The sequence below is a fragment of the Pristiophorus japonicus genome, unplaced genomic scaffold (genome assembly GCF_044704955.1).
Source record: "Pristiophorus japonicus isolate sPriJap1 unplaced genomic scaffold, sPriJap1.hap1 HAP1_SCAFFOLD_543, whole genome shotgun sequence".
NCBI lineage: Eukaryota > Metazoa > Chordata > Chondrichthyes > Pristiophoridae > Pristiophorus > Pristiophorus japonicus.
This window is the reverse complement of record NW_027254450.1, coordinates 19,970-92,058: the sequence shown is the minus strand read 5'-3', so window position 1 is coordinate 92,058 and position 72,089 is coordinate 19,970. Positions and strand designations below refer to the sequence as shown.

Here is a 72,089-nt window from a genome sequence, read left to right as displayed (position 1 = left end):
ACCCCTTCCTCTGTCTATGTCCACTCTGACCCCTTCCCCTGTCTGTGTCCAGTGTGACCCCTGCCCCTGTCTGTGTCCACTCTGACCCCTTCCCCTGTCTGTGTCCAGTGTGACCCCTGCCCCTGTCTGTGTCCACTCTGACCCCTTCCCCTGTCTGTGTCCAGTGAGACCCCTTCCCCTGTCTGTGTCCAGTGTGACCCCTTCCCCTGTCTGTGTCCACTCTGACCCCTTCCCCTGTCTGTGTCCAGTGTGACCCCTTCCCCTGTCTGTGTCCAGTGTGACCCCTTCCCCTGTCTGTGTCCACTCTGACCCCTTCCCCTGTCTGTGTCCAGTGTGACCCCTTCCCCTGTCTGTGTCCAGTGTGACCCCTTCCCCTGTCTATGTCCAGTGTGACCCCTTCCCCTGTCTGTGTCCAGTGTGACCCCTTCCCCTGTCTATGTCCAGTGTGACCCCTTCCCCTGTCTGTGTCCACTCTGACCCCTTCCCCTGTCTGTGTCCAGTGTGACCCCTTCCCCTGTCTATGTCCACTCTGACCCCTTCCCCTGTCTGTGTCCAGTGTGACCCCTGCCCCTGTCTGTGTCCAGTGTGACCCCTTCCCCTGTCTGTGTCCAGTGTGACCCCTTCCCCTGTCTGTGTCCAGTGTGACCCCTTCCCCTGTCTGTGGCCAGTGTGACCCCTTCCCCTGTCTGTGTCCAGTGTGACCCCTTCCCCTGTCTATGTCCAGTGTGACCCCTTCCCCTGTCAGTGTCCAGTGTGACCCCTTCCCCTGTCTGTGTCCAGTGTGACCCCTTCCCCTGTCTGTGTCCAGTGTGACCGCTTCCCCTGTCTCTGTGCACTCTGACCCCTTCACTTATCTCTGTCTCGCCCGGTCTGTTTCCCTCTCTATGTCCGTTCCGTCCTAATGTCAACGTCATGTTTTTATCGTTCATGAGGAGCTGATGAGTTCTTCAACTCTTTGAAAAGATATAATTGTGCAACGTGTGCAATATAACAGGTCCCTTCCAGGTATACAGACATATTCAAACTGATAAATGCCAAGGAACTTCAATAATGAAGTACGGGGCCTTACGAAGTATTTACAGCACAGAAACGATTGATTCGGCCCAAACTGTCTGTGCCAGCGTTTATGCTCCGCTCGAGCCAGACCCTCTCCCCTCTTTGTTGAAATCGATCAGCGTAACCCTCTCTTCCCTGCTCCCTCGTATGCTTCTCCAGCCTCCCCTTAACTGTATCGACACTATTCGCGTCAAACTCTCCCTGTGGCAACCAGTTCCACATTCTCATCACTCTCTGGGTAAAGAAGTTTCTCCTGAATTCACTGTTGGATTTATTGGCGACAATCGTATATTGATGGCCTCGAGTTCTGGTCTCTCTCCCACAAGTGGGAACATCTTCCCTACTTTGCAATAAAAAATATAAGGGGCCGTGCTGAGGGAGCGTTGTACTGTCAGAGGGGCAGTACTGAGGGAGTGCCGCACTGTCGGAGGGGCAGTACTGAGGGAGTGCCGCACTGTCGGAGGGGCAGTACTGAGGGAGTGCAGCACTGTTGGAGGGGCAGTACTGAGGGACTGCCGCACTGTCGGAGGGGCAGTACTGAGGGAGTGTTGCACTGTTGGAGGGGCTGGACTGAGGGAGTGCTGCACTGTCGGAGGGGCAGTACTGAAGGAGTGCTGCACTGTTGGAGGGGCAGAACTGTCGGAGGGACAGTACTGAGGGAGTGCTGCACTGTCGGAGGGGCAGAACTGAGGGACTGCCGCACTGTCGGAGGGGCAGTACTGAGGGAGTGCTGCACTGTCGGAGGGGCAGTACTGAGGGAGCACCGCACTGTCGGAGGGGCAGTGCTGAGGGAGTGCTGCACTGTTGGAGGGGCTGGACTGAGGGAGTGCTGCACTGTCGGAGGGGCAGTACTGAAGGAGTGCTGCACTGTTGGAGGGGCAGAACTGAGGGAGTGCCGCACTGTCGGAGGGACAGTACTGAGGGAGTGCTGCACTGTTGGAGGGGCAGAACTGAGGGACTGCCGCACTGTCGGAGGGGCAGTACTGAGGGAGTGCTGCACTGTCGGAGGGGCAGTACTGAGGGAGCATCGCACTGTCGGAGGGGCAGTGCTGAGGGAGTGCTGCACTGTCGGAGGGGCAGTACTGAGGGAGTGTTGCACTGTTGGAGGGGCAGGACTGAGGGAGTGCTGCACTGTCGGAGGGGCAGGACTGAGGGAGTGCCGCACTGTCGGAGGGGCATACTGAGGGAGTGCCGCACTGTCGGAGGGGCAGTACTGAGGGAGTGCTGCACTGTCGGAGGGGCAGTACTGAGGGAGTGCTGCACTGTCGGAGGGACAGTACTGAGTGAGTGTTGCACTGTCGGAGGGGCAGTACTGAGGGAGTGTTGCACTGTTGGAGAGGCAGGACTGAGGGAGCGCTGCACTGTCGGAGCGGCAGTACTGAGGGAGTGCCGCACTGTCGGAGGGGCAGTACTGAGGGAGTGCTGCACTATCGGAGGGACAGTACTGAGTGAGTGTTGCACTGTCGGAGGGGCAGTACTGAGGGAGTGCCGCATTGTCGGAGGGGCAGGACTGAGGGAGCGCTGCACTGTCGGAGGGGCAGTACTGAGGGAGTGCCGCATTGTCGGAGGGGCAGGACTGAGGGAGTGCTGCACTGTCGGAGGGGCAGTACTGAGGGAGTGCCGCACTATCGGAGGGACTGCTGCTACCTATTGGAATGATTGGCTAAAGAACGTCTAAAATTTCAGCAAGTTCTATTCTGTCAAACCCCATCATAATCTTAAAGACCTCGATCAGGTCAATCCTCAGTCTCCTTTTTTCTAGCAGCGAGAGCCACAGCCTGGTCAATCTTTTCTGATAGATATAATCTCTCAGTTCTGGTATTATCCTTGTCAATCTTTATTGCAACTTCTGCAGTGTCTCTATGTCCTTTTTAAACTACGGAGTCCAGAACTGTGCACAGTGTTCCAAGTGTGGTCTAACCAAGGTATATGGAGACCAGAACTGTGCACAGTGCTCCCAGTGAGGTCTAACCTGGGTATATGGAAACCGGAACTGTGCACAGTGCTCCAAGTGAGGTCTAACCCAGGTATATGGAGACCAGAACTGTGCACAGTGCTCCAAGTGTGGTCTAACCAAGGTATATGGAGACCAGAACTGTGCACAGTGCTCCAAGTGTGGTCTAACCAGGGTATATGGAGACCAGAACTGTGCACAGTGCCCCAAGTGTGGTCTAACCAAGGTATATGGAGACTGGAACTGTGCACAGTACTCCAAGTGTGGTCTAACCAAGGTATATGGAGACCAGAACTGTGCACAGTGCTCCAAGTGTGGTCTAACCAAGGTATATGGAGACCAGAACTGTGCACAGTGCCCCAAGTGTGGTCTAACCAAGGTATATGGAGATCAGAACTGTGCACAGTGCTCCCAGTGTGGTCTAACCAAGGTATATGGAGACCAGAACTGTGCACAATGCTCCCAGTGTGGTCGAACCAAAGTATATGGAGACCAGAACTGTGCACAGTGCTCCCAGTGTGGTCTAACCCAGGTATATGGAGACCAGAACTGTACACAGTGCTCCCAGTGTGGTCTAACCAAGGTATATGGAGACCAGAACTGTGCACAGTGCTCCAAGTGTGGTCTAACCAAGGTATATGGAGACCAGAACTGTGCACAATGCTCCCAGTGTGGTCTAACCAAAGTATATGGAGACCAGAACTGTGCACAGTGCTCCAAGTGTGGTCTAACCAAGGTATATGGAGACCAGAACTGTGCACAATGCTCCCAGTGTGGTCTAACCAAGGTATATGGAGACCAGAACTGTGCACAATGCTCCCAGTGTGGTCTAACCAAAGTATATGGAGACCAGAACTGTGCACAGTGCTCCCAGTGTGGTCTAACCCAGGTATATGGAGACCAGAACTGCACACTGTGCTCCCAGTGTGGTCTAACCAAGGTATATGGAGACCAGAACTGCACACAGTGCTTCCAGTGTGGTCTAACCAAGCTATATGGGGACCAGAACTGTACACAGTGCTCCCAGTGTGGTCTAACCAAGGTTCGACGCAAGTTTAATATAAAATGACAATATATAAAGTTTTCAGAAGACCTCATTTGGACAGTTGCACAGTTGCGATCGGTTTGTTTAATGTGCTTCAGGAAAGAAAAGTTTGATTTGACAGGCAATGAGACAGTTTAAAACCTCGGATCAGAGCAGTATGAAGAGAAGCTCATGGAGTTGAGTTTTTCTCATGGGGCGTAAGTGGAGGAGATTATCCGACGATCACAAAGTGATGAAGCGATTCAGGAGTTTGGTAACTGTTCAATTCGATCTACTGGCAATCATTTTAACATTCTCATCCTTGTTTACACATCCCTCCATGGTCCTGTCCTCCCTATCTCTGTAATCTCCTCCAGCCCCTACACCCCTCCCTATCTCAGTAATCTCCTCCGGCCCCTACACCCCTCCCTATCTCTGTAACCACCTCCAGCCCTACACCCCTCCCTATCTCTGTAACCTCCTCCAGCCCCGACACCCCTCCCTATCTCAGTAATCTCCTCCAGCACCTACACCCCTCCCTATCTCTGTAATCTCCTCCAACCCCTACACCCCTCCCTATCTCTGCAATCTCCTCCAGCACCTACACTCCTCCCTATCTCTGTAATCTCCTCCAGCCCCTACACCCCTCCCTATCTCAGTAATCTCCTCCGGCCCCTACACCCCTCCCTATCTCAGTAATCTCCTCCAGCACCTACACCCCTCCCTATCTCTGTAATCTCCTCCAACCCCTACACCCCTCCCTATCTCTGCAATCTCCTCCAGCCCCTACACCCCTCCCTATCTCTGTAACCTCCTCCAACCCCTACACCCCTCCCTATCTCAGTAATCTCCTCCAGCCCCTACACCCCTCCCTATCACTGCAATCTCCTCCGGCCCCTACACCCCTCCCTATCTCTGCAATCTCCTCCGGCCCCTACAACCCTCCCTATCTCTGTAACCTCCTCCAGCCCTACACCCCTCCCTATCTCAGTAATCTCCTCCAGCCTCTACACCCCTCCCTATCTCTGTAATCTCCTCCAGCCCTACACCCCTCCCTATCTCAGTAATCTCCTCCGGCCCCTACACCCCTCCCTATCTCTGTAATCTCCTCCAGCCCCGACACCTCTCCCTATCTCTGTAACCTCCTCCAGCCCCGACACCCCTCCCTATCTCTGTAACCTCCTCCAGCCCCTACACGCCTCCCTATCTCTGTAATCTCCTCCAGCCCCTACACCCCTCCCTATCTCTGTACCCTCCTCCAGCCCTACACCCCTCCCTATCTCAGTAATCTCCTCCAGCCCTACACCCCTCCCTATCTCAGTAACCTCCTCCAGCCCCGACACCCCTCCCTATCTCAGTAATCTCCTCCGGCCCCTACACCCCTCCCTATCTCTGTAACCTCCTCCAGCCCCGACACCCCTCCCTATCTCAGTAACCTCCTCCAGCCCCGACACCCCTCCCTATCTCTGTAATCTCCTCCAGCCCCTACACCCCTCCCTATCTCAGTAATCTCCTCCTGCCCCTACACCCCTCCCGATCTCTGTAATCTCCTCCAGCCCCGACACCCCTCCCTATCTCTGTAATCTCCTCCAGCCCCTACACCCCTCCCTATCTCAGTAATCTCCTCCTGCCCCTACACCCCTCCCTATCTCTGTAATCTCCTCCAGCCCCTACACCCCTCCCTATCTCAGTAACCTCCTCCAGCCCCTACACCCCTCCATATCTCTGTTATCTCCTCCAGCCCCTACACCCCTCCCTATCTCAGTAATCTCCTCCTGCCCCTACACCCCTCCCTATCTCTGTAATCTCCTCCAGCCCCTATACCCCTCCATATCTCAGTAACCTCCTCCAGCCCCTACACCCCTCCCTATCTCTGTAACCTCCTCCAGCCCCAACACTCCTCCCTATCTCTGTAACCCCCTCCAGCCCCTACACCCCTCCCTATCGCTGTAACCTGCTCCAGCCCATACACCCCTCCCTATCTCTGTAACCTCCTCCAGCCCCTACACCCTTCCCTATCTCTGTAACCTCCTCCAGCCCCTACACCACTCCCTATCTCTGTAACTCCTCCAGCCCCTACAACCCTCCCTATCTCTGTAACCTCCTCCAGCACCGACACCCCTCCCTATCTGTAACCCCCTCCAGCCCCTACACCCCTCCCTATCGCTGTAACCTCCTCCAGCCCATACACCCCTCCCTATCTCTGTAACCTCCTCCAGCCCCAACACCCCTCCCTATCTCTGGAATCTCCTCTAGCCCCAACACCCCTCCCTATCTCTGTAACCTCCTCCAGCCCCTACACCCCTCCCTATCTCAGTAATCTCCTCCGGCCCCTACACCCCTCCCTATCTCAGTAATCTCCTCCAGCACCTACACCCCTCCCTATCTCTGTAATCTCCTCCAACCCCTACACCCCTCCCTATCTCTGCAATCTCCTCCAGCCCCTACACCCCTCCCTATCTCTGTAACCTCCTCCAACCCCTACACCCCTCCCTATCTCAGTAATCTCCTCCAGCCCCTACACCCCTCCCTATCACTGCAATCTCCTCCGGCCCCTACACCCCTCCCTATCTCTGCAATCTCCTCCGGCCCCTACAACCCTCCCTATCTCTGTAACCTCCTCCAGCCCTACACCCCTCCCTATCTCAGTAATCTCCTCCAGCCTCTACACCCCTCCCTATCTCTGTAATCTCCTCCAGCCCTACACCCCTCCCTATCTCAGTAATCTCCTCCGGCCCCTACACCCCTCCCTATCTCTGTAATCTCCTCCAGCCCCGACACCTCTCCCTATCTCTGTAACCTCCTCCAGCCCCGACACCCCTCCCTATCTCTGTAACCTCCTCCAGCCCCTACACGCCTCCCTATCTCTGTAATCTCCTCCAGCCCCTACACCCCTCCCTATCTCTGTACCCTCCTCCAGCCCTACACCCCTCCCTATCTCAGTAATCTCCTCCAGCCCTACACCCCTCCCTATCTCAGTAACCTCCTCCAGCCCCGACACCCCTCCCTATCTCAGTAATCTCCTCCGGCCCCTACACCCCTCCCTATCTCTGTAACCTCCTCCAGCCCCGACACCCCTCCCTATCTCAGTAACCTCCTCCAGCCCCGACACCCCTCCCTATCTCTGTAATCTCCTCCAGCCCCTACACCCCTCCCTATCTCAGTAATCTCCTCCTGCCCCTACACCCCTCCCGATCTCTGTAATCTCCTCCAGCCCCGACACCCCTCCCTATCTCTGTAATCTCCTCCAGCCCCTACACCCCTCCCTATCTCAGTAATCTCCTCCTGCCCCTACACCCCTCCCTATCTCTGTAATCTCCTCCAGCCCCTACACCCCTCCCTATCTCAGTAACCTCCTCCAGCCCCTACACCCCTCCATATCTCTGTTATCTCCTCCAGCCCCTACACCCCTCCCTATCTCAGTAATCTCCTCCTGCCCCTACACCCCTCCCTATCTCTGTAATCTCCTCCAGCCCCTATACCCCTCCATATCTCAGTAACCTCCTCCAGCCCCTACACCCCTCCCTATCTCTGTAACCTCCTCCAGCCCCAACACTCCTCCCTATCTCTGTAACCCCCTCCAGCCCCTACACCCCTCCCTATCGCTGTAACCTGCTCCAGCCCATACACCCCTCCCTATCTCTGTAACCTCCTCCAGCCCCTACACCCTTCCCTATCTCTGTAACCTCCTCCAGCCCCTACACCACTCCCTATCTCTGTAACTCCTCCAGCCCCTACAACCCTCCCTATCTCTGTAACCTCCTCCAGCACCGACACCCCTCCCTATCTGTAACCCCCTCCAGCCCCTACACCCCTCCCTATCGCTGTAACCTCCTCCAGCCCCGACACCCCTCCCTATCTCAGTAATCTCCTCCAGCACCTACACCCCTCCCTATCTCTGTAATCTCCTCCAACCCCTACACCCCTCCCTATCTCTGCAATCTCCTCCAGCACCTACACTCCTCCCTATCTCTGTAATCTCCTCCAGCCCCTACACCCCTCCCTATCTCAGTAATCTCCTCCGGCCCCTACACCCCTCCCTATCTCAGTAATCTCCTCCAGCACCTACACCCCTCCCTATCTCTGTAATCTCCTCCAACCCCTACACCCCTCCCTATCTCTGCAATCTCCTCCAGCCCCTACACCCCTCCCTATCTCTGTAACCTCCTCCAACCCCTACACCCCTCCCTATCTCAGTAATCTCCTCCAGCCCCTACACCCCTCCCTATCACTGCAATCTCCTCCGGCCCCTACACCCCTCCCTATCTCTGCAATCTCCTCCGGCCCCTACAACCCTCCCTATCTCTGTAACCTCCTCCAGCCCTACACCCCTCCCTATCTCAGTAATCTCCTCCAGCCTCTACACCCCTCCCTATCTCTGTAATCTCCTCCAGCCCTACACCCCTCCCTATCTCAGTAATCTCCTCCGGCCCCTACACCCCTCCCTATCTCTGTAATCTCCTCCAGCCCCGACACCTCTCCCTATCTCTGTAACCTCCTCCAGCCCCGACACCCCTCCCTATCTCTGTAACCTCCTCCAGCCCCTACACGCCTCCCTATCTCTGTAATCTCCTCCAGCCCCTACACCCCTCCCTATCTCTGTACCCTCCTCCAGCCCTACACCCCTCCCTATCTCAGTAATCTCCTCCAGCCCTACACCCCTCCCTATCTCAGTAACCTCCTCCAGCCCCGACACCCCTCCCTATCTCAGTAATCTCCTCCGGCCCCTACACCCCTCCCTATCTCTGTAACCTCCTCCAGCCCCGACACCCCTCCCTATCTCAGTAACCTCCTCCAGCCCCGACACCCCTCCCTATCTCTGTAATCTCCTCCAGCCCCTACACCCCTCCCTATCTCAGTAATCTCCTCCTGCCCCTACACCCCTCCCGATCTCTGTAATCTCCTCCAGCCCCGACACCCCTCCCTATCTCTGTAATCTCCTCCAGCCCCTACACCCCTCCCTATCTCAGTAATCTCCTCCTGCCCCTACACCCCTCCCTATCTCTGTAATCTCCTCCAGCCCCTACACCCCTCCCTATCTCAGTAACCTCCTCCAGCCCCTACACCCCTCCATATCTCTGTTATCTCCTCCAGCCCCTACACCCCTCCCTATCTCAGTAATCTCCTCCTGCCCCTACACCCCTCCCTATCTCTGTAATCTCCTCCAGCCCCTATACCCCTCCATATCTCAGTAACCTCCTCCAGCCCCTACACCCCTCCCTATCTCTATAACCTCCTCCAGCCCCAACACTCCTCCCTATCTCTGTAACCCCCTCCAGCCCCTACACCCCTCCCTATCGCTGTAACCTGCTCCAGCCCATACACCCCTCCCTATCTCTGTAACCTCCTCCAGCCCCTACACCCTTCCCTATCTCTGTAACCTCCTCCAGCCCCTACACCACTCCCTATCTCTGTAACTCCTCCAGCCCCTACAACCCTCCCTATCTCTGTAACCTCCTCCAGCACCGACACCCCTCCCTATCTGTAACCCCCTCCAGCCCCTACACCCCTCCCTATCGCTGTAACCTCCTCCAGCCCATACACCCCTCCCTATCTCTGTAACCTCCTCCAGCCCCAACACCCCTCCCTATCTCTGGAATCTCCTCTAGCCCCAACACCCCTCCCTATCTCTGTAACCTCCTCCAGCCCCACAACCCCTCGAGATGTCTGCGCTCCTCCAATTCTGGCCCCTTGACCATCCCTGATTATAATCGCTCCACCATCGGTGACCATGCCTTCTGTTGCCTGGGCCCCAAGCTCTGGAACTCCCTCCCTAAACCTCTCCACCTCTCCACGTCTCATTCCTACTTTAAGCCGCTCCTTACAACTGACCTTCTCTGGAGTTTAGAAGAATGAGAGGTGATCTAATTGAAAATCTAAAATTATTTTGGGGCTTGACAGGGTAGATGCAGGGAGGATGTTTCCCCCCCCCAGGGCTGGGGAGTCTAGAACCAGGGGTCACAGTCTCAGGATAAGGGGTCGGCCATTTAGGACGGAGATGAGGAGAAACTTCTTCACTCAGAGGGTGGTGAATCTTTGGAATTCTCTCCCCCATAGGGCTGTGGAGACTCAGTCTTTTAGTATCTTCAAGTCGGAGGTTGATGAATGTTGAGGAACTGAAGGAATGGAGGGATATGGGGAGAGTGCGGGAAGGTGGAGTTGAGGCCAATGATCAGCCTTGACCTTATTAAATGGCGGAGCAGGCTCGAGGGGCCGAATGGCCGACTCCTGCTCCTATTTATTATGTTGTTATGTACTTGTTTGTCCAAGCTTTGGGTCACCTGCCCCAGTCTCACCTTACCTGGCTCTGGTGTCACATTGTGTTGGATAGTCGCTCCTGTGAAGCACCTTGGGACGTTTTACTGCTTCAAGGTGCTATATAAATAGACTTTGTTGTTGTTGTTGTTGGACCATGATCCCTTTGGTTCCATCTCGATGATGTCTTTGTATCCGAGCTGTTCCCTCTCATCAGCTTTGATTCAAGTCGTCATTCATTTCAACAACAAGGGCAACCTGCATTTAAATAGTGCCTTCATCGTAATAAAGTCTCCCAAGGAACTTCACAGGAGTGTTAGAAGACACAAAAATACTTGTCACCGAGTCAGATAAGGAGAAATTAGGGCAGGTCAAAAAAAGCTTGGTCAAAGAGGTCGGTTTTAAGGAGCGTCTTGAAGGAGGAGAGAGAGGTGGAGAGGTGGAGAGGTTTAGGGAGGGAGTTCCAGAGCTTGGGGCCCAGGCAACAGAAGGCACGGCCACCGATGGTGGAGCGATTATAATCAGGGATGTTCAAGAGGGCAGAATTAGAGGAGCGCAGGCATCTCGGGGGATTGTGGGGCTGGAGGAGATTACAGAGATAGGGAGGGGCGATGGCCATGGAGGGATTTGTAAACAAGGATGAGAATTTTGAAATCGAGGCGTTGCTTAACCGGGAGCCAATGTAGGTCAGTGAGCACAGGGGGTGATGGGTGAGTGGGACTCGGTGCGAGTTAGGACACGGGGCAGTGAGCACAGGGGGTGATGGGTGAGTGGGACTTGGTGCGAGTTAGGACACGGGGTCAGTGAGCACAGGGGATGATGTGTGAGCGGGACTCGGTGCGAGTTAGGACACGGGGCAGTGAGCACAGGGGGTGATGGGTGAGTGGGACTTGGTGTGAGTTAGGACACGGGGGCAGTGAGCACAGGGGCTGATGGGTGAGTGGGACTTGGTGCGAGTTAGGACACGGGGCAGCGAGCACAGGGGCTGATGGGTGAGTGGGACTTGGTGCGAGTTAGGACACGGGGCAGTGAGCACAGGGGGTGATGGGTGAGTGGGACTGGGTGCGAGTTAGGACACGGGGTCAGTGAGCACAGGGGATGATGTGTGAGCGGGACTCGGTGCGAGTTAGGACACGGGGCAGTGAGCACATGGGGTGATGGGTGAGCGGGACTCAGTGCGAGTTAGGACACGGGGGCAGAGAGCACAGGGGATGATGGGTGAACGGAACTCGGTGCGAGTTAGGACACGGGGCACCGAGCACAGGGGGTGATGGGTGAGTGGGACTCGGTGCGAGTTAGGACACGGGGCAGTGAGCACAGGGGTGATGGGTGAGTGGGACTCGGTGCGAGTTAGGACACGAGGCAGCGAGCACAGGGGGTGATGGGTGAGTGGGACTCGGTGCGAGTTAGGACACGGGGCAGCGAGCACAGGGGGTGATGGGTGAGTGGGACTTGGTGCGAGTTGGGACACGGAGTCAGCGAGCACAGGGGGTGATGGGTGAGTGGGACTTGGTGCGAGTTGGGACACGAGGCAGCCGAGTTTTGGATGACCTCAAGTTTACGTAGGGTTTGAGTTTTGTGTAGGTTGGTTCCTCCATATTCACTGCTCTGGGGAACTATCTGTACACATCTACAATTAATACCAATTATAAGCTGTATAAATGGCCAGAATTGAGCACAATACTCCAACTGAGGCCCAAGCCGGTGATTTGCAAAGGTTCGGTGTAAGTTCCTTGCTTTGATTGTATGGTAATGGTTCTCTGTCGACGTATTTCTCAATATCACACAACCTCACAGCACAGTATGAGACCTTCCGGTCGTTCCTGCCTGTGGTGGCTTCTCGAAAGAGCTCTCCAATTAGCCCCACTCCCCCCGCTCTTTCCCCATAAACCTGCAGACTTTTCCCTGCAAGTATTGATCCAAGTCCCCTTTGAAAGTTACCATTGAATCTACTCCCACCGCCCATTCAGGCAGCGTGTTCTAGATCACAACAACTCACTGCGTTAAATATATCTCCTCACCTCCCCCCCCGCTGGCTATTTTACCATTTATCTTCAATCTGTGTCCTTCAATTACTGACCTTCTTGACAGTTTCACCTCATTTACTCAATCAAAACCCCTCATAATTCTGAACACCTCGATTAAATCTCCTCTGATATTTCTCTGCTCTACGGGGGACAATCCCAGCTTCTCCAGGTATCCGAATTCTCATCCCTGGGACCATCCTGGTCACTCTCCCCTTAACCTTCTCTGCTCTAAGGAGAACAATCCCAGCTTCTCCAGTCTCCCCATGTAACTGAAGTTCCCCATCCCTGGTACCATTCTGGTCAATCTCCCCTTAACCTTCTCTGCTCTAAGGAGAACAACCCCAGCTTCTCCAGTCTCCCCATGTAACTGAAGTTCCCCATCCCCGGTACCATTCTGGTCCATCTCCCCTTAACCTTCTCTGCTCTAAGGAGAACAATCCCAGCTTCTCCAGTCTCCCCATGCAACTGAAGTTCCCCATCCCCGGTACCATTCTGGTCACTCTCCCCTTAACCTTCTCTGCTCTAAGGAGAACAATCCCGGCTTCTCCAGTCTCCCCATGTAACTGAAGTTCCCCATCCCCGGTACCATTCTGGTCACTCTCCCCTTAACCTTCTCTGCTCTAAGGAGAACAACCCCAGCTTCTCCAGTCTCCCCATGTAACTGAAGTTCTCCATCCCTGGTACCATTCTGGTCAATCTCCCCTTAACCTTCTCTGCTCTAAGGAGAACAATCCCAGCTTCTCCAGTCTCCCCATGTAACTGAAGTCCCCCATCCCTGGGACCATTCTGGTCACTCTCCCCTTAACCTTCTCTGCTCTAAGGAGAACAACCTCAGCTTCTCCAGTCTCCCCATGTAACTGAAGTTCCCCATCCCTGGTACCATTCTGGTCAATCTCCCCTTAACCTTCTCTGCTCTAAGGAGAACAATCCCAGCTTCTCCAGTCTCCCCATGTAACTGAAGTTCCCCATCCCCGGTACCATTCTGGTCACTCTCCCCTTAACCTTCTCTGCTCTAAGGAGAACAATCCCAGCTTCTCCAGACTCCCCATGTAACTGAAGTTCCCCATCCCTGGTACCATTCTGGTCACTCTCCCCTTAACCTTCTCTGCTCTAAGGAGAACAAACCCAGCTTCTCCAGTCTCCCCATGTAACTGGAGTTCCCCATCCCTGGGACCATTCTGGTCAATCCCCTCTGCTCCCTCTCCAAGGCCTTCATATCCGACCTACAGAACTAGACACAATGCTCCACCTTGGGCCTAACCCGATGATTGGCAACGGTTTAAGCGGAGAGTCCTCTTTGTCTCTCCCGTGAAAAATGTTCCTGAAGTCCAGTTGGAATCAAAGCGACATTTTATTGGAAAATCAGCTTTCACACAAAGCGGGTCAATCAGTGACACATAAGTGGCATTGAACGGTCACACAATAAAACCTTCAGACTGACCAGGGGCGGAGTGCAGGGTTAGACGGGGGGACAAACGGGCACTGTGCTGAATTGGCCCTGGACACACAGTGTCAGCGGTGTCCCAGTGGGTTGTGTGGGGTACAGCTCCCTCACTGGGACCACTGGGTCTCTCCCCTCTCTCCCTGACCCCCTCTGTGAGTATAGGGGACCCCCCAGGAGGTCGTAGGTCGCACGCCAGTTGGCCGTCGGTATGTCGACATGCTCAATATAGGGGGTCGCGACCCCACGTGCGGTCTTCGCCCCTCCCACTTTGGAGGTTGTCCACCTCCTCTCCATCTCATTGACGGTCCTTGGGAAGGGGCCGGGGGGGGGTGGGGTTTGGGCAAGGGGGGGCTGCTCCCGAGTGCTCCACAAACATCTCAAAGTGTCGGGAGTCCTGGTTCCTGCGTCAGCTGTGGCTCAGTGGGCAGCACCCTCGCCCCTGAGTCAGAAGGTCATGGGTCAAAGGCCCACTCCAGGGTCTCGAGCACAATAAATCGAGGCTGACCCTCTCGTGCAGTGCTGAGGGAGTGCCGCACTGTCGGAGCTGCCCTCTTTTGGGTGAGACGTTAAAACGAGGTCTCGGTCTGCCCTCTCAGGTGAAAGATCCCACGGCACTATTTCGAAGAAGAGCAGGGAAGGTTATCCCCCACGTCCTGGCCAATATTTATCCCTCAATCAACATCACAAAAGCAGATTATCTGGACATTTTCACATTGCTGTTTGTGGGAGCTTGCTGTGCGCAAATGTATTGCCGCGTTTCCCACATTACGATGATGGCTACACTCCGAAAGTACTTCATTGGCTGGAAAGTCCTTTGGGCCGTCCGGTGGCGGTTAAAGGCGCTATATAAATGCAATTCTTTCTTTTGCCTTTGTTCCTTTTAGGTCACCCCACACCCCTTCGGTTGAGTCTGCCTTTGTCTCGCAGACGGGTGAGAGCGAGGGGGCGGTCTGTGATATCTGTAGACACCACTGCACAGGCACTCGCACGACAAGATGGCCCCGAACAGAAGGTGATCTTATGACCTTGCCACATGAGCTTTTGTTGTTGTTACACCAGGAGTCCACTCGGTGGCGCTCTATTACATGGTCCATGAAGTGCTCGGGTAGTTCGGTGTTTGGCGAGGGTGGGGGTGGGGGGGTTGGGAGGGGGTGGGGAGGGTGATCGGCCCGTTCTCCGACGCGCCCCCTTCAGACGTATTTGGTGTTGGACTTTCCGGAGCCGGTGGGGGGTCTCTTGTACTTGACCGAGAAGTTGGAGCCCTCCTTGGGGCAGGAGCAGCAGAGCAGAGCCCCGCCCAGTAGGAGGAGACCAGCTGCCGCAAAGGCGATGTAGATGGCGGACCCCAGCTCCATCTTCTGGGCCTCGGTCACCGAGGGGTTGTAGAAGTCCCCGATGATGGTGTTGGCCGACCAGGCAGCCGGGATCAGGACCAGCAAACCGGCCAGGATGAAGGTCACCCCCGAGGTCACGGCCACCTTGGCTTTGGTTGCCTCATCCTTCATGCAGTTGGTGCACTTGGCCCCCACGGTGCCCACGATGATGCCCAGCACGCCCAGCACCGCGGCGATGACCATCAGGGCCCGGGCAGCCTGACGATCGGGGGAGAGGGCCAGCAACGAGTCGTAGATCTTGCACACCATCTGGCCGGTGCTCTGGACCACGCAGTCCATCCACAGCCCCTCCCAGGTGATCTGGGCCGTCAAGATGTTGGTGCCGATGAAGGACGAGACCCCCCACTGGGGCAGGGCACAGGACACGATGGCACAGACCCAGCCCACCACCGAGAGGGCCATCCCCAGGATCTGCAGACCGACAGACACCATTCCCGCTCAGCGTCGTTCCTGGAAATGGAAAGCAACTTCCTCGTTAGACCTTTGAGGGTGAAATCGCGGAGCTGGGAACGGCTGGAGGGGGATCCGAGGGGGGACCGGGGCAGGAACGGTGAAGGAATCGGTTTTGGGACCATCTCATGTCAACGATTTAGACTTTGGAATCACAAACACAATTTCTAATTTTGCGGATGACACCAAATTGGCCAGATAGTCAATACTGAGGAGGATCGCAACAAATTATAGGAGGACATTGATAAACTTGCAGAATGGGCAAGTAATTGGCAAATGAAGTTCAACACACGGGTATTGCATTCTGGGAGCAAGAATAGGGAGGTCACGTATTACTGGGAGGGTGAGAGTCTGGGTGGGGTCGAGGAACAAAGGGATCTCGGAGTACACATACACAAAGCACTAAAAGATACGACGCAAGTTAACAAGGCCATAAAAAGGCAAACCAAGAACTAGGGTTTATTTCTAAAGGTACAGAATTGGAGAAGTAGAGAAGTTGTGCTTAACCTGTATTGAACCTCGGTCAGATCACACTTGGAATACTGCGTACAGTTCTGGTCGCCATATTATAAAAAGGATATAGAGGCACTGGAGAGGGTGCAGAGATTTACAAGGACGATACCAAAAATGCGAGGGTAAACATATCAGGAAAGGACGAACAGGCTGGATCTCTTTTCTCTTGGAAAAAGGCGGCTGAGAGGTGACTTAATAGAGGTCTTTAAAATGATGAAAGGTTTTGATAGAGTGGATACAGAGAGAGTGTTTCCACTTGTGGGGAAGAACATAACTAGGGGCCATCAATATCAGATAGTCACCGGGAAATCAAATAGTGAATTCAGGAGAAACTCCTTTACCCAGAGAGTGGTGAGAATGTGGAACTCACGACCACAGGGAACGGTTCAGGTGAACACTATCGATGTATTTAAGGGGAGGCTGGACAAGTATATGAGGGAGAAGGGAATCGAGGGTTATGCTGATAGATTTAGATGAGGCCAGATGGGAGAAGGCTCGAGTGGACCATAAACGCCGGCACGGACTGGTTGGGCCAAAAGGCCGGGTTCTGTGCCGTATATCCCGTGTAATCCTGTGTAATATGTAACACTGCTCCCCAACCTCCTCCATGCCCCTCCCTCCTCTCACTCCCTCTATCTCTCTCTCTCTTTCTCACTTTCTCCATTGCGAGCTCTCTGTTTCTCGTTCTATTTCTCACTCGTTATTTCTCACTCCAATGCTCTATTTCAGAACACAAAAATTAGCAGCTGGAGTGGGCCATTCGGCCCCTCGAGCCTGCTCCGCCATTCAATAAGATCACGGCTGATCCGATCATGGACTCAGCTCCACTTCCCCGCCCGCTCCCCAGAACCCTTCACTCCCTTATCGCTCAAAAACCTGTCTATCTCCACCTTAAATATATTCAATGTCCCAGCCTCCACAGCTCTCTGGGGCAGAGAATTCCACAGATTTACAACCCTCTGAGAGAAGAAATTCCTCCTCGTCTCAGGTTTAAATGGGCGGCCCCTTATTCTGAGACTCTGTCCCCTATGGATAAGGACGGAGATTGAGTTGGAGTTACAACCAGTGAAGAAAGGCTCACAAAACCCCAGCCCTGGACACTTGGGGTAAGAGCCCTGTCAGAGTTAACTGCGAGGGCCTTTGGGGAAGAGACTCCCGACAGGGATGTTCAAAGCCGGTAAGGTTGTGGGCTTCCAGTAACACAAGCACTGGTGCACCCCGATATTTATTAACCACTTCGACGCCGGAATAGAAAGTCACATATCCACATTTGCCGAAGACACAAAGATAGGCGGCAGTGTGGGGCAGTGTAGATGGCAGCATAAAATTACAAAGGGACATCGACAGATTCAATCAATGGGCAAAATGGTGGCAAATGGATTCGATTGTCGGCCAATGTGAGGTCATCCACGTTGGCCCTAAGATGGATAGAACAGGGTACTTTCTAAATGGTGACAGGCTAAACACGTGGGGGTCTAAAGAGACTTGGGGGTTCAGGTACATCGATCATTAAAATGTCCCGGACAGGTCCAGACAATAATCACAAAGGCGAATGGGATGCTGCCCTTCATATCTGGAGGACTCGAGTACAAGGGGACAGAAGTTATACTGCAGCTGTACAAAGCCCTGGTTAGCCCACACCTGGAGCACTGTGAGCAGTTCTGGGGGCACCACACCTGAGGGAGGGTATATTGGTCTTGGAGGGAGTGCAGCGTAGGTTTACCAGAAAGATACCCGGACTCCGAGGGTTAAGTTACGAGGAGAGATTGCACAAACTAGGGTTGTATTCCCTGGGATTTAGAAGGTTAAGGGGGGATCTGATGGAAGTTTTCAGGATATTAAGGGGAACAGATAGGGGAGACAGAGAGAATCTATTTCTGCTGGTTGGGGAGTCTAGGACTAGGGGGCAGGGTCTGAACATTAGAGCCAGACCTTTCAGGGGTGAAATTAGGAAACACTTCTACACACACAGGGTGCTAGTAGTTTGGAACTCTCTTCCACAAACGGCAATTGGTTCTAGATCAGTTGTTCATTATAAATCGGGGATTGATAGATTTCTGTTAACCAAAGGTATTAAGGGATATGGGCCAAAGGCAAGTATATGGGGTTAGGTCCCAGATCAGTCACGATCTCAGTGAATGGGGAACAGGCTCGAGGGGCTGAATGGCCTCCTCCTGTTCCTGTGTAACAGGCTCGAGGGGCTGAATGGGCCTCCTCCTGTTCCTGTGTAACAGGCTCGAGGGGCTGAATGGGCCTCCTCCTGTTCCTGTGTAACAGGCTCGAGGGGCTGAATGGCCTCCTCCTGTTCCTGTGTAACAGGCTCGAGGGGCTGAATGGGCCTCCTCCTGTTCCTGTGTAACAGGCTCGAGGGGCTGAATGGCCTCCTCCTGTTCCTGTAACAGGCTCGAGGGGCTGAATGGCCTCCTCCTGTTCCTGTGTAACAAACTCAAGGGGGTGAAAGGCCTCCTCCTGTTCCTGTGTAACAGGCTCGAGGGGCTGAATGGCCTCCTCCTGTTCCTGTGTAACAGGCTCGAGGGGCTGAATGGCCTCCTCCTGTTCCTGTGTAACTGGCTCGAGGGGCTGAATGGCCTCCTGCTGTTCCTATAACAGGCTCGAGGGGCTGAATGGCCTCCTCCTGTTCCTGTGTAACAGGCTCGAGGGACTGAATGGCCTCCTCCTGTTCCTGTGTAACAGGCTCGAGGGGCTGAATGGCCTCCCCCTGTTCCTGTGTCACAAGCTCGAGGGAGTGAATGGCCTCCTCCTGTTCCTATGTAACAGGCTCGAGGGGCTGAATGGGCCTCCTCCTGTTCCTGTGTAACAGGCTCGAGGGGCTGAATGGGCCTCCTCCTGTTCCTGTGTAACAGGCTCGAGGGGCTGAATGGACCTCCTCCTGTTCCTGTGTAACAGGCTCGAGGGGCTGAATGGGCCTCCTCCTGTTCCTGTGTAACAGGCTTGAGGGACTGAATGGGCCTCCTCCTGTTCCTGTGTAACAGGCTCGAGGGGCTGAATGGACCTCCTCCTGTTCCTGTGTAACAGGCTCGAGGGGCTGAATGGGCCTCCTCCTGTTCCTGTGTAACAGGGAAAGTGACAGACCAAGTCTATGCAAAGTTAGTGAGTCCTATTCTGCCACGATAACTCTACATGGAACCTGTACCACGAGGGAGACATCCCGAAATGAGGCTAGCCAGCGGAAACCTGCTGGATTGTACAGACACGACGACAGCAGACCAACAACAACAGCCTGGATTTATATAGCGCCTTTAACGTAGTGAAACGTCCCAAGGAGCTTTACAGGAGTATGATGAGACAAACAGTTTGACACCCAGCCACATTAGAAGTTATAGAAGTTAGGGCAGGATAGAGGTCGGTTTAAAGGAGCGTCTTGAAGGAGGAAAGAGAGGTAGGGAGGGGGAGAGGTTTAGGGAGGGAGTTCCAGAGCTTGGGGCCCAGGCAACAGGAGGCACGGCCACCGATGGTGGAGCGATTATAATCAGGGATGCTCAGGAGGGCAGAATTAGAGGAGCGCAGATATCTCGGGGGGTTGTGGGGCTGGAGGAGATTAAAGAGATAGGGAGGGGCGAGGGCCATGGAGGGATTTGTAAACAAGGATGAGAATTTTGACATCAAGGGGTGTTTTAAACAGGAGCCAATGTAGGTCAGCGAGCACAGGGGGTGATGGGTGAGTGGGACTTGGTGCGAGTTAGGACACGGGGCAGTGAGCACAGGGGGTGATGGGTGAGTGGGACTTGGTGGGAGTTAGGACACGGGGGCAGTGAGCACAGAGGGTGATGGGTGAGTGGGACTTGGTGGGAGTTAGGACACGGGGGCAGTGAGCACAGGTGGTGATGGGTGAGTGGGACTTGGTGGGAGTTAGGACACGGGGGCAGTGAGCACAGGGGGTGATGGGTGAGTGGGACTCGGTGTGAGTTAGGACACGGGGCAGTGAGCACAGAGGGTGATGGGTGAGTGGGACTTGGTGGGAGTTAGGACACGGGGGCAGTGAGCACAGGGGGTGATGGGTGAGTGGGACTTGGTGCGAGTTAGGACACGGGGCAGTGAGCACAGAGGGTGATGGGTGAGTGGGACTTGGTGGGAGTTAGGACACGGGGGCAGTGAGCACAGGGGGTGATGGGTGAGTGGGACTCGGTGTGAGTTAGGACACGGGGCAGTGAGCACAGAGGGTGATGGGTGAGTGGGACTTGGTGGGAGTTAGGACACGGGGGCAGTGAGCACAGTGGGTGATGGGTGAGTGGGACTTGGTGTGAGTTAGGACACGGGGGCAGTGAGCACAGGGGGTGATGGGTGAGTGGGACTGGGTGTGAGTTAGGACACGGGGCAGTGAGCACAGGGGGTGATGGGTGAGTGGGACTTGGTGTGAGTTAGGACACGGGGTCAGTGAGCACAGTGGGTGATGGGTGAGTGGGACTGGGTGTGAGTCAGGACACGGGGCAGTGAGCACAGGGGGTGATGGGTGAGTGGGACTTGGTGCGAGTTAGGACACGGGGCAGTGAGCACACGGGGTGATGGGTGAGTGGGACTTGGTGTGAGTTAGGACACGGGTCAGTGAGCACAGGGGGTGGTGGGTGAGTGGGACTTGGTGCGAGTTAGGACACGGGGTCAGTGAGCACAGGGGGTGATGGGTGAGTGGGACTTGGTGCGAGTTAGGACATGGGGCAGTGAGCACAGGGGGTGATGGGTGAGTGGGACTGGGTGTGAGTTAGGACACGGGGCAGTGAGCACAGGGGGTGATGGGTGAGCGGGACTTGGTGTGAGTTAGGACACGGGGCAGTGAGCACAGGGGGTGATGGGTGAGTGGGACTCGGTGCGAGTTAGGACACGGGGCAGCGAGCACAGGGGGTGATGGGTGAGTGGGACTTGGTGCGAGTTAGGACACGGGTCAGTGAGCACAGGGGGTGATGGGTGAGTGGGACTTGGTGCGAGTTAGGACACGGGGCAGTGAGCACAGGGGGTGATGGGTGAGTGGGACTCGGTGCGAGTTAGGACACGGGGCATTGAGCACAGGGGGTGATGGGTGAGTGGGACTGGGTGTGAGTTAGGACATGGGGCAGTGAGCACAGGGGGTGATGGATGAGTGGGACTTGATGCGAGTTAGGACACGGGGCAGTGAGCACAGTGGGTGATGGGTGAGTGGGACTTGGTGCGAGTTAGGACACGGGGCAGTGAGCACAGGGGGTGATGTGTGAGTGGGACTTGATGCGAGTTAGGACACGGGGCAGTGAGCACAGGGGGTGATGGGTGAGTGGGACTCGGTGTGAGTTAGGACACGGGGCAGTGAGTACAGGTGGGTGATGGGTGAGTGGGACTGGGTGCGAGTTAGGACACGGGGCAGTAGGCACAGGGGGTGATGGGTGAGTGGGACTGGGTGTGAGTTAGGACACGGGGCAGTGAGCACAGTGGGTGATGGGTGAGTGGGACTTGGTGCGAGTTAGGACACGGGGCAGCGAGCACAGGGGGTGATGGGTGAGTGGGACTTGGTGCGAGTTAGGACATGGGGCAGTGAGCACAGGGGGTGATGGGTGAGTGGGACTCGGTGCAAGTTAGGACACGGGGCAGTGAGCACAGGGGGTGATGGGTGAGTGGGACTTAGTGTGAGTTAGGACACGGGGACAGCGAGCACAGGGGGTGATGGGGGAACGGGACTTAGTGTGAGTTAGGACACGGGGGCAGCGAGCACAGGGGGTGATGGGGGAACGGGACTTAGTGCGAGTTAGGACATGGGGGCAGCCGAGTTTTGGATCACCTCGAGTTTACGTCGGGTAGAATGTGGGAGGCCGGCCAGGAGTGTGTTGGAATAGTCAAGTCTGGAGGTAACAGAGGCACGGACGAGGGCTTCCACAGCGGATGAGCTGAGGCCGGGGGGTGGAGACGGGCGATGTTACGGAGGTGGGAATAGACGGTTTTAGTTACGCTGTGGATATGTGGCCGGGAGCACATTTCAGGGTGAGATCAGACACCGAGGTTGCGAGGACTGTGAGTCAGCCTCGGACAGGAGGTGGGGAGAGGGATGGAGTCGGTGGCTAGGGGAACGCAGTTTGTGGCGGGGACCGAAGACAATGGCTTCGGCCTTCCTGATATTCAATTGGAGAAAATGCCTGCTGGTCCCGAACCGGAGCTGGGACAAACACCAGCAGCCACAGCACAATGCTGAAAGGCCGAGTGTGTGAGAGGTTTGAGAGGAGCGAGGGGAGAACACTGGGCTCCAGCTGATGTGTCAGTTTATCAGTGCACCGACTGGAATCAGGGCAGAGACTGAGCTGCGTCCTGTCTGGAACAACACTCCCACAATGGGGAACAGTCAGAAGCTAACCAGAAGGATGGACAGGAAAGGCTTGCACACGTTCAGTGATTCCCCCACCAACAATTGTCGAGTGCACCCAGTTAGATAACGGACCAGGAACAGCGAGCTGACGGGACACATTTCAACACAAAGTGCAGAGTTCCAAGGAGCAATTCTCAGCTGCACTCTCCCCTCTCGCAAAGTTGATGGAACACAGCTAGACTGCATGTAGCGACACCAACCCAGGGGACACAGAACAATTCTCTCTCTCTCTCTCTCCTGTTCATTACCTGTTCCCGTTGGTCTCCTCTGTCGATTCCGTCTCTCTCTCTCTCTCTCTCGGTCAGTCTCTTGTTCTCTCTTGCTCTCTGCCTCCTTCACGCTCTCTCTCTCTCTCTCTCAATCCTCTCCCTCGCTCCAGCTTTCAGTCCTGACCCTCTCAGCCTGCTTCCCAGCTGCTTTATACCCTGGCGATGCAGGTAGGTACAGTATGGCCCTGCCCAGCTCATTCCCAAACTGGGCTCCTGACACAGTGAGCTTTGTGAGTTATGACCACAAACTGACCCTCCCTCTCTGCACCCTCCAATAACTCACTGACTGCACTGTGTTAGGACACTGGTCACTGTTTACAAAATGCACATGTGAAGCGTTCAGATACAATCGAGACATTGCGAAGCTCCCGGTGTCCCTGCCCTTGTTCATCCTTCTCGATTTCTCAATTCCTCTTCCTCTGTTTCCCAATCTTACATCGGATCATCAGAAATAGGGGCAGGAGTCGGCCATTCGGCCCCTCGAGCCTGCTCCGCCATTCAATAAGATCATGGCTGAGTACTGAGGGAGTGCTGCACTGTCGGAGGGGCAGTACTGAGGGAGTGCTGCACTGTCGGAGGGGCAGTAGTGAGGGAGTGCTGCACTGTCGGAGAGGCAGAACTGAGGGAGAGCCGCACTGTCGGAGGGGCAGTACTGAGGGAGTGCTGCACTGTCAGAGGGGCAGTACTGGGGGAGTGCTGCACTGTCAGAGGGGCAGTACTGAGGGAGCGCTGCACTGTCGGAGAGGCAGTACTGAGGGAGTGCTGCACTGTCAGAGGGTCAGTACTGAGGGAGTGCTGCACTGTCAGAGGGTCAGTACTGAGGGAATGCTGCACTGTCAGAGGGTCAGTACTGAGGGAGTGCTGCACTGTCAGAGGGGCAGTACTGAGGGAGCGCTGCACTGTCGGAGGGGCAGTACTGAGGGAGTGCTCACTGTCGGAGGGGCAGTACTGAGGGAGCACTGCACTGTCAGAGGGGCAGTACTGAGGGAGTGCTGCACTGTCAGAGGGGCAGTACTGAGGGAGCGCTGCACTGTCAGAGCGTCAGTACTGAGGGAGTGCTGCACTGTCAGAGGGGCAGTACTGAGGGAGCGCTGCACTGTCGGAGGGGCAGTACTGAGGGAGCGCTGCACTGTCAGAGGGGCAGTACTGAGGGAGTGCTGCACTGTCAGAGGGGCAGTACTGAGGGAGCGCTGCAATGTCGGAGGGGCAGTACTGAGAGAGTGCCGCACTGTCGGAGGTGCAGTACTGAGGGAGTGCCGCACTGTCGGAGGGATTGTACTGAGAGAGTGTCGCAATGTCGGAGGGGCAGTACTGAGGGAGTGTTGCACTGTCGGAGGGGCAGTACTGAGGGAGTGCCGCACTGTCGGAGGGACAGTACTGAGGGAGTGCTGCACTCTCAGAGGAGCAGTACTTAGGGAGTGCTGCACTGTCGGAGGGGCAGTACTGAGGGAGCGCTGCACTGTCGGAGGGTCAGTACTGAGGGAGCGCCGCACTGTCGGAGTGGCAGTATTGAGGGAGCGCTGTACTGTCAGAGGGGCAGTAATGAGGGAGTGCTGCACTGTCGGAGGGTCAGTACTGCGGGAGTGCTGCACTGTCGGAGGGGCAGTACTGAGGGAGTGCTGCACTCTTGGAAGGGCAGTACTGAGGGAGTGCTGCACTGTCGGAGGGGTAGTACTGAGTGAGTGCTGCACTGCCGGAGGGGCAGTACTGAGGGAGTGCCGCACTGTCGGAGGGGCAGTACTGAGGGAGTGCTGCACTGTTGGAGGGGCAGTAATGAGGGAGTGCTGCACTGTCGGAGGGGCAGTACTGAGGGAGTGCTGCACTGTTGGAGGGGCAGTACTGAGGGAGTGCTGTACTGTCGGAGGGGCAGTACTGCGGGAGTGCTGCACTGTCGGAGGGTCAGTACTGCGGGAGTGCTGCACTGTCGGAGGGGCAGTACTGGGGGAGTGCTGCACTGTTGGAGGGGCAGTACTGAGGGAGTGCTGCACTGTCGGAGGGGCAGTAATGAGGGAGTGCTGCACTGTTGGAGGGGCAGTACTGAGGGAGTGCTGCACTGTTGGAGGGGCAGTACTGAGGGAGTGTCGCACAGTTGGAGGGGCAGTACTGAGGGAGTGCTGCACTGTCGGAGGGGCAGTACTGAGGGAGTGCTGCACTGTCGGAGGGGCAGTACTGAGGGAGTGCTGCACTGTCGGAGGGGCAGTACTGAGGGAGTGCTGCACTGTCGGAGGGGCAGTACTGAGGGAGTGCTGCACTGTCGGAGGGGCAGTACTGAGGGAGTACTGCACTGTTGGAGGGGCAGTACTGAGGGAGTACTGCACTGTCGGAAGTGCGTCCTTTTGGATGTTACATTAAACCGAGGCACTGTCTGCCTCTATGGTGGGTGTAAAAGATCCCGTGGCAGTATATTGAAGAAGAGCAGGGGAGTGCTCCCCGGTGACCTGGGGCCAATACTTATCCCTGAGTCAACATCACAAAAACACATTATCTGGTCATTATCACAGTGCTGTGTGTGGGAGCTTGCTGTGCGCAAATTGGCTGCTGCGTTTCCCACATTACAACAGTGACTACACTCCAAAAGTACTTCATTGGCTGTAAAGCACCTTGTGACGTCCGGTGGTCATGAAAGGCGCTATATAAATGCAAGTCTTACTTTTATCATTCTATGATTACAGTGCATAGCGGACTGTTTTATAGATGATGGAGGGGGAGCGGGGAGAGAGCAGGGGAGTGGGTCCGGAATCAGAGAATCATAGACCCTTACCACACAGGAGGAGACCACTAGGCCCGCCCTGCCTGTGCCGGCTCTGTGAAAGGGCGGTGGTGTTTAGTCCCACATCCCGCTTTGTGTCCTTAAACCCTGCCACTTCCCCATCCTCAAGTGTCTGTCCCAATCCCTGGTCAAGTGATTCATGGTCCCAGCTTCCAGCATCTTCCCAGGTCCAGCGTTCCAGATCCCACAACTCCCCACAGGGCCTTGGTGAGGCCTCACCTGGAGTATTGTGTTCAGTTTTGGTCTCCTAACTTGAGGAAGGACATTCTTGCTATTGAGGGAGTGCAGCGAAGGTTCACCAGACTGATTCCCGGGATGGTGGGACTGACATATGAAGAAAGACTGGATCAACTAGGCTTATATTCACTGGAGTTTAGAAGAATGAGAGGGGATCTCATAGAAACATATAAAATTCTGACGGGACTGGACAGGTTAGATGCAGGAAGAATGTTCCCGATGTTGGGGAAGCCCAGAACCAGGGGTCACAGTCTAAGGATAAGGGGTAAGCCATTTAGGACCGAGATGAGGAGAAACTTCTTCACTCAGAGAGTGGTGAACCTGTGGAATTCCCTGCCGCAGAGAGTTGTTGGGGCCAGTTCGTTGGATATACTCAAGAGGGAGTTAGATGTGGCCCTTACGGCTAAAGGGATCAAGGGGTATGGAGAGAAAGCAGGAAAGGGGTACTGAGGTGAATGATCAGCCATGATCTTATCGAATGGTGGTGCAGGCTCGAAGGGCCGAATGGCCTACTCCTGCACCTATTTTCTATGTTTCTATGTTTCTACGTTTCTCCCAGTGAAACATTTCTCCTCATCTCCCCTCTGGATCCATTGCCAATGATTTGACATCCGTGACCTCTGGTTGTTGACCCATGTGAACATCGGCATAAACATCGATCCAGACTTCAACATGTTGCACTTTCAGCTTTTTCCATATCTCAGAAGGGCTGACATTGGGACAGGCCCAGGCCTGTTCCACAGGAATACACACCAGGTGGGCGGGGATAGTCTGGGCTGGCCGAAAGCAGATGGAGGGTCCTTTTGTCATGTAATGGGAACCCATCAGTGAGCGATCAGGTAAACTGGTCGGTGCTCAAGCCATTGGGATGACTGAGAGCCCCGGAGTGCGGGAACCTCAGGAAAAGGAAGCTACTGGGCCACCCAGACCCGTTGGAGCCTTTATCCCCAGGAACAGCCCAGTATCACAGGCACAGGCCGAAGATGTGATTCACGTTCTTTGGTTGGACTGCCTCAGGCGAAGGACTGGTTTTTGCCGCGAGGATTCAGCAGGCTGTTTTTTCAGGTGTAAGAGGAGGCAGGTTGCTGCCATCTCCCTCTCTCGCTCTCCTCTTCTACGCTTGCTTGCTTCGTTGAACACATTCAAGGACCGAGCACTCCATCTGGGACAGAGAGAAGAAATGATCGACAAGCAAAGAGAGAGCCTCGCTATTTCGACTGGGAAGTTGTCCTTGTGTCTGGGTCTTGGAAACCACAGATTGTTACGGAACCAGAAGATACGCTCATCGGGAGAAGCAGCGAGTAAGCCAGAGGGGTAACTGGTGAGCATTCTCCCAGCCCACACATCCTTTAGACTACCGCATAGTGTGAAGGGGTGTCGTGTGTCCCGACCAAGCCTTAGGGGTTTAGTGGGGAGGTTCTGCACGCATCACAGATGTACGCACAGTCTGTTGGACAGATTTGGTGCTTCCCTATTCAGCCAAGCAGGGGTGTTATAGTCGTGGGTACTTCGCCAAAGGGGCCTGTTCAGACGGGCTGGGGTTGTGTGTTGTACTGTGTTTGTTTTACACCACCAGGGTGTGTTTTAATGGGTGCAGGTGTGTCCTTTCACTTGTATAAAAGCAGTATGAAGGTTGAGACCGAAAGATCTGTCTATAACTGAGCATTCTGTTTGCTAGTATAATTCCCGGGATCGAGGAATGTTGTAAGGGGGGGGTGATTCGAAACCACCAAGGACAAAACCACTTACACCCCCCCGCCAGAGGGAATCGATTTTCCCGAGTTACTCGATCAAAACCTTTCATCGTCTTGAAAACCTCGATGAGGTCACCTCTTAACCTTCTCCGTTCCAATCAGAACAGACCTCGCTTTTCCAACCTCTCCTCTAATTAGGGAGCTGTTTCTAAGGAAGTTATGATGCACCTGTATAAAACACCGGTCAGTCTCAACTGGAGTATTGTATCCAATTCTGGGCACCGCAGGAAGGATGTCACAGCCTTGGAGAGGGTGCAGAGGGGATTGACCAGAATGGTACCAGGGATGGGGAACTTCAGTTACATGGGGAGACTGGAGAAGCTGGGGTTGTTCTCCTTAGAGCAGAGAAGGTTAAGGGGAGAGTGACCAGAATGGTACCGGGGATGGGGAACTTCAGTTACATGGGGAGACTGGAGAAGCTGGGATTGTTCTCCTTAGAGCAGAGAAGGTTAAGGGGAGAGTGACCAGAATGGTACCAGGGATGGGGAACTTCAGTTACATGGGGAGACTGGAGAAGCTGGGGTTGTTCTCCTTAGAGCAGAGAAGGTTAAGGGGAGAGTGACCAGAATGGTACCGGGGATGGGGAACTTCAGTTACATGGGGAGACTGGAGAAGCTGGGATTGTTCTCCTTAGAGCAGAGAAGGTTAAGGGGAGAGTGACCAGAATGGTACCGGGGATGGGGAACTTCAGTTACATGGGGAGACTGGAGAAGCTGGGATTGTTCTCCTTAGAGCAGAGAAGGTTAAGGGGCGAGTGACCAGAATGGTACCAGGGATGGGGAACTCCAGTTACATGGGGAGACTGGAGAAGCTGGGATTGTTCTCCTTAGAGCAGAGAAGGTTGAGGAGAGAGTGACCAGAATGGTACCAGGGATGGGGAACTTCAGTTACATGGGGAGACTGGAGAAGCTGGGATTGTTCTCCTTAGAGCAGAGAAGGTTAAGTGGAGAGTGACCAGAATGGTACCGGGGATGGGGAACTTCAGTTACATGGGGAGACTGGAGAAGCTGGGGTTGTTCCCCTTAGAGCAGAGAAGGTTAAGGGGAGATTTGATCGAGGTGTTCAATATCATGTGGGGTCCAGACAGAGTAGAGAGAGAGAAACTGTTCCCATTGGTGGAAGGGTGGAGAACCAGAGGACACAGATTTAAGGTGATTGACAGAAGAACCAAGGGCGACACGAGGAACAACGTATTTACGCAGCGAGTGGTTCAGATCGGGAATGCACGGCCTGAGAGGGTGGGGGAGGCAGAGTCCATCGTGGCTTTCAAAAGGGAGTTGGATAAGTGCCTGAAGGAAAGGGATTAGCAGCGCCCCGGGGAAAGGGCGGGGGAGTGGGACTGGCTGAGAGTCAGCACGGGCTCAACCCGCCGAATGGCCCCTTTCTGGGCTGTAATCCTTCTATGATTCTACGATTCTCAGACTCAAAGAGCTGGCACTGGAACGATGGGCTGAATGGGCACCTCCTGGGCTGTAAGATTGAAGGGTTACAGCGTGTAACAGATAGACCTTCACCTGATGGTGGATCGGGGGGAGGGGAGAGAGTGTGGACTTTGTACGGGGCCCAAGAGACAGGCTCCGACAGGCCTGCCCCAGAAATAGAGCCAAGCAGGGGCCTGGCACTGAGCTGGCAGACTTTACCTGCTCACAGCCTGGGGCGAGTGTAGAAGGTGAGAGCGATCACAAGCTCTCGAAGAATACAGCGTGACCTCATGCTGTGCTCTGTGTAAACACTCACAGCTCGATAGACAGAGAGGACAGAGAGGGGACAGAGAGTGACTCACTGACACTCCCACGCACAGAGAATTAACTGTGGCAGGATGGCATGGGCAGCTGCTTACTAAACTCATCCCAGTCTGCCCTCCCCGACACACACTGTCCCGGAACAAGCACTGAATCAGTCGGTCAGTCCTCCACACTGAAACTCCAGATCCTGTTAAATAATCACCTTCCGTCCCATCCAAAGGTCTTGGTGTGTGAATTATTGGCCGGATCGGACAGTCACAACACAGGAGTTAGAATCCAGGCCACGGGAACTGGTTTCACAGTGCGTGAGATACACTGTCCTTTCCCCCTCTGGGACCGGGTGTCAGAGTGTGTTAGATACACTGCCCTTTCCCCCTCTGGGACCGAGTGTCACAGTGAGTTAGATACACTGTCCTTTCCCCCTCTGGGACCGGGTGTCACAGTGTGTTAGATACACTGTCCTTTCCCCCTCTGGGATCGGGTGTCACAGTGCGTTAGATACACTGTCCTTTCCCCTTCTGGGACCGGGTGTCACAGTGCGTTAGATACACTGTCCTTTCCCCCTCTGGGACCGGGTGTCACAGTGCGTTAGATACACTGTCCTTTCCCCCTCTGGGACCGGGTGTCACAGTGTGTTAGATACACTGTCCTTTCCCCTCTGGGACCGGGTGTCACAGTGTGTTCGATACACTGTCCTTTCCCCCTCTGGGACCAGGTGTCATAATGTGTTAGACACCAGCAGAGGTCACATAAAAGTTTCACAAAAAGAAATGAAGAAACACTGGAACCAACTTGCAGAAGTACTATGGTGAGCACCCCGAGGTCTGGAGGCCAATACAATAAGAACTGGCAGGACCTTGGTCAAGTCGTTAGTATAAGTAATATTTTCATTTATTCACTGGAATTGCAATTGTAATTGTGACCAGTTGTATATGTCCCACCCAGCAGAAAGACACCCTCTCTAAACATAGAAACATGGAAACATAGAAACATAGAAAACAGGTGCAGGAGTAGGCCATTCAGCCCTTCGAGCCTGCACCACCATTCAATAAGATCATGGCTGATCATTCCCTCAGTACCCCATTCCTGCTTTCTCGCCATACCCCTTGATCCCCCAAGTAGTAAGGACTTCATCTAACTCCCCTTTGAATATATTTAGTGAACTGGCCTCAACAACTCTCTGTGGTAGAGAATTCCACAGGTTCACCACTCTCTGAGTGAAGAAGTTTCTCCTCATCTCGGTCCTAAATGGCTTACCCCTTATCCTCAGACTGTGACCCCTGGTTCTGGACTTCCCCAACATCGGGAACATTCTTCCTGCATCTAACCTGTCCAGTCCCGTCAGAATCTTATATGTTTCTATGAGATCCCCTCTCATTCTTTTGGGACTTGTCAGGATTGATGCTGAAAAAACATTTCCCCGTTGGCTGGAAAGTCTAGAACCAGGGGTCACAGTCTCAGGATAAGGGGTCGGCCATTTAGGACGGAGATGAGGAGAAACTTCTTCACTCAGAGGGTGGTGAATCTCTGGAATTCTCTCCCCCAGAGGGCTGTGGAGACTCAGTCTTTGAGTATCTTCAAGTCGGAGGTTGATGAATGTTGAGGAACTGAAGGAATGGAGGGATATGGGGAGAGTGCGGGAAGGTGGAGTTGAGGCCAATGATCAGCCTTGACCTTATTAAATGGCGGAGCAGGCTCGAGGGGCCGAATGGCCGACTCCTGCTCCTATTTATTATGTTGTTATGTACTTGTTTGTCCAAGCTTTGGGTCACCTGCCCCAGTCTCACCTTACCTGGCTCTGGTGTCACATTGTGTTGGGTAGTCGCTCCTGTGAAGCACCTTGGGACGTTTTACTGCTTCAAGGTGCTATATAAATAGATTTTGTTGTTGTTGTTGTTGGACCATGATCCCTTTGGTTCCATCTCGATGATGTCTTTGTATCCGAGCTGTTCCCTCTCATCAGTTTTGATTCAAGTCGTCATTCATTTCAACAACAAGGGCAACCTGCATTTAAATAGTGCCTTCATCGTAATAAAGTCTCCCAAGGAACTTCACAGGAGTGTTAGAAGACACAAAAATACTTGTCACCGAGTCAGATAAGGAGAAATTAGCACAGGTGATCAAAAGCTTGGTCAAAGAGATCGGTTTTAAGGAGCGTCTTGAAGGAGGAAAGAGAGGTAGAGAGGGGGAGAGGTTTAGGGAGGGAGTTCCAGAGCTTGGGGCCCAGGCAACAGAAGGCACGGCCACCGATGGTGGAGCGATTATAATCAGGGATGTTCAAGAGGGCAGAATTAGAGGAGCGCAGGCATCTCAGGGTGTTGTGGGGCTGGAGGAGATTACAGAGATAGGGAGGGGGCGAGGGCCATGGAGGGATTTGTAAACAAGGATGAGAATTTTGAAATCGAGGCGTTGCTTAACCGGGAGCCAATGTAGGTCAGTGAGCACAGAGGGTGATGGGTGAGCGGGACTTGGTGTGAGTTAGGACACGGGGCAGTGAGCACAGGGGGTGATGGGTGAGTGGGACTCGGTGTGAGTTAGGACACGGGGTCAGTGAGCACATGGGGTGATGGGTGAGTGGGACTCGGTGTGAGTTAGGACACGGGGCAGTGAGCACATGGGGTGATGGGTGAGTGGGACGCGGTGCGAGTTAGAACACGGGGCAGTGAGCACAGGGGGTGATGGGTGAGTGGGACTCGGTGTGAGTTAGGACACAGGGCAGTGAGCACAGGAGGTGATGGGCGATTGGGACTTGGTGCGAGTTAGGACACGGGGCAGTGAGCACAGGGGGTGATGGGTGAGTGGGACTCGGTGCGAGTTAGGACACGGGGCAGCGAGCACAGGGGGTGATGGGTGAGTGGGACTGGGTGTGAGTTAGGACACGGGGCAGCGAGTACAGGGGGTGATGGGTGAGTGGGACTGGGTGTGAGTTAGGACACTGGGCACAGGGGGTGATGGGTGAGTGGGACTTGGTGCGAGTTCGGACACGGGGTAGCCGAGTTTTGGATGACCTCAAGTTTACGTAGGGTTTGAGTTTTGTGTAGGTTGGTTCCTCCATATTCACTGCTCTGGGGAACTATCTGTACACATCTACAATTAATACCAATTATAAGCTGTATAAATGGCCAGAATTGAGCACAATACTCCAACTGAGGCCCAAGCCGGTGATTTGCAAAGGTTCGGTGTAAGTTCCTTGCTTTGATTGTATGGTAATGGTTCTCTGTCGACGTATTTCTCAATGTCACACAACCTCACAGCACAGTAGGAGACCTTCTGGCCGTTCCTGCCTGTGGTGGATTCTCGAAAGCTCTCCAATTAGTCCCACTCCCCCCGCTCTTTCCCCATAACCCTGCAGACTTTTCCCTGAAAGTATTGATCCAAGTCCCCTTTGAAAGTTACCATTGAATCTGCTCCCACCGCCCATTCAGGCAGTGTGTTCTAGATCACAACAACTCGCTGCGTTAAATATATCTCCTCACCTCCCCCCCCGCTGGCTATTTTACCATTTATCTTCAATCTGTGATCTTCAATTACTGACCTTCCTGACAGTTTCACCTCATTTACTCAATCAAAACCCCTCATAATTCTGAACACCTCGATTAAATCTCCTCTGATATTTCTCTGCTCTACGGGGGACAATCCCAGCTTCTCCAGGTATCCGAATTCTCATCCCAGGGACCATCCTGGTCACTCTCCCCTTAACCTTCTCTGCTCTAAGGAGAACAACCCCAGCTTCTCCAGTCTCCCCATGTAACTGAAGTTCCCCATCCCTGGTACCATTCTGGTCACTCTCCCCTTAACCTTCTCTGCTCTAAGGAGAACAATCCCAGCTTCTCCAGTCTCCCCATGTTACTGAAGTTCCCCATCCCCGGTACCATTCTGGTCACTCTCCCCTTAACCTTCTCTGCTCTAAGGAGAACAACCCCAGCTTCTCCAGTCTCCCCATGTAACTGAAGTTCCCCATCCCTGGTACCATTGTGGTCAATCCCCTCTGCTCCCTCTCCAAGGCCTTCATATCCGACCTACAGGACTGAACACAATGCTCCACCTTGGGCCTAACCCGATGATTGACAACGGTTTAAGTGGAGAGTCCTCTTTGTCTCTCCCGTGAAAAATGTTCCTGAATTCCAATTCGGATCAAAGCGACATTTTATTGGAAAATCAGCTTTCACACAAAGCGGGTCAATCAGTGACACATAAGTGGCATTGAACGGTCACACAATAAAACCTTCAGACTGACCAGGGGCGGAGTGCAGGGTTAGACGGGGGGACAAACGGGCACTGTGCTGAATTGGCCCTGGATACACAGTGTCAGCGGTGTCCCAGTGGGTTGTGTGGGGTACAGCTCCCTCACTGGGACCACTGGGTCTCTCCCCTCTCTCCCTGACCCCCTCTGTGAGTATAGGGGACCTCCCTGGATGTCGTAGGTCGCACGCCAGTTGACATGCTCAATATAGGGGTCGCGACCCCACGTGCGGCCTTTGCCCCTCCCACTTTGGAGGTTGTCCATCTCCTCGCCATCTCATTGACGGTCCTTGGGAAGGGGCCGGGGGGGGGTGTGCTTTGGGCAAGGGGGGCTGCTCCCGAGTGCTCCACAAACATCTCAAAGTGTCGGGAGTCCTGGTTCCTGCGTCAGGTGGATGCAGAGAGGATATTTCCACTCATAGGGGAAACTAAAACTTGGGGACATAGTCTCAGAATAAGGGATCGCCCATTTAAACCTGAGATGAGGAGGAATTTCTTCTCTCAGAGGGTTGTAAATCTGTGGAATTCTCTGCCCCAAATAAATTGAATATATTTAAGGTGGAGATAGACAGATTTTTGAGCGATAAGGGAGTGAAGGGTTCTGGGGAGCGGGCGGGGAAGTGGAGCTGAGTCCATGATCAGATCAGCCATGATCTTATTGAATGGCGGAGCAGGCTCGAGGGGCCGAATGGCTATAAGTAGTCTCTCTTAGTTGTTTTCAAAGCACTCCTACTTTACAATAGTTCTAACGCTGGGAATTATTGCTGTACGGAACAGATGAATGAGTGACGGACAAATACCTCGGTCTCAACGCAATGCTTTATCAAAGTTAAAACACACACCTGCACCCAGTAAAACCACACACACCCTGGTATGTAAAACAAACAACTGCAGTACAATAAACAGTGTGACCTGTCTAAACAGGTCCCTAACGCGAAGTACCCACGTCTAAAACACCTCCCCTGAAAACCCCTAAAGCCTGGTTGGGACACACGACACCCTTTCACATTATGCGGTGGTCTTAAAGACCCGTGGGCTGGGATAAATGCTCATCAATTACCCCTCTGGCTTACTCACTGCTTCTCCCGATGAGGCGTATCTTCTGGGTCCGTACCAAACTGTCCCAGTCTCAAGGTCAGCCTCCCAGTCGAAGTAGCGAGGCTCTCTTGGTTCGTAGATGGTGGTTTGTTCTCTTCATTCCAGATGGAGTGCTCGGTCCTTGTACGTTGCAAGCACGTGTAGAAGAGCGGGGGAGAGAGGTGGCTTCCTACTGCCCTTCTCTTATACCAGCGAGGCTGCTTAAAGTCCACCTGTCCTTCCCGCCTGAGGCTGTCCAACTGAAAAGCAAAAAACCCAAGCCTTTGCCTGCCCCTTTGTCAAACTGGGCTGTCCCTCGATGGATGGCTCCGATCAGCCTGTGGTCAAATAGCTTCCCTTTGTCTTTCGATGGCCTAAAACCCCGGCCAGCTTTCTTAGTGTCTCACTGATTGGGTTCCCGTTCCATGGGACAAAAGACACTCATCAACCATGATGTTCCTGCTTTCAGCCATTCTCATTCCCGCCCAGTTGATGTGGATACAATTTAAACATGTTTGGACGTGCTCCAGGTCAGCCCTGCTGCTGTACAGAGACAATGTCCCAGCAAAATTCAAATCTTATAAGTCCAAAAGTTCACACTGATGTTTTCGCTGAATCTTACAAATGCACAAGTACACCTAGGTCCCATTCTACTGAGAGAGGTGACTGAGAGACACCAGTCAGTGTGCAGATATCTCACTGAGGGAGAGGGACTGAGAGACACCAGTCAGTGTACAGATATCTCCCTGAGGGAGAGGGACTGAGAGACACCAGTCAGTGTACAGATATCTCCCTGAGGGAGAGGGGACTGAGAGACACCAGTCAGTGTACAGATATCTCCCTGAGAGAGAGAGGGACTGAGAGACAGCAGGCAGTGTACAGATATCTCCCTGAGAGAGAAGGGACTGAGAGACACCAGTCAGTGTACAGATATCTCCCTGAGGGAGAGGGGACTGAGAGACACCAGTCAGTGTACAGATATCTCCCTGAGAGAGAAGGGACTGAGAGACACCAGTCAGTGTACAGATATCTCCCTGAGGGAGAGGGGACTGAGAGACACCAGTCAGTGTACAGGTATCTCACTGAGGGAGAGGGGACTGAGAGACACCAGTCAGTGTACAGATATCTCCCTGAGAGAGAGGGGACTGAGAGACACCAGTCAGTGTACAGATATCTCACTGAGGGAGAGGGACTGAGAGACACCAGTCAGTGTACAGATATCTCACTGAGGGAGAAAGACTGAGAGACACCAGTCAGTGTACAGATATCTCACTGAGGGAGAGGGACTGAGAGACACCAGTCAGTGTACAGATATCTCACTGAGGGAGAGGGGACTGAGAGACACCAGTCAGTGTACAGGTATCTCCCTGAGGGAGAGGGACTGAGAGACACCAGTCAGTGTACAGATATCTCACTGACGGAAAGGGGACTGAGAGACAGCAGGCAGTGTACAGGTATCTCCCTGAGGGAGAGGGGACTGAGAGACAGCAGGCAGTGTACAGGTATCTCCCTGAGGGAGAGGGACTGAGAGACACCAGTCAGTGTACAGATATCTCATTGAGGGAGAGGAACTGAGAGACACCAGTCAGTGTAAAGATATCTCCCTGAGAGAGAGGGACTGAGAGACACCAGTCAGTGTACAGATATCTCACTGAGGGAGAGGGACTGAGTGACACCAGTCAGTGTACAGATATCTCACTGAGGGAGAGGGACTGAGAGACACAAGGACACCAGTCAGTGTACAGATAACTCCCTGCGAGAGAGGGACTGAGAGACACAAGTCAGTGTACAGATATCGCCCTGAGGGAGAGGTGACTGAGAGACACCAGTCAGTGTAAAGATATCTCACTGAGGGAGAGGGATTGAGAGACACCAGTCAGTGTACAGATATCTCACTGAGGGAGAGGGACTGAGAGACACAAGTACACCAGTCAGTGTACAGATATCTCCCTGAGGGAGAGGGACTGAGAGACACCAGTCAGTGTACAGATATCTCACTGAGGGAGAGGGGACTGAGAGACACCAGTCAGTGTACAGATATCTCCCTGAGAGAGAGGGGACTGAGAGACACCAGTCAGTGTACAGATATCTCACTGAGGGAGAGGGACTGAGAGACACCAGTCAGTGTACAGGTATCTCCCTGAGGGAGAGGGGACTGAGAGACAGCAGGCAGTGTACAGGTATCTCACTGAGGGAGAGGGATTGAGAGACACCAGTCAGTGTACAGATATCTCACTGAGGGAGAGGGACTGAGAGACACAAGTACACCAGTCAGTGTACAGATATCTCCCTGAGGGAGAGGGACTGAGAGACACCAGTCAGTGTACAGATATCTCACTGAGGGAGAGGGGACTGAGAGACACCAGTCAGTGTACAGATATCTCCCTGAGAGAGAGGGGACTGAGAGACACCAGTCAGTGTACAGATATCTCACTGAGGGAGAGGGACTGAGAGACACCAGTCAGTGTACAGGTATCTCCCTGAGGGAGAGGGGACTGAGAGACAGCAGGCAGTGTACAGTTATCTCACTGAGGGAGAGGGACTGAGAGACAGCAGGCAGTGTACAGGTATCTCCCTGAGGGAGAGGGGACTGAGAGACAGCAGGCAGTGTACAGGTATCTCCCTGAGGGAGAGGGACTGAGAGACACCAGTCAGTGTACAGATATCTCATTGAGGGAGAGGAACTGAGAGACACCAGTCAGTGTAAAGATATCTCCCTGAGAGAGAGGGACTGAGAGACACCAGTCAGTGTACAGATATCTCACTGAGGGAGAGGGACTGAGTGACATCAGTCAGTGTACAGATATCTCACTGAGGGAGAGGGACTGAGAGACACAAGTACACCAGTCAGTGTACAGATAACTCCCTGAGAGAGAGGGACTGAGAGACACAAGTCAGTGTACAGATAATGCCCTGAGGGAGAGGTGACTGAGAGACACCAGTCAGTGTACAGATATCTCCATGAGAGAGAAGGACTGAGAGACACCAGTCAGTGTACAGATATCTCACTGAGGGAGAAAGACTGAGAGACACCAGTCAGTGTACAGATATCTCACTGAGGGAGAGGGGACTGAGAGACACCAGGCAGTGTACAGGTATCTCCCTGAGGGAGAGGGACTGAGAGACACCAGTCAGTGTACAGATATCTCATTGAGGGAGAGGAACTGAGAGACACCAGTCAGTGTAAAGATATCTCCCTGAGAGAGAGGGACTGAGAGACACCAGTCAGTGTACAGATATCTCACTGAGGGAGAGGGACTGAGTGACACCAGTCAGTGTACAGATATCTCACTGAGGGAGAGGGACTGAGAGACACAAGGACACCAGTCAGTGTACAGATAACTCCCTGAGAGAGAGGGACTGAGAGACACAAGTCAGTGTACAGATAACGCCCTGAGGGAGAGGTGACTGAGAGACACCAGTCAGTGTACAGATATCCCCATGAGAGAGAGGGACTGAGAGACACAAGTACACCAGTCAGTGTACAGATATCTCCCTGAGGGAGAGGGACTGAGAGACACCAGTCAGTGTACAGATATCTCACTGAGGGAGAGGGGACTGAGAGACACCAGTCAGTGTACAGGTATCTCCCTGAGGGAGAGGGACTGAGAGACACCAGTCAGTGTACAGATATCTCACTGAGGGAAAGGGGACTGAGAGACACCAGTCAGTGTACAGATATCGCCCTGAGGGAGAGGGGACTGAGAGACACCAGTCAGTGTACAGATATCTCACTGAGGGAGAGGTGACTGAGAGACACCAGTCAGTGTACAGATATCTGCCTGAGAGAGAGGGTATGAGAGACACCAGTAAGTGTACAGATATCTCCCTGAGGGAGAGGGACTGAGAGATACCAGTCAGTGTACCGATATCTCCCTGAGGGAGAGTGGACTGATAGACACCAGTCAGTGTACAGATATCTCCCTGAGGGAGAGGGACTAAGAAACACAAGTCAGTGTACAGATATCTCCCTGAGGGAGAGGGGACTGAGAGACACCAGTCAGTGTACAGGTATCTCCCTGAGGGAGAGGGACTGAGAAACACCAGTCAGTGTACAAATATCTCCCTGATGGAGAATGGGACTGAGAGACACCAGTCAGTGTACAGATAACTCCCTGAGGGAGCGGGGACTTGGAGACACCTGTCAGTGTACAGGTATCTCCATGAGGGAGAGGGACTGAGAGACACCAGTCACTGTACAGATATCTCCCTGAGGGAGAGGGACTGAGAGACACCAGTCAGTGTACAGATATCTCCTGAGGGAGTGGGACTGAGAGGCACCAGTCAGTGCACAGAGTCCCTGAGCGAGAGGGGACTGAGAGACACCAGACAGTGTACAAATATCTCCCTTATGGAGAGGGGACTGAGAGACACAAGTACACCAGTCAGTGTACAGATATCTCCCTGAGGGAGAGGGACTGAGAGACACCAGTCAGTGTACAGATATCTCACTGAGGGAGAGGGGACTGAGAGATACCAGTCAGTGTACAGATATCTCCCTGAGGGAGAGGGATTGAGAGACACCAGTCAGTGTACAGATATCTCACTGAGGGAGAGGGACTGAGAGACACCAGTCAGTGTACAGATATCTCACTGAGGGAGAGGTGACTGAGAGTCACCAGTCAGTGTACAGATATCTCCCTGAGGGAGAGGGACTGAGAGACACCAGTCAGTGTACAGATATCTCCCTGAGGGAGAGGGACTGAGAGACACCAGTCAGTATACAGATATCTCCCTGAGAGAGAGGGACTGAGAGACACCAGTCAGTGTACAGATATCTCCCTGAGGGAGAGGGACTAAGAAACACAAGTCAGTGTACAGATATCTCCCTGAGCGAGGGGGGACTGAGAGACACCAGTCAGTGTACAGATATCTCCCTGAGGGAGAGGGACTGAGAAACACCAGTCAGTGTGCAAATATCTCCCTGATGGAGAGGGGACTGAGAGACACCAGTCAGTGTACAGATATCTCACTGAGGGAGAAAGACTGAGAGACACCAGTCAGTGTACAGATATCTCCCTGAGGGAGAGGTGACTGAGAGACACCAGTCAGTGTAAAGATATCTCACTGAGGGAGAGGGACTGAGAGACACCAGTCAGTGTACAGATATCTCACTGAGGGAGAGGGACTGAGAGACACAAGTACACCAGTCAGTGTACAGATATCTCCCTGAGGGAGAGGGACTGAGAGACACCAGTCAGTGTACAGATATCTCACTGAGGGAGAGGGGACTGAGAGACACCAGTCAGTGTACAGGTATCTCCCTGAGGGAGAGGGACTGAGAGACACCAGTCAGTGTACAGATATCTCACTGAGGGAGAGGGGGCTGAGAGACACCAGTCAGTGTACAGATATCTCCCTGAGAGAGAGGGGACTGAGAGACACCAGTCAGTGTACAGATATCTCACTGAGGGAGAGGGACTGAGAGACACCAGTCAGTGTACAGATATCTCACTGAGGGAGAGGGACTGAGAGACACCAGTCAGAGTACAGATATCTCACTGAGGGAGAGGGACTGAGAGACACAAGTACACCAGTCAGTGTACAGATATCTCCCTGAGGGAGAGGGACTGAGAGACACCAGTCAGTGTACAGATATCTCCCTGAGGGAGAGGGACTGAGAGACAGCAGGCAGTGTACAGGTATCTCCCTGAGGGAGAGGCGACTGAGAGACAGCAGGCAGTGTACAGTTATCTCACTGAGGGAGAGGGACTGAAAGACAGCAGGCAGTGTACAGGTATCTCCCTGAGGGAGAGGGGACTGAGAGACAGCAGGCAGTGTACAGGTATCTCCCTGAGGGAGAGGGACTGAGAGACACCAGTCAGTGTACAGATATCTCATTGAGGGAGAGGAACTGAGAGACACCAGTCAGTGTAAAGATATCTCCCTGAGAGAGAGGGACTGAGAGACACCAGTCAGTGTACAGATATCTCACTGAGGGAGAGGGACTGAGTGACATCAGTCAGTGTACAGATATCTCACTGAGGGAGAGGGACTGAGAGACACAAGTACACCAGTCGGTGTACAGATAACTCCCTGAGAGAGAGGGACTGAGAGACACAAGTCAGTGTACAGATAATGCCCTGAGGGAGAGGTGACTGAGAGACACCAGTCAGTGCACAGATATCTCCATGAGAGAGAGGGACTGAGAGACACCAGTCAGTGTACAGATATCTCACTGAGGGAGAAAGACTGAGAGACACCAGTCAGTGTACAGATATCTCCCTGAGGGAGAGGTGACTGAGAGACACCAGTCAGTGTAAAGATATCTCACTGAGGGAGAGGGACTGAGAGACACCAGTCAGTGTACAGATATCTCACTGAGGGAGAGGGACTGAGAGACACAAGTACACCAATCAGTGTACAGATATCTCCCTGAGGGAGAGGGACTGAGAGACACCAGTCAGTGTACAGATATCTCACTGAGGGAGAGGGGACTGAGAGACACCAGTCAGTGTACAGGAATCTCCCTGAGGGAGAGGGACTGAGAGACACCAGTCAGTGTACAGATATCTCACTGAGGGAAAGGGGACTGAGAGACTCCAGTCAGTGTACAGATATCTCCCTGAGGGTGAGGGGACTGAGAGACACCAGTCAGTGTACAGATATCTCACTGAGGGAGAGGGACTGAGAGACAGCAGGCAGTGTACAGGTATCTCCCTGAGGGAGAGGGGACTGAGAGACAGCAGGCAGTGTACAGGTATCTCCCTGAGGGAGAGGGACTGAGAGACACCAGTCAGTGTACAGATATCTCATTGAGGGAGAGGAACTGAGAGACACCAGTCAGTGTAAAGATATCTCCCTGAGAGAGAGGGACTGAGAGACACCAGTCAGTGTACAGATATCTCACTGAGGGAGAGGGACTGAGTGACACCAGCCAGTGTACAGATATCTCACTGAGGGAGAGGGACTGAGAGACACAAGGACACCAGTCAGTGTACAGATAACTCCCTGAGAGAGAGGGACTGAGAGACACAAGTCAGTGTACAGATAACGCCCTGAGGGAGAGGTGACTGAGAGACACCAGTCAGTGTACAGATATCTCCATGAGAGAGAGGGACTGAGAGACACAAGTACACCAGTCAGTGTACAGATATCTCCCTGAGGGAGAGGGACTGAGAGACACCAGTCAGTGTACAGATATCTCACTGAGGGAGAGGGGACTGAGAGACACCAGTCAGTGTACAGGTATCTCCCTGAGGGAGAGGGACTGAGAGACACCAGTCAGTGTACAGATATCTCACTGAGGGAAAGGGGACTGAGAGACACCAGTCAGTGTACAGATATCGCCCTGAGGGAGAGGGGACTGAGAGACACCAGTCAGTGTACAGATATCTGCCTGAGAGAGAGGGACTGAGAGACACCAGTAAGTGTACAGATATCTCCCTGAGGGAGAGGGACTGAGAGATACCAGTCAGTGTACCGATATCTCCCTGAGGGAGAGTGGACTGATAGACACCAGTCAGTGTACAGATATCTCCCTGAGGGAGAGGGACTAAGAAACACAAGTCAGTGTACAGATATCTCCCTGAGGGAGAGGGGACTGAGAGACACCAGTCAGTGTACAGGTATCTCCCTGAGGGAGAGGGACTGAGAAACACCAGTCAGTGTACAAATATCTCCCTGAGGGAGAGGGGACTGAGAGACACCAGTCAGTGTACAGATAACTCCCTGAGGGAGAGGTGACTGAGAGACACCAGTCAGTGTACAGATAACTCCCTGAGGGAGCGGGGACTTGGAGACACCTGTCAGTGTACAGGTATCTCCATGAGGGAGAGGGACTGAGAGACACCAGTCAGTGTACAGATATCTCCTGAGGGAGAGGAACTGAGAGACACCAGTCAGTGTACAGATATCTCCTGAGGGAGTGGGACTGAGAGGCACCAGTCAGTGCACAGAGTCCCTGAGCGAGAGGGGACTGAGAGACACCAGACAGTGTACAAATATCTCCCTTATGGAGAGGGGACTGAGAGACACAAGTACACCAGTCAGTGTACAGATATCTCCCTGAGGGAGAGGGACTGAGAGACACCAGTCAGTGTACAGATATCTCACTGAGGGAGAGGGGACTGAGAGACACCAGTCAGTGTACAGATATCTCCCTGAGGGAGAGGGATTGAGAGACACCAGTCAGTGTACAGATATCTCACTGAGGGAGAGGGGACTGAGAGACACCAGTCAGTGTAAAGATATCTCCCTGAGGGAGAGGGGACTGAGAGACTCCAGTCAGTGTACAGATATCTCACTGAGAGAGAGGGACTGAGAGACAGCAGGCAGTGTACAGGTATCTCCCTGAGGGAGAGGGACTGAGAGACACCGGTCAGTGTACAGATATCTCCTGAGGGAGTGGGACTGAGAGGCACCAGTCAGTGCACAGAGTCCCTGAGCGAGAGGGGACTGAGAGACACCAGACAGTGTACAAATATCTCCCTGAGGGAGAGGGGACTGAGAGACACAAGTACACCAGTCAGTGTACAGATATCTCCCTGAGGGAGAGGGACTGAGAGACACCAGTCAGTGTACAGATATCTCACTGAGGGAGAGGGGACTGAGAGACACCAGTCAGTGTACAGATATCTCCCTGAGGGAGAGGGATTGAGAGACACCAGTCAGTGTACAGATATCTCACTGAGGGAGAGGGGACTGAGAGACACCAGTCAGTGTAAAGATATCTCCCTGAGGGAGAGGGGACTGAGAGACTCCAGTCAGTGTACAGAAATCTCACTGAGGGAGAGGGACTGAGAGACAGCAGGCAGTGTACAGGTATCTCCCTGAGGGAGAGGGACTGAGAGACACCGGTCAGTGTACAGATATCTCACTGAGGGAGAGGAACTGAGAGACACCAGTCAGTGTAAAGATATCTCCCTGAGAGAGAGGGACTGAGAGACACCAGTCAGTGTACAGATATCTCACTGAGGGAGAGGGACTGAGAGACACCAGTCAGTGTACAGATATCTCACTGAGGGAGAGGTGACTGAGAGTCACCAGTCAGTGCACAGATATCTCCGTGAGAGAGAGGGACTGAGAGACACCAGTCAGTGTACAGATATCTCCCTGAGGGAGAGGGACTGAGAGACACCAGTCAGTGTACCGATATCTCCCTGAGGGAGAGTGGACTGATAGACACCAGTCAGTGTACAGTTATCTCCCTGAGGCAGAGGGACTGAGAGACACCAGTCAGTGTACAGATATCTCCCTGAGCGAGGGGGGACTGAGAGACACCAGTCAGTGTACAGATATCTCTCTGAGGGAGAGGGACTGAGAAACACCAGTCAGTGTGCAAATATCTCCCTGAGGGAGAGGGGACTGAGAGACACCAGTCAGTGTACAGATATCTCCCTGAGGGAGAGGGACTGAGAAACACCAGTCAGTGTGCAAATATCTCCCTGAGGGAGAGGGGACTGAGAGACACCAGTCAGTGTACAGATATCTCCCTGAGGGAGAGGGACTGAGAAACACCAGTCAGTGTACAGATAACTCCCTGAGGGAGCGGGGACTTAGAGACACCTGTCAGTGTACAGGTATCTCCATGAGGGAGAGGGACTGAGAAACACCAGTCAGTGTACAGATATCTCCCTGAGGGAGAGGGACTGAGAAACACCAGTCAGTGTACAGATAACTCCCTGAGGGAGCGGGGACTGAGAGACACCAGTCAGTGTACAGATATCTCCCTGAGGGAGAGGGACTGAGAGACACCAGTCACTGTACAGATATCTCCCTGAGGGAGAGGGACTTAGAGACACCAGTCAGTGTACAGATATCTCACTGAGGGAGAGGGACTGAGAGACACAAGTACACCAGTCAGTGTACAGATATCTCCCTGAGGGAGAGGGGACTGAGAGACAGCAGGCAGTGTACAGATATCTCACTGAGGGAGAGGAACTGAGAGACACCAGTCAGTGTAAAGATATCACCCTGAGAGAGAGGGACTGAGAGACACCAGTCAGTGTACAGATATCTCACTGAGGGAGAGGGACTGTGTGACACCAGTCAGTGGACAGATATCTCACTGAGGGAGAGGGACTGAGAGACACAAGTACACCAGTCAGTGTACAGATATCTCCCTGAGAGAGAGGGACTGAGAGAGACAAGTCAGTGTACAGATATCGCCCTGAGGGAGAGGTGACTGAGAGACACCAGTCAGTGTACAGATATCTCCATGAGAGAGAGGGACTGAGAGACACCAGTCAGTGTACAGATATCTCACTGAGGGAGAAAGACTGAGAGACACCAGTCAGTGTACAGATATCTCCCTGAGGGAGAGGTGACTGAGAGACACCAGTCAGTGTAAAGATATCTCACTGAGGGAGAGGGCTGAGAGACACCAGTCAGTGTACAGATATCTCACTGAGGGAGAGGGACTGAGAGACACAAGTACACCAGTCAGTGTACAGATATCTCCCTGAGGGAGAGGGACTGAGAGACACCAGTCAGTGTACAGATATCTCACTGAGGGAGAGGGGACTGAGAGACACCAGTCAGTGTACAGGTATCTCCCTGAGGGAGAGGGACTGAGAGACACCAGTCAGTGTACAGATATCTCACTGAGGGAGAGGGGACTGAGAGACACCAGTCAGTGTACAGATATCTCCCTGAGGGTGAGGGGACTGAGAGACACCAGTCAGTGTACAGATATCTCACTGAGGGAGAGGGACTGAGAGACAGCAGGCAGTGTACAGGTATCTCGCTGAGGGAGAGGGGACTGAGAGACAGCAGGCAGTGTACAGGTATCTCCCTGAGGGAGAGGGACTGAGAGACACCAGTCAGTGTACAGATATCTCATTGAGGGAGAGGAACTGAGAGACACCAGTCAGTGTAAAGATATCTCCCTGAGAGAGAGAGACTGAGAGACACCAGTCAGTGTACAGATATCTCACTGAAGGAGACGGACTGAGTGACATCAGTCAGTGTACAGATATCTCACTGAGGGAGAGGGACTGAGAGACACAAGTACACCAGTCAGTGTACAGATAACTCCCTGAGAGAGAGGGACTGAGAGACACCAGTCAGTGTACAGATATCTCACTGAGGGAGAAAGACTGAGAGACACCAGTCAGTGTACAGATATCTCCCTGAGGGAGAGGTGACTGAGAGACAACAGTCAGTGTAAAGATATCTCACTGAGGGAGAGGGACTGAGAGACACCAGTCGGTGTACAGATATCTCCCTGAGGGAGAGGTGACTGAGAGACAACAGTCAGTGTAAAGATATCTCACTGAGGGAGAGGGACTGAGAGACACCAGTCAGTGTACAGATATCTCCCTGAGGGAGAGGGACTGAGAGACACCAGTCAATGTACAGATATCTCACGGAGGGAGAGGGACTGAGAGACACAAGTACCCCAGTCAGTGTACAGCTATCTCCCTGAGGGAGAGGGACTGAGAGACACCAGTCAGTGTACAGATATCTCACTGAGGGAGAGGGGACTGAGAGACACCAGTCAGTGTACAGGTATCTCCCTGAGGGAGAGTGACTGAGAGACACCAGTCAGTGTACAGATATCTCACTGAGGGAAAGGGGACTGAGAGACTCCAGTCAGTGTACAGATATCTCCCTAAGGGTGAGGGGACTGAGAGACACCAGTCAGTGTACAGATATCTCACTGAGGGAGAGGGACTGAGAGACACAAGTACACCAGTCAGTGTACAGATAACTCCCTGAGAGAGAGGGACTGAGAGACACAAGTCAGTGTACAGATAATGCCCTGAGGGAGAGGTGACTGAGAGACACCAGTCAGTGTACAGATATCTCACTGAGGGAGAAAGACTGAGAGACACCAGTCAGTGTACAGATATCTCCCTGAGGGAGAGGTGACTGAGAGACAACAGTCAGTGTAAAGATATCTCACTGAGGGAGAGGGACTGAGAGACACCAGTCAATGTACAGATATCTCACTGAGGGAGAGGGACTGAGAGACACAAGTACACCAGTCAGTGTACAGCTATCTCCCTGAGGGAGAGGGACTGAGAGACACCAGTCAGTGTACAGATATCTCACTGAGGGAGAGGGGACTGAGAGACACCAGTCAGTGTACAGGTATCTCCCTGAGGGAGAGTGACTGAGAGACACCAGTCAGTGTACAGATATCTCACTGAGGGAAAGGGGATTGAGAGACTCCAGTCAGTGTACAGATATCTCCCTAAGGGTGAGGGGACTGAGAGACACCAGTCAGTGTACAGATATCTCACTGAGGGAGAGGGACTGAGAGACAGCAGGCAGTGTACAGGTATCTCCCTGAGGGAGAGGGGACTGAGAGACAGCAGGCAGTGTACAGGTATCTCCCTGAGGGAGAGGGACTGAGAGACACCAGTCAGTGTACAGATATCTCATTGAGGGAGAGGAACTGAGAGACACCAGTCAGTGTAAAGATATCTCCCTGAGAGAGAGGGACTGAGAGACACCAGTCAGTGTACAGATATCTCACTGAGGGAGAGGGACTGAGTGACACCAGTCAGTGTACAGATATCTCACTGAGGGAGAGGGACTGAGAGACACAAGGACACCAGTCAGTGTACAGATAACTCCCTGAGAGAGAGGGACTGAGAGACACAAGTCAGTGTACAGATATCTCCATGAGAGAGAGGGACTGAGAGACACAAGTACACCAGTCAGTGTACAGATATCTCCCTGAGGGAGAGGGACTGAGAGACACCAGTCAGTGTACAGATATCTCACTGAGGGAGAGGGGACTGAGAGACACCAGTCAGTGTGCAGGTATCTCCCTGAGGGAGAGGGACTGCGAGACACCAGTCAGTGTACAGATATCTCACTGAGGGAAAGGGGACTGAGAGACACCAGTCAGTGTACAGATATCTCCCTGAGGGAGAGGGGACTGAGAGACACCAGTCAGTGTACAGATATCTCACTGAGGGAGAGGTGACTGAGAGACACCAGTCAGTGTACAGATATCTGCCTGAGAGAGAGGGACTGAGAGACACCAGTAAGTGTACAGATATCTCCCTGAGGGAGAGGGACTGAGAGATACCAGTCAGTGTACCGATATCTCCCTGAGGGAGAGTGGACTGATAGACACCAGTCAGTGTACAGGTATCTCCCTGAGGGAGAGGGACTGAGAGACACCAGTCAGTATACAGATATCTCCCTGAGGGAGAGGGACTAAGAAACACAAGTCAGTGTACAGATATCTCCCTGAGGGAGAGGGGACTGAGAGACACCAGTCAGTGTACAGGTATCTCCCTGAGGGAGAGGGACTGAGAAACACCAGTCAGTGTACAAATATCTCCCTGAGGGAGAGGGGACTGAGAGACACCAGTCAGTGTACAGATAACTCCCTGAGGGAGAGGTGACTGAGAGACACCAGTCAGTGTACAGATAACTCCCTGAGGGAGCGGGGACTTAGAGACACCTGTCAGTGTACAGGTATCTCCATGAGGGAGAGGGACTGAGAGACACCAGTCACTGTACAGATATCTCCCTGAGGGAGAGGGACTGAGAGACACCAGTCAGTGTACAGATATCTCCTGAGGGAGTGGGACTGAGAGGCACCAGTCAGTGCACAGAGTCCCTGAGCGAGAGGGGACTGAGAGACACCAGACAGTGTACAAATATCTCCCTTATGGAGAGGGGACTGAGAGACACAAGTACACCAGTCAGTGTACAGATATCTCCCTGAGGGAGAGGGACTGAGAGACACCAGTCAGTGTACAGATATCTCACTGAGGGAGAGGGGACTGAGAGACACCAGTCAGTGTACAGATATCTCCCTGAGGGAGAGGGATTGAGAGACACCAGTCAGTGTACAGATATCTCACTGAGGGAGAGGGGACTGAGAGACACCAGTCAGTGTAAAGATATCTCCCTGAGGGAGAGCGGACTGAGAGACTCCAGTCAATGTACAGATATCTCACTGAGGGAGAGGGACTGAGAGACAGCAGGCAGTGTACAGGTATCTCCGTGAGGGAGAGGGACTGAGAGACACCGGTCAGTGTACAGATATCTCACTGAGGGAGAGGAACTGAGAGACACCAGTCAGTGTAAAGATATCTCCCTGAGAGAGAGGGACTGAGAGACACCAGTCAGTGTACAGATATCTCACTGAGGGAGAGGGACTGAGAGACACCAGTCAGTGTACAGATATCTCACTGAGGGAGAGGTGACTGAGAGTCACCAGTCAGTGTACAGATATCTCCGTGAGAGAGAGGGACTGAGAGACACCAGTCAGTGTACAGATATCTCCCTGAGGGAGAGGGACTGAGAGACACCAATCAGTGTACCGATATCTCCCTGAGGGAGAGTGGACTGATAGACACCAGTCAGTGTACAGATATCTCCCTGAGGCAGAGGGACTGAGAGACACCAGTCAGTGTACAGATATCTCCCTGAGGGAGAGGGACTAAGAAACACAAGTCAGTGTACAGATATCTCCCTGAGCGAGGGGGACTGAGAGACACCAGTCAGTGTACAGATATCTCTCTGAGGGAGAGGGACTGAGAGACACCAGTCAGTGTACAGGTATCTCCCTGAGGGAGAGGGACTGAGAAACACCAGTCAGTGTACAAATATCTCCCTGAGGGAGAGGGGACTGAGAGACACCAGTCAGTGTACAGATAACTCCCTGAGGGAGAGGTGACTGAGAGACACCAGTCAGTGTACAGATAACTCCCTGAGGGAGCGGGGACTTAGAGACACCTGTCAGTGTACAGGTATCTCCATGAGGGAGAGGGACTGAGAGACACCAGTCACTGTACAGATATCTCCCTGAGGGAGAGGGACTGAGAGACACCAGTCAGTGTACAGATATCTCCTGAGGGAGTGGGACTGAGAGGCACCAGTCAGTGCACAGAGTCCCTGAGCGAGAGGGGACTGAGAGACACCAGACAGTGTACAAATATCTCCCTTATGGAGAGGGGACTGAGAGACACAAGTACACCAGTCAGTGTACAGATATCTCCCTGAGGGAGAGGGACTGAGAGACACCAGTCAGTGTACAGATATCTCACTGAGGGAGAGGGGACTGAGAGACACCAGTCAGTGTACAGATATCTCCCTGAGGGAGAGGGATTGAGAGACACCAGTCAGTGTACAGATATCTCACTGAGGGAGAGGGGACTGAGAGACACCAGTCAGTGTAAAGATATCTCCCTGAGGGAGAGCGGACTGAGAGACTCCAGTCAGTGTACAGATATCTCACTGAGGGAGAGGGACTGAGAGACAGCAGGCAGTGTACAGGTATCTCCGTGAGGGAGAGGGACTGAGAGACACCGGTCAGTGTACAGATATCTCACTGAGGGAGAGGAACTGAGAGACACCAGTCAGTGTAAAGATATCTCCCTGAGAGAGAGGGACTGAGAGAAACCAGTCAGTGTACAGATATCTCACTGAGGGAGAGGGACTGAGAGACACCAGTCAGTGTACAGATATCTCACTGAGGGAGAGGTGACTGAGAGTCACCAGTCAGTGTACAGATATCTCCGTGAGAGAGAGGGACTGAGAGACACCAGTCAGTGTACAGATATCTCCCTGATGGAGAGGGACTGAGAGACACCAGTCAGTGTACCGATATCTCCCTGAGGGAGAGTGGACTGATAGACACCAGTCAGTGTACAGATATCTCCCTGAGGCAGAGGGACTGAGAGACACCAGTCAGTGTACAGATATCTCCCTGAGGGAGAGGGACTAAGAAACACAAGTCAGTGTACAGATATCTCCCTGAGCGAGGGGGACTGAGAGACACCAGTCAGTGTACAGATATCTCTCTGAGGGAGAGGGACTGAGAAACACCAGTCAGTGTGCAAATATCACCCTGAGGGAGAGGGGACTGAGAGACACCAGTCAGTGTACAAATATCTCCCTGAGGGAGAGGTGACTGAGAGACACCAGTCAGTGTACAGATAACTCCCTGAGGGAGCGGGGACTTAGAGACACCTGTCAGTGTACAGGTATCTCCATGAGGGAGAGGGACTGAGAGACACCAGTCAGTGTACAGATATCTCACTGAGGGAGAGGGGACTGAGAGACACCAGTCAGTGTACAGGTATCTCCCTGAGGGAGAGTGACTGAGAGACACCAGTCAGTGTACAGATATCTCACTGAGGGAAAGGGGACTGAGAGACTCCAGTCAGTGTACAGATATCTCCCTAAGGGTGAGGGGACTGAGAGACACCAGTCAGTGTACAGATATCTCACTGAGGGAGAGGGACTGAGAGACACAAGTACACCAGTCAGTGTACAGATAACTCCCTGAGAGAGAGGGACTGAGAGACACAAGTCAGTGTACAGATAATGCCCTGAGGGAGAGGTGACTGAGAGACACCAGTCAGTGTACAGATATCTCCATGAGAGAGAGGGACTGAGAGACACCAGTCAGTGTACAGATATCTCACTGAGGGAGAAAGACTGAGAGACACCAGTCAGTGTACAGATATCTCCCTGAGGGAGAGGTGACTGAGAGACAATAGTCAGTGTAAAGATATCTCACTGAGGGAGAGGGACTGAGAGACACCAGTCAATGTACAGATATCTCACTGAGGGAGAGGGACTGAGAGACACAAGTACACCAGTCAGTGTACAGCTATCTCCCTGAGGGAGAGGGACTGAGAGACACCAGTCAGTGTACAGATATCTCACTGAGGGAGAGGGGACTGAGAGACACCAGTCAGTGTACAGGTATCTCCCTGAGGGAGAGTGACTGAGAGACACCAGTCAGTGTACAGATATCTCACTGAGGGAAAGGGGACTGAGAGACTCCAGTCAGTGTACAGATATCTCCCTAAGGGTGAGGGGACTGAGAGACACCAGTCAGTGTACAGATATCTCACTGAGGGAGAGGGACTGAGAGACAGCAGGCAGTGTACAGGTATCTCCCTGAGGGAGAGGGGACTGAGAGACAGCAGGCAGTGTACAGGTATCTCCCTGAGGGAGAGGGACTGAGAGACACCAGTCAGTGTACAGATATCTCATTGAGGGAGAGGAACTGAGAGACACCAGTCAGTGTAAAGATATCTCCCTGAGAGAGAGGGACTGAGAGACACCAGTCAGTGTACAGATATCTCACTGAGGGAGAGGGACTGAGTGACACCAGTCAGTGTACAGATATCTCACTGAGGGAGAGGGACTGAGAGACACAAGGACACCAGTCAGTGTACAGATAACTCCCTGAGAGAGAGGGACTGAGAGACACAAGTCAGTGTACAGATAACGCCCTGAGGGAGAGGTGACTGAGAGACACCAGTCAGTGTACAGATATCTCCATGAGAGAGAGGGACTGAGAGACACAAGTACACCAGTCAGTGTACAGATATCTCCCTGAGGGAGAGGGACTGAGAGACACCAGTCAGTGTACAGATATCTCACTGAGGGAGAGGGGACTGAGAGACACCAGTCAGTGTGCAGGTATCTCCCTGAGGGAGAGGGACTGAGAGACACCAGTCAATGTACAGATATCTCACTGAGGGAAAGGGGACTGAGAGACACCAGACAGTGTACAGATATCTCCCTGAGGGAGAGGGGACTGAGAGACACCAGTCAGTGTACAGATATCTCACTGAGGGAGAGGTGACTGAGAGACACCAGTCAGTGTACAGATATCTGCCTGAGAGAGAGGGACTGAGAGACACCAGTAAGTGTACAGATATCTCCCTGAGGGAGAGGGACTGAGAGATACCAGTCAGTGTACCGATATCTCCCTGAGGGAGAGTGGACTGATAGACACCAGTCAGTGTACAGGTATCTCCCTGAGGGAGAGGGACTGAGAGACACCAGTCAGTATACAGATATCTCCATGAGGGAGAGGGACTAAGAAACACAAGTCAGTGTACAGATATCTCCCTGAGGGAGAGGGGACTGAGAGACACCAGTCAGTGTACAGGTATCTCCCTGAGGGAGAGGGACTGAGAAACACCAGTCAGTGTACAAATATCTCCCTGAGGGAGAGGGGACTGAGAGACACCAGTCAGTGTACAGATAACTCCCTGAGGGAGAGGTGACTGAGAGACACCAGTCAGTGTACAGATAACTCCCTGAGGGAGCGGGGACTTAGAGACACCTGTCAGTGTACAGGTATCTCCATGAGGGAGAGGGACTGAGAGACACCAGTCACTGTACAGATATCTCCCTGAGGGAGAGGGACTGAGAGACACCAGTCAGTGCACAGATATCTCCCTGAGGGAGAGTGACTGAGAGACACCAGTCAGTGTACAGATATCTCCTGAGGGAGTGGGACTGAGAGGCACCAGTCAGTGCACAGAGTCCCTGAGCGAGAGGGGACTGAGAGACACGAGACAGTGTACAAATATCTCCCTTATGGAGAGGGGACTGAGAGACACAAGTACACCAGTCAGTGTACAGATATCTCCCTGAGGGAGAGGGACTGAGAGACACCAGTCAGTGTACAGATATCTCACTGAGGGAGAGGGGACTGAGAGACACCAGTCAGTGTACAGATATCTCCCTGAGGGAGAGGGATTGAGAGACACCAGTCAGTGTACAGATATTTCACTGAGGGAGAGGGGACTGAGAGACACCAGTCAGTGTAAAGATATCTCCCTGAGGGAGAGCGGACTGAGAGACTCCAGTCAGTGTACAGATATCTCACTGAGGGAGAGGGACTGAGAGACACCAGTCAGTGTACAGGTATCTCCGTGAGGGCGAGGGACTGAGAGACACCGGTCAGTGTACAGATATCTCACTGAGGGAGAGGAACTGAGAGACACCAGTCAGTGTAAAGATATCTCCCTGAGGGAGAGGGACTGAGAGACACCAGTCAGTGTACAGATATCTCACTGAGGGAGAGGGACTGAGAGACACAAGTACACCAGTCAGTGTACAGATATCTCCCTGAGGGAGAGTGACTGAGAGACACCAGTCAGTGTGCAGATATCTCACTGAGGGAGAGGGGACTGAGAGACACCAGTCAGTGTACAGGTATCTCCTTGAGGGAGAGGGACTGAGAGACACCAGTCAGTGTACAGATATCTCACTGAGGGAAAGGGGACTGAGAGACACCAGTCAGTGTACAGCTATCTCCCTGAGGGAAAGGGGACTGAGAGACACCAGTCAGTGTACAGATATATCCCTGAGGGAGAGGGGACTGAGAGACACCAGTCAGTGTACAGATATCTCACTGAGGGAGAGGGACTGAGTGACACCAGTCAGTGTACAGATATCTCACTGAGGGAGAGGGACTGAGAGACGCAAGGACACCAGCCAGTGTACAGATAACTCCCTGAGAGAGAGGGACTGAGAGACACAAGTCAGTGTACAGATAACGCCCTGAGGGAGAGGTGACTGAGAGACACCAGTCAGTGTATAGATATCTCCATGAGAGAGAGGGACTGAGAGACACAAGTACACCAGTCAGTGTACAGATATCTCCCTGAGGGAGAGGGACTGAGAGACACCAGTCAGTGTACAGATATCTCACTGAGGGAGATGGGACTGAGAGACACCAGTCAGTGTACAGGTATCTCCCTGAGGGAGAGGGACTGAGAGACACCAGTCAGTGTACAGATTTCTCACTGAGGGAAAGGGGACTGAGAGACACCAGTCAGTGTACAGATATCTCACTGAGGGAGAGGGGACTGAGAGACACCAGTCAGTGTACAGATATCTCACTGAGGGAGAGGTGACTGAGAGACACAAGTCAGTGTACAGATATCTGCCTGAGAGAGAGGGACTGAGAGACACCAGTAAGTGTACAGATATCTCCCTGAGGGAGAGGGACTGAGAGATACCAGTCAGTGTACCGATATCTCCCTGAGGGAGAGTGGACTGATAGACACCAGTCAGTGTACAGATATCTCCCTGAGGGAGAGGGACTGAGAGACACCAGTCAGTATACAGATATCTCCCTGAGGGAGAGGGACTAAGAAACACAAGTCAGTGTACAGATATCTCCCTGAGGGAGAGGGGACTAAGGGACACCAGTCAGTGTACAGGTATCTCCCTGAGGGAGAGGGACTGAGAAACACCAGTCAGTGTACAAATATCTCCCTGAGGGAGAGGGGACTGAGAGACACCAGTCAGTGTACAGATAACTCCCTGAGGGAGAGGTGACTGAGAGACACCAGTCAGTGTACAGATAACTCCCTGAGGGAGCGGGGACTTAGAGACACCTGTCAGTGTACAGGTATCTCCATGAGGGAGAGGGACTGAGAGACACCAGTCAGTGTACAGATATCTCCTGAGGGAGTGGGACTGAGAGGCACCAGTCAGTGCACAGAGTCCCTGAGCGAGAGGGGACTGAAAGACACCAGACAGTGTACAAATATCTCCCTTATGGAGAGGGGACTGAGAGACACAAGTACACCAGTCAGTGTACAGATATCTCCCTGAGGGAGAGGGACTGAGAGACACCAGTCAGTGTACAGATATCTCACTGAGGGAGAGGGGACTGAGAGACACCAGTCAGTGTACAGATATCTCCCTGAGGGAGAGGGATTGAGAGACACCAGTCAGTGTACAGATATCTCACTGAGGGAGAGGGGACTGAGAGACACCAGTCAGTGTAAAGATATCTCCCTGAGGGAGAGGGGACTGAGAGACTCCAGTCAGTGTACAGATATCTCACTGAGGGAGAGGGACTGAGAGACAGCAGGCAGTGTACAGGTATCTCCCTGAGGGAGAGGGACTGAGAGACACCGGTCAGTGTACAGATATCTCACTGAGGGAGAGGAACTGAGAGACACCAGTCAGTGTAAAGATATCTCCCTGAGAGAGAGGGACTGAGAGACACCAGTCAGTGTACAGATATCTCCCTGAGGCAGAGGGACTGAGAGACACCAGTCAGTGTACAGATATCTCACTGAGGGAGAGGTGACTGAAAGTCACCAGTCAGTGTACAGATATCTCCGTGAGAGAGAGGGACTGAGAGACACCAGTCAGTGTACAGATATCTGCCTGAGGGAGAGGGACTGAGAGACACCAGTCAGTGTACCGATATCTCCCTGAGGGAGAGTGGACTGATAGACACCAGTCAGTGTACAGATATCTCCCTGAGGCAGAGGGACTGAGAGACACCAGTCAGTATACAGATATCTCCCTGAGGGAGAGGGACTAAGAAACACAAGTCAGTGTGCAAATATCTCCCTGAGGGAGAGGGACTGAGAGACACCAGTCAGTGTACAGATATCTCACTGAGGGAGAGGGGACTGAGAGACACCAGTCAGTGTACAGGTATCTCCCTGAGGGAGAGGGATTGAGAGACACCAGTCAGTGTACAGATATCTCACTGAGGGAGAAGGGACTGAGAGACACCAGTCAGTGTACAGATATCTCCCTGAGGGAGAGGGGACTGAGAGACTCCAGTCAGTGTACAGATATCTCACTGAGGGAGAGGGACTGAGAGACAGCAGGCAGTGTACAGGTATCTCCCTGAGGGAGAGGGACTGAGAGACACCGGTCAGTGTACAGATATCTCCCTGAGGGAGAGGGACTGAGAGACACCAGTCAGTGTACCGATATCTCCCTGAGGGAGAGTGGACTGATAGACACCAGTCAGCGTACAGATATCTCCCTGAGGCAGAGGGACTGAGAGACACCAGTCAGTATACAGATATCTCCCTGAGGGAGAGGGACTAAGAAACACAAGTCAGTGTACAGATATCTCCCTGAGCGACGGGGGACTGAGAGACACCAGTCAGTGTACAGATATCTCTCTGAGGGTGAGGGACTGAGAAACACCAGTCAGTGTGCAAATATCTCCCTGAGGGAGAGGGGACTGAGAGACACCAGTCAGTGTACAGATATCTCCCTGAGGGAGAGGTGACTGAGAGACACCAGTCAGTGTACAGATAACTCCCTGAGGGAGCGGGGACTTAGAGACACCCGTCAGTGTACAGGTATCTCCATGAGGGAGAGGGACAGAGAGACACCAGTCACTGTACAGATATCTCCCTGAGGGAGAGGGACTGAGAGACACCAGTCAGTGGACAGATATCTCACTGAGGGAGAGGGACTAGGAGACACCAGTCAGTGTGCAGATATCTCACTGAGGGAGAGGGACTGAGAGACACAAGTACACCAGTCAGTGTACAGATATCTCCCTGAGGGAGAGGGACTGAGAGACACCAGTCAGTGTACAGATATCTCACTGAGGGAGAGGGACTGAGAGACAGCAGGCAGTGTACAGGTATCTCCCTGAGGGAGAGGGGACTGAGAGACAGCAGGCAGTGTACAGATATCTCCCTGAGGGAGAGGGGACTGAGAGACACCAGTCAGTGTACAGATATCTCACAGAGGGAGAGGGACTGAGAGACAAAGGTCAGTGTGCAGAGATCTCACTGAGGGAGAGGTGACTGAGAGACACCAGTCAGTGTACAGATATCTCCATGAGAGAGAGGGACTGAGAGACACCAGTCAGTGTACAGATATCTCACTGAGGGAGAAAGACTGAGAGACACCAGTCGGTGTACAGATATCTCCCTGAGGGAGAGGTGACTGAGAGACACCAGTCAGTGTAAAGATATCTCACTGAGGGAGAGGGACTGAGAGACACCAGTCAGTGTACAAATATCTCCCTTATGGAGAGGGGACTGAGAGACACAAGTACACCAGTCAGTGTACAGATATCTCCCTGAGGGAGAGGTGACTGAAAGACACCAGTCAGTGTACAGGTATCTCCCTGAGGGAGAGGGTTTGAGAGACACCAGTCAGTGTACAGATATCTCACTGAGGGAGAGGGGACTGAGAGACACCAGTCAGTGTACAGATATCTCCCTGAGGGAGAGGGGACTGAGAGACTCCAGTCAGTGTACAGATATCTCACTGAGGGAGAGGGACTGAGAGACAGCAGGCAGTGTACAGGTATCTCCCTGAGGGAGAGGGACTGAGAGACACCGGTCAGTGTACAGATATCTCACTGAGGGAGAGGAACTGAGAGACACCAGTCAGTGTAAAGATATCTCCCTGAGAGAGAGGGACTGAGAGATTCCAATCAGTGTACAGATATCTCACTGAGGGAGAGGGACTGAGAGACACCAGTCAGTGTACAGATATCTCCCTGAGGGAGAGGTGACTGAGAGTCACCAGTCAGTGTACAGATATCTCCGTGAGAGAGAGGGAGAGAGAGACACCAGTCAGTGTACAGATATCTCCCTGAGGGAGAGGGACTAAGAAACACAAGTCAGTGTACAGATATCTCCCTGAGCGAGGGGGGACTGAGAGACACCAGTCAGTGTACAGATATCTCTCTGAGGGAGAGGGACTGAGAAACACCAGTCAGTGTGCAAATATCTCCCTGAGGGAGAGGGGACTGAGAGACACCAGTCAGTGTACAGATATCTCCCTGAGGGAGAGGGACTGAGAAACACCAGTCAGTGTACAAATATCTCCCTGAGGGAGAGGGGACTGAGAGACACCAGTCAGTGTACAGATTACTCCCTGAGGGAGTGGTGACTGAGAGACACCAGTCAGTGTACAGATAACTCCCTGAGGGAGCGGGGACTTAGAGACACCTGTCAGTGTACAGGTATCTCCATGAGGGAGAGGGACTGAGAGACACCAGTCACTGTACAGATATCTCCCTGAGGGAGAGGGACTGAGAGACACCAGTCAGTGTACAGATATCTCACTGAGGGAGAGGGACTTAGAGACACCAGTCAGTGTACAGATATCTCACTGAGGGAGAGGGATTGAGAGACACAAGTACACCAGTCAGTGTACAGATATCTCCCTGAGGGAGAGGGACTGAGAGACACCAGTCAGTGTACAGATATCTCACTGAGGGAGAGGGACTGAGAGACAGCAGGCAGTGTACAGGTATCTCCCTGAGGGAGAGTGGACTGAGAGACAGCAGGCAGTGTACAGATATCTGACTGAGGGAGAGGAACTGAGAGACACCAGTCTGTGTAAAGATATCTCCCTGAGAGAGAGGGGACTGAGAGACACCAGTCAGTGTACAGATATCTCACAGAGGGAGAGGGACTGAGTGACACCAGTCAGTGTACAGATATCTCACTGAGGGAGAGGGACTGAGAGACACAAGTACACCAGTCAGTGTACAGATATCTCACTGAGAGAGAAAGACTGAGAGACACCAGTCGGTGTACAGATATCTCCCTGAGGGAGAGGTGACTGAGAGACACCAGTCAGTGTAAAGATATCTCACTGAGGGAGAGGGACTGAGAGACACCAGTCAGTGCACAGATATCTCACTGAGGGAGAGGGACTGAGAGACACAAGTACACCAGTCAGTGTACAGATATCTCCCTGAGGGAGAGGGACTGAGAGACACCAGTCAGTGTACAGATATCTCACTGAGGGAGAGGGGACTGAGAGACACCAGTCAGTGCACAGGTATCTCCCTGAGGGAGAGGGACTGAGAGACACCAGTCAGTGTACAGATATCTTCCTGAGGGAGAGCGGACTGAAAGACACCAGTCAGTGTACAGATATCTCACTGAGGGAGAGGGACTGAGAGACAGCAGGCAGTGTACTGGTATCTCCCTGAGGGAGAGGGGACTGAGAGACAGCAGGCAGTGTACAGGTATCTCCCTGAGGGAGAGGGACTGTGAGACACCAGTCAGTGTACAGATATCTCACTGAGGGAGAGGGACTGAGAGACAACAGTCAGTGTACAGATATCTCCCTGAGAGAGAGGGACTGAGATACACAAGTCAGTGTACAGATATCGCCCTGAGGGTGAGGTGACTGAGAGACACCAGTCAGTGTACAGATATCTCCATGAGAGAGAGGGACTGAGAGACACCAGTCAGTGTACAGATATCTCACTGAGGGAGAAAGACTGAGAGACACCAGTCAGTGTACAGATACCTCCATGAGGGAGAGTCGACTGAGAGACACCAGTCAGTGTACAGATATCTGCCTGAGAGAGAGGGACTGAGAGACACCAGTCAGTGTACAGATATCTCCCTGAGGGAGAGGAACTGAGAGACACCAGTCAGTGTACCGATATCTCCCTGAGGGAGAGTGGACTGATAGACACCATTCAGTGTACAGATATCTCCCTGTGGGAGAGGGACTGAGAGACACCAGTCAGTATACAGATATCTCCCTGAGGGAGAGGGACTAAGAAACACAAGTCAGTGTACAGATATCTCCCTGAGGGAGAGGGGACTGAGAGACACCAGTCAGTGTACAGATATCTCTCTGAGGGAGAGGGACTGAGAAACACCAGTCAGTGTACAAATATCTCCCTGAGGGAGAGGGGACTGAGAGACACAAGTCAGTGTACAGATATCTCCCTGAGGGAGAGGTGACTGAGAAACACCAGTGAGTGTACAGATATCTCCCTGAGGGAGAGGGACTGAGCGACACCAGTCACTGTACAGATATCTCCCTGAGGGAGAGGGGATTGAGACTTACCAGTCAGTGTACAGATAGCTCCCTGAGGGAGAGGGGACTGATAGACAACAGTCAGTGTACAGATATCTCCCTGAGGGAGAGGCACTGAGAGACACCAGTCATGTACAGATAGCTCCCTGAGGGAGAGGGGACTGATAGACACCAGTCAGTGTACAGTTATCTCCCTGAGCGATGGGGGACTGAGAGACACCAGTCAGTGTACAAATATCTCCCTGAGGGAGAGGAAACTGAGAGACACCAGTCAGTGTACAGATATCTCCCTGAGGGAGAGGGACTGAGAGACACCAGTCAGTGTACAGTTAGCTCCCTGAGGGAGAGGTGACTGAGAATCACCAGTCAGTGTACAGCTATCTCCCTGAGGGAGAGGGGATTGCGAGAAACCAGTCAGTGTTCAGCTATTTCCCTGAGGGAGCGGGGACTGATAGACAGCAGTCAGTGTACAGATATATCCCTGAGGGAGAGTGGACTGATAGACACCAGTCAGTGTACAGATATATCCCTGAGGGAGAGAGGACTGAGAGACACGAATCAGTGTGCGGATATCTCCCTGAGGGAGAGGGACTGATAGATACCAGTCAGTGTACAGATATCTCCCTGAGGGAGAGGGAACTGATAGACACCAGTCAGTGTACAGATATATCCCTGAGGGAGAGGGGACTGAGAGACATCAGTCAGTGTACAAATATCTCCCTGAGGGAGAGGGGCATGAGAGACACCAGTCAGTGTATAGATAGCTACCTGAGGGAGAGGGACTGAGAGACACCAGTCAGTGCACAGATATCTCCCTGAGGGAGAGGGACTGAGAGACATCAGTCAGTGTACAAATATCTCCCTGAGGGAGAGGGGACTGATAGACACCAGTCAATGTACAGATATCTCCCTGAGCGATGGGAGACTGAGAGACAGCAGTCAGTGTACAAATATCTCCCTGAGGGAGAGGGGACTGAGAGACACCAGTCAGTGTACAGATATCTCCCTGAGCGATGGTGACTGAAAGACACCAGTCAGTGTACAGATATCTCCATGAGGGAGAGGGACTGAGAGACACCAGTCAGTGTACAGATATCTCCATGAGGGAGAGGGACTGAGAGACACCAGTCACTGTACAGATATCTCCCTGAGGGAGAGGGACTGAGAGACACCAGTCAGTGTACAGATATCTCCCTGAGGGAGAGGGACTGAGAGACACCAGTCATGTACAGATATCTCCATGAGGGAGAGGGGACTTGGAGACACCAGACAGTGTACAGATATCTCCCTGAGAGAGAGGGACTGAGAGATACCAGTCAGTGTACAGATATCTCCCTGAGGGAGAGGGGACTGAGAGTCACCAGTCAGTGTACAGATAGCTACCTGAGGGAGGGGGACTGAGAGACACCAGTCAGTGTACAGATATCTCCCTGAGGGAGAGGGACTGAGAGACACCAGTCATGTACAGATATCTCCCTGAGGGAGAGGTGACTGAGAGACACCAGTCAGTGTAAAGATATCTCACTGAGGGAGAGGGACTGAGAGACACCAGTCAGTGCACAGATATCTCACTGAGGGAGAGGGACTGAGAGACACCAAGTACACCAGTCAGTGTACAGATATCTCCCTGAGGGAGAGGGACTGAGAGGCACCAGTCAGTGTACAGATATCTCCCTGAGGGAGAGGGACTGAGAGACACCAGTCATGTACAGATATCTCCCTGAGGGAGAGGTGACTGAGAGACACCAGTCAGTGTAAAGATATCTCACTGAGGGAGAGGGACTGAGAGACACCAGTCAGTGCACAGATATCTCACTGAGGGAGAGGGACTGAGAGACACAAGTACACCAGTCAGTGTACAGATATCTCCCTGAGGGAGAGGGACTGAGAGACACCAGTCAGTGTACAGATATCTCACTGAGGGAGAGGGACTGAGAGACAGCAGGCAGTGTACATGTATCTCCCTGAGGGAGAGGGGACTGAGAGACAGCAGGCAGTGTACAGGTATCTCCCTGAGGGAGAGGGACTGAGAGACACCAGTCAGTGTACAGATATCTCTCTGAGAGAAAGAGGGACAGAGAGACACCAGTCAATGTACAGATATCTCCCAGAAGGAGAGGGGACAGAGAGACACCAGTCAGTGTACAGATATCTCCCTGAGAGAGAGGGACAGAGAGACACCAGTCAATGTACAGATATCTCCCTGAGGGAGAGGTGACAGAGAGACACCAGTCAGTGTACAGATATCTCCCTGAGGGAGAGGGGACTGAGAGACACCAGTCAGTGCACAGATATCTCCCTGAGGGAGAGGGGACTGAGAGACACCAGTCAGTATACAGATATCTCCCTGAGGGAGCGGGGACTGAGAGACACCAGTCAGCGTACTGAAATCTCCCTGAGGAAAAGGGGACTGAGAGACACCAGTCAGTGTACAGATATCTCCCTGAGGGAGAGGGGACTGAGAGACACCAGTCAGTGTACAGATATCTCCCTGTGGGAGAGGGACTGAGAGACACCAGTCATTGTGCAGATATCTCACTGATGGAGAGGGACTGAGAGACACAAGTCAGTGTACAGATATCTCCCTGAGGAAGAGGGACTGAGAGACACCAGTCAGTGTGCTGATATCTCCCTGAGGGAGAGGGACTAAGGGACACCAGTCAGTGTACAGATATCTCCCTGAGGGAGAGGGGACAGCGAGACAACAGTCAGTGTACAGATATCTCCCTGTAGGAGAGGAACTGAGAGACACCAGTCAGTGTACTGATTTCTCCCACGGGAGAGGGACTGAGAGAAACCAGTCAGTGCAGTGATTTCTCCCTGAGGGAGAGGGACTGAGAAACACCAGTCAGTGTACAAATATCTCCCTGAGGGAGAGGGGACTGAGAGACACCAGTCAGTGTACAGATATCTCCCTGAGGGAGAGGGGTTTGAGAGACACCAGTCAGTGTACCGATATCTCCCTGAGGGAGAGAGGTCTGAGAGACACCATTGAGTGTACAGATATTTCCCTGAGAGAGAGGTACTGAGAGACACCAGTCAGTGTACAGATATCTCCCTGAGAGAGAGGGACTGAGAGACAGCAGTCAGTGTACAGATATCTCCCTGAGAAAGAGGGACTGAGAGACACCAGTCAGTGTACAGATATCTCGCTGAGGGAGAGGGACTGAGAGACACTAGTCAGTGTATAGATATATCGCTGAGGGAGCAGGGACTGAGAGACACCAGTCAGTGTTCAGATATCTGCCTGAGGGAGAGGGACTGAGACACACCAGTCAGTGTACAGATATCTGCCTGAGGGAGAGGGACTGAGAGATACCAGTCAGTTTACAGATATCTCCCTGAGAGAGAGGGGACTGAGAGACACCAGTCAGTGTACAGATTACTCCCTGAGGGAGTGGTGACTGAGAGACACCAGTCAGTGTACAGATAACTCCCTGAGGGAGCGGGGACTTAGAGACACCTGTCAGTGTACAGGTATCTCCATGAGGGAGAGGGACTGAGAGACACCAGTCACTGTACAGATATCTCCCTGAGGGAGAGGGACTGAGAGACACCAGTCAGTGTACAGATATCTCACTGAGGGAGAGGGACTTAGAGACACCAGTCAGTGTACAGATATCTCACTGAGGGAGAGGGATTGAGAGACACAAGTACACCAGTCAGTGTACAGATATCTCCCTGAGGGAGAGGGACTGAGAGACACCAGTCAGTGTACAGATATCTCACTGAGGGAGAGGGACTGAGAGACAGCAGGCAGTGTACAGGTATCTCCCTGAGGGAGAGTGGACTGAGAGACAGCAGGCAGTGTACAGATATCTGACTGAGGGAGAGGAACTGAGAGACACCAGTCTGTGTTAAGATATCTCCCTGAGAGAGAGGGGACTGAGAGACACCAGTCAGTGTACAGATATCTCACAGAGGGAGAGGGACTGAGTGACACCAGTCAGTGTACAGATATCTCACTGAGGGAGAGGGACTGAGAGACACAAGTACACCAGTCAGTGTACAGATATCTCACTGAGAGAGAAAGACTGAGAGACACCAGTCGGTGTACAGATATCTCCCTGAGGGAGAGGTGACTGAGAGACACCAGTCAGTGTAAAGATATCTCACTGAGGGAGAGGGACTGAGAGACACCAGTCAGTGCACAGATATCTCACTGAGGGAGAGGGACTGAGAGACACAAGTACACCAGTCAGTGTACAGATATCTCCCTGAGGGAGAGGGACTGAGAGACACCAGTCAGTGTACAGATATCTCACTGAGGGAGAGGGGACTGAGAGACACCAGTCAGTGCACAGGTATCTCCCTGAGGGAGAGGGACTGAGAGACACCAGTCAGTGTACAGATATCTTCCTGAGGGAGAGCGGACTGAAAGACACCAGTCAGTGTACAGATATCTCACTGAGGGAGAGGGACTGAGAGACAGCAGGCAGTGTACTGGTATCTCCCTGAGGGAGAGGGGACTGAGAGACAGCAGGCAGTGTACAGGTATCTCCCTGAGGGAGAGGGACTGTGAGACACCAGTCAGTGTACAGATATCTCACTGAGGGAGAGGGACTGAGAGACAACAGTCAGTGTACAGATATCTCCCTGAGAGAGAGGGACTGAGATACACAAGTCAGTGCACAGATATCGCCCTGAGGGTGAGGTGACTGAGAGACACCAGTCAGTGTACAGATATCTCCATGAGAGAGAGGGACTGAGAGACACCAGTCAGTGTACAGATATCTCACTGAGGGAGAAAGACTGAGAGACACCAGTCAGTGTACAGATACCTCCATGAGGGAGAGTCGACTGAGAGACACCAGTCAGTGTACAGATATCTGCCTGAGAGAGAGGGACTGAGAGACACCAGTCAGTGTACAGATATCTCCCTGAGGGAGAGGAACTGAGAGACACCAGTCAGTGTACCGATATCTCCCTGAGGGAGAGTGGACTGATAGACACCATTCAGTGTACAGATATCTCCCTGTGGGAGAGGGACTGAGAGACACCAGTCAGTATACAGATATCTCCCTGAGGGAGAGGGACTAAGAAACACAAGTCAGTGTACAGATATCTCCCTGAGGGAGAGGGGACTGAGAGACACCAGTCAGTGTACAGATATCTCTCTGAGGGAGAGGGACTGAGAAACACCAGTCAGTGTACAAATATCTCCCTGAGGGAGAGGGGACTGAGAGACACAAGTCAGTGTACAGATATCTCCCTGAGGGAGAGGTGACTGAGAAACACCAGTGAGTGTACAGATATCTCCCTGAGGGAGAGGGACTGAGCGACACCAGTCACTGTACAGATATCTCCCTGAGGGAGAGGGGATTGAGACTTACCAGTCAGTGTACAGATAGCTCCCTGAGGGAGAGGGGACTGATAGACAACAGTCAGTGTACAGATATCTCCCTGAGGGAGAGGCACTGAGAGACACCAGTCATGTACAGATAGCTCCCTGAGGGAGAGGGGACTGATAGACACCAGTCAGTGTACAGTTATCTCCCTGAGCGATGGGGGACTGAGAGACACCAGTCAGTGTACAAATATCTCCCTGAGGGAGAGGAAACTGAGAGACACCAGTCAGTGTACAGATATCTCCCTGAGGGAGAGGGACTGAGAGACACCAGTCAGTGTACAGTTAGCTCCCTGAGGGAGAGGTGACTGAGAATCACCAGTCAGTGTACAGCTATCTCCCTGAGGGAGAGGGGATTGCGAGAAACCAGTCAGTGTTCAGCTATCTCCCTGAGGGAGCGGGGACTGATAGACAGCAGTCAGTGTACAGATATATCCCTGAGGGAGAGTGGACTGATAGACACCAGTCAGTGTACAGATATATCCCTGAGGGAGAGAGGACTGAGAGACACGAATCAGTGTGCGGATATCTCCCTGAGGGAGAGGGACTGATAGATACCAGTCAGTGTACAGATATCTCCCTGAGGGAGAGGGAACTGATAGACACCAGTCAGTGTACAGATATATCCCTGAGGGAGAGGGGACTGAGAGACATCAGTCAGTGTACAAATATCTCCCTGAGGGAGAGGGGCATGAGAGACACCAGTCAGTGTATAGATAGCTACCTGAGGGAGAGGGACTGAGAGACACCAGTCAGTGCACAGATATCTCCCTGAGGGAGAGGGACTGAGAGACATCAGTCAGTGTACAAATATCTCCCTGAGGGAGAGGGGACTGATAGACACCAGTCAATGTACAGATATCTCCCTGAGCGATGGGGGACTGAGAGACAGCAGTCAGTGTACAAATATCTCCCTGAGGGAGAGGGGACTGAGAGACACCAGTCAGTGTACAGATATCTCCCTGAGCGATGGTGACTGAAAGACACCAGTCAGTGTACAGATATCTCCATGAGGGAGAGGGACTGAGAGACACCAGTCAGTGTACAGATATCTCCATGAGGGAGAGGGACTGAGAGACACCAGTCACTGTACAGATATCTCCCTGAGGGAGAGGGACTGAGAGACACCAGTCAGTGTACAGATATCTCCCTGAGGGAGAGGGACTGAGAGACACCAGTCATGTACAGATATCTCCATGAGGGAGAGGGGACTTGGAGACACCAGACAGTGTACAGATATCTCCCTGAGAGAGAGGGACTGAGAGATACCAGTCAGTGTACAGATATCTCCCTGAGGGAGAGGGGACTGAGAGTCACCAGTCAGTGCACAGATAGCTACCTGAGGGAGGGGGACTGAGAGACACCAGTCAGTGTACAGATATCTCCCTGAGGGAGAGGGACTGAGAGACACCAGTCATGTACAGATATCTCCCTGAGGGAGAGGTGACTGAGAGACACCAGTCAGTGTAAAGATATCTCACTGAGGGAGAGGGACTGAGAGACACCAGTCAGTGCACAGATATCTCACTGAGGGAGAGGGACTGAGAGACACAAGTACACCAGTCAGTGTACAGATATCTCCCTGAGGGAGAGGGACTGAGAGGCACCAGTCAGTGTACAGATATCTCACTGAGGGAGAGGGGACTGATAGACACCAGTCAGTGTCCAGGTATCTCCCTGAGGGAGAGGGACTGAGAGACACCAGTCAGTGTACAGATATCTTCCTGAGGGAGAGGGGACTGAGAGACACCAGTCAGTGTACAGATATCTCACTGAGGGAGAGGGACTGAGAGACAGCAGGCAGTGTACATGTATCTCCCTGAGGGAGAGGGGACTGAGAGACAGCAGGCAGTGTACAGGTATCTCCCTGAGGGAGAGGGACTGAGAGACACCAGTCAGTGTACAGATATCTCTCTGAGAGAAAGAGGGACAGAGAGACACCAGTCAATGTACAGATATCTCCCAGAAGGAGAGGGGACAGAGAGACACCAGTCAGTGTACAGATATCTCCCTGAGAGAGAGGGACAGAGAGACACCAGTCAATGTACAGATATCTCCCTGAGGGAGAGGTGACAGAGAGACACCAGTCAGTGTACAGATATCTCCCTGAGGGAGAGGGGACTGAGAGACACCAGTCAGTGCACAGATATCTCCCTGAGGGAGAGGGGACTGAGAGACACCAGTCAGTATACAGATATCTCCCTGAGGGAGCGGGGACTGAGAGACACCAGTCAGCGTACTGAAATCTCCCTGAGGGAGAGGGGACTGAGAGACACCAGTCAGTGTACAGATATCTCCCTGTGGGAGAGGGACTGAGAGACACCATCATTGTGCAGATATCTCACTGATGGAGAGGGACTGAGAGACACAAGTCAGTGTACAGATATCTCCCTGAGGAAGAGGGACTGAGAGACACCAGTCAGTGTGCTGATATCTCCCTGAGGGAGAGGGACTAAGGGACACCAGTCAGTGTACAGATATCTCCCTGAGGGAGAGGGGACAGCGAGACAACAGTCAGTGTACAGATATCTCCCTGTAGGAGAGGAACTGAGAGACACCAGTCAGTGTACTGATTTCTCCCACGGGAGAGGGACTGAGAGAAACCAGTCAGTGCAGTGATTTCTCCCTGAGGGAGAGGGACTGAGAAACACCAGTCAGTGTACAAATATCTCCCTGAGGGAGAGGGGACTGAGAGACACCAGTCAGTGTACAGATATCTCCCTGAGGGAGAGGGGTTTGAGAGACACCAGTCAGTGTACCGATATCTCCCTGAGGGAGAGAGGTCTGAGAGACACCATTGAGTGTACAGATATTTCCCTGAGAGAGAGGTACTGAGAGACACCAGTCAGTGTACAGATATCTCCCTGAGAGAGAGGGACTGAGAGACAGCAGTCAGTGTACAGATATCTCCCTGAGAAAGAGGGACTGAGAGACACCAGTCAGTGTACAGATATCTCGCTGAGGGAGAGGGACTGAGAGACACTAGTCAGTGTATAGATATATCGCTGAGGGAGCAGGGACTGAGAGACACCAGTCAGTGTTCAGATATCTGCCTGAGGGAGAGGGACTGAGACACACCAGTCAGTGTACAGATATCTGCCTGAGGGAGAGGGACTGAGAGATACCAGTCAGTTTACAGATATCTCCCTGAGAGAGAGGGGACTGAGAGACACCAGTCAGTGTACAGATATCTCCCTGAGTGAGAGGGGAATGAGAGACACCAGTTAGTGCACAGATATCTCCCTGAGGGAGCGGGGACTGAGAGACATCAGTCAGAGTACAGATATCTCTCTGAGGGAGAGGGACTGAGAGACACCAGTCAGTGTATAGATATCTCCCTGAGGGAGAGGGACTGAGAGACATCAGTCAGAGTACAGATATCTCCCTGAGGGAGCGGGGACTGTGACACCAGTCAGTGCACAGATATCTCCCTGAGGGAGAGAGGACTGAGAGACACCAGTCAATGTACAGATATCTCCCTGAGAGAGAGGGACTGTGAGTCACCAGTCAGTGTACAGATATCTCCCTAAGAGAGACGGACTGAGATACACCAGTCAGTGTACAGATATCTCCCTGAGGGAGGGGACTGAGAGACACCAGTCAGAGTACAGATATCTCCCTGAGAGAGAGGGGACTGAGAGACACCAGTCAGAGTACAGATATCTCTCTGAGGGAGAGGGACTGAGATACACCAGTCAGTGTACAGATATCTCCCTGAGAGAGAGGGGAATGAGATACACCAGTCAGTGTACAGATATCTCCCTGAGGGAGGGGACTGAGAGACACCAGTCAGTGTACCGATATCTCCCAGTGGGAGAGGGACTGAGAGACACCAGTCAGTGTACAGATATCTCCCTGAGGGAGAGGGGACTGAGAGACACCAGTCAGTGTACAGATATCTCCCTGAGGGAGAGGGGACTGAGAGTCACCAGTCAGTGTACAGATAGCTACCTGAGGGAGGGGGACTGAGAGACACCAGTCAGTGTACAGATATCTCCCTGAGGGAGAGGGACTGAGAGACACCAGTCATGTACAGATATCTCCCTGAGGGAGAGGTGACTGAGAGACACCAGTCAGTGTACAGATATCTCCCAGAAGGAGAGGGGACTGAGAGACACCAGTCAGTGTACAGATATCTCTCTGAGAGAAAGAGGGACAGAGAGACACCAGTCAATGTACAGATATCTCCCAGAAGGAGAGGGGACAGAGAGACACCAGTCAGTGTACAGATATCTCCCTGAGAGAGAGGGACAGAGAGACACCAGTCAATGTACAGATATCTCCCTGAGGGAGAGGTGACAGAGAGACACCAGTCAGTGTACAGATATCTCCCTGAGGGAGAGGGGACTGAGAGACACCAGTCAGTGCACAGATATCTCCCTGAGGGAGAGGGGACTGAGAGACACCAGTCAGTATACAGATATCTCCCTGAGGGAGCGGGGACTGAGAGACACCAGTCAGCGTACTGAAATCTCCCTGAGGAAAAGGGGACTGAGAGACACCAGTCAGTGTACAGATATCTCCCTGAGGGAGAGGGGACTGAGAGACACCAGTCAGTGTACAGATATCTCCCTGTGGGAGAGGGACTGAGAGACACCAGTCATTGTGCAGATATCTCACTGATGGAGAGGGACTGAGAGACACAAGTCAGTGTACAGATATCTCCCTGAGGAAGAGGGACTGAGAGACACCAGTCAGTGTGCTGATATCTCCCTGAGGGAGAGGGACTAAGGGACACCAGTCAGTGTACAGATATCTCCCTGAGGGAGAGGGGACAGCGAGACAACAGTCAGTGTACAGATATCTCCCTGTAGGAGAGGAACTGAGAGACACCAGTCAGTGTACTGATTTCTCCCACGGGAGAGGGACTGAGAGAAACCAGTCAGTGCAGTGATTTCTCCCTGAGGGAGAGGGACTGAGAAACACCAGTCAGTGTACAAATATCTCCCTGAGGGAGAGGGGACTGAGAGACACCAGTCAGTGTACAGATATCTCCCTGAGGGAGAGGGGTTTGAGAGACACCAGTCAGTGTACCGATATCTCCCTGAGGGAGAGAGGTCTGAGAGACACCATTGAGTGTACAGATATTTCCCTGAGAGAGAGGTACTGAGAGACACCAGTCAGTGTACAGATATCTCCCTGAGAGAGAGGGACTGAGAGACAGCAGTCAGTGTACAGATATCTCCCTGAGAAAGAGGGACTGAGAGACACCAGTCAGTGTACAGATATCTCGCTGAGGGAGAGGGACTGAGAGACACTAGTCAGTGTATAGATATATCGCTGAGGGAGCAGGGACTGAGAGACACCAGTCAGTGTTCAGATATCTGCCTGAGGGAGAGGGACTGAGACACACCAGTCAGTGTACAGATATCTGCCTGAGGGAGAGGGACTGAGAGATACCAGTCAGTTTACAGATATCTCCCTGAGAGAGAGGGGACTGAGAGACACCAGTCAGTGTACAGATATCTCCCTGAGTGAGAGGGGAATGAGAGACACCAGTCAGTGCACAGATATCTCCCTGAGGGAGCGGGGACTGAGAGACATCAGTCAGAGTACAGATATCTCTCTGAGGGAGAGGGACTGAGAGACACCAGTCAGTGTATAGATATCTCCCTGAGGGAGAGGGACTGAGAGACATCAGTCAGAGTACAGATATCTCCCTGAGGGAGCGGGGACTGTGACACCAGTCAGTGCACAGATATCTCCCTGAGGGAGAGAGGACTGAGAGACACCAGTCAATGTACAGATATCTCCCTGAGAGAGAGGGACTGTGAGTCACCAGTCAGTGTACAGATATCTCCCTAAGAGAGACGGACTGAGATACACCAGTCAGTGTACAGATATCTCCCTGAGGGAGGGGACTGAGAGACACCAGTCAGAGTACAGATATCTCCCTGAGAGAGAGGGGACTGAGAGACACCAGTCAGAGTACAGATATCTCTCTGAGGGAGAGGGACTGAGATACACCAGTCAGTGTACAGATATCTCCCTGAGAGAGAGGGGAATGAGATACACCAGTCAGTGTACAGATATCTCCCTGAGGGAGGGGACTGAGAGACACCAGTCAGTGTACCGATATCTCCCAGTGGGAGAGGGACTGAGAGACACCAGTCAGTGTACAGATATCTCCCTGAGGGAGAGGGGACTGAGAGACACCAGTCAGTGTACAGATATCTCCCTGAGGGAGAGGGGACTGAGAGTCACCAGTCAGTGTACAGATAGCTACCTGAGGGAGGGGGACTGAGAGACACCAGTCAGTGTACAGATATCTCCCTGAGGGAGAGGGACTGAGAGACACCAGTCATGTACAGATATCTCCCTGAGGGAGAGGTGACTGAGAGACACCAGTCAGTGTACAGATATCTCCCAGAAGGAGAGGGGACTGAGAGACACCAGTCAGTGTACAGATATCTCTCTGAGAGAAAGAGGGACAGAGAGACACCAGTCAATGTACAGATATCTCCCAGAAGGAGAGGGGACAGAGAGACACCAGTCAGTGTACAGATATCTCCCTGAGAGAGAGGGACAGAGAGACACCAGTCAATGTACAGATATCTCCCTGAGGGAGAGGTGACAGAGAGACACCAGTCAGTGTACAGATATCTCCCTGAGGGAGAGGGGACTGAGAGACACCAGTCAGTGCACAGATATCTCCCTGAGGGAGAGGGGACTGAGAGACACCAGTCAGTATACAGATATCTCCCTGAGGGAGCGGGGACTGAGAGACACCAGTCAGCGTACTGAAATCTCCCTGAGGAAAAGGGGACTGAGAGACACCAGTCAGTGTACAGATATCTCCCTGAGGGAGAGGGGACTGAGAGACACCAGTCAGTGTACAGATATCTCCCTGTGGGAGAGGGACTGAGAGACACCAGTCATTGTGCAGATATCTCACTGATGGAGAGGGACTGAGAGACACAAGTCAGTGTACAGATATCTC

The 72,089-nt window shown here is 53.0% G+C and overlaps 1 protein-coding gene across 1 annotated transcript; it reads right to left on the bottom strand.

The window, feature by feature from the left end:
* Positions 1-14,950: 14,950 nt before the first annotated feature.
* Positions 14,951-22,756, bottom strand: LOC139254470 (claudin-4-like). Its single transcript, XM_070873690.1, has 2 exons — positions 22,706-22,756; positions 14,951-15,604 (listed from the first exon to the last, which is right to left on the bottom strand). Exon 2 carries the CDS (start codon positions 15,584-15,586, stop codon positions 14,951-14,953), a length of 636 nt encoding a protein of 211 aa, XP_070729791.1. The 5' UTR covers positions 15,587-15,604; positions 22,706-22,756.
* Between the last annotated feature and the right edge of the window lie 49,333 nt (positions 22,757-72,089).

Coding starts and splice junctions, on each gene's coding strand:
- LOC139254470 (XM_070873690.1), bottom strand. CDS start 15,586: ATGGTGTCTGTCGGTCTGCAGATCCTGGGGATGGCCCTCTCGGTGGTG.